Source organism: Chrysemys picta, chromosome 10 (assembly GCF_011386835.1).
Source record: "Chrysemys picta bellii isolate R12L10 chromosome 10, ASM1138683v2, whole genome shotgun sequence".
Classification (NCBI taxonomy): domain Eukaryota; kingdom Metazoa; phylum Chordata; order Testudines; family Emydidae; genus Chrysemys; species Chrysemys picta.
The window spans coordinates 15,674,380-15,746,468 of record NC_088800.1 but is presented as its reverse complement, the minus strand read 5'-3'; the positions used below and the strand labels follow the sequence as shown (position 1 = coordinate 15,746,468).

Here is a 72,089-nt window from a genome sequence, read left to right as displayed (position 1 = left end):
AACAGGAGCTAAAGATTCTTAGCACCTCACAGGATTGAATTGTGCTCAGCCTGACTGTACATTAGCACAGGAGATTTCTAAATCTCTGCCCTTTAGCATTATGTGCCCCAGAATACAATTATGGAACTCCAAAGATAATCTTTGCAGACAAGAAGAAACACACACACTTTATATATATAATGTGTGTGTGTTTGTGGATATGTTTCTGCCTTTTCCCCCACCTCAACCTAAACACATAATATGAATTTAGGATAATTTCTTATGCTTAACTTTGAGTGACATGGGTCTTTTATTTTGTGGTTTCCCATTCCCAATTTTAGTTAAAAATTGGGTCTATACCAAACCCCAAATCTACCTTGTAGGTGTCTTTGGAAAATGCAAACTGAATCTAGATTCTGAATTATTACCCCTATCTTTATATTGTGATCCAAATCAAATCTGCCCATCCACACACCCCAAAATCTGGATTATTCACAGTTTGGAGCCACAGCCCAGAATTCACCATTTGAGTTGTTTGCACTGGTGCTTGTGCCCTAGAGGGGGAATGCTGTCTTTGAGTTTGTAGAAGAGTAATTCATTCTCTCAATATTTCTACAAGATTGTGCCAGAGTGAAAATATTTCTTCAGAAATCACTTTGATTGTTTTCTGAATATTTAGCTCCTGTTTGTTGTTCACCAAGATGGTCATCCAATCCTACCTCTATGTCTGCTGCAAAAATACCTCACTTTGGAGGCGATAATATGTTCCACTGTAATGCCCTTAAATGTTGTTGTGTGTCTCTTTTAAAATGTTGTCATAGTCGTGTGCAGAATTACTGTTTTGTGCAAGTGTTTTGTCAGCTCTTATAAATCAAGGCTAACTACATGCAGCCCAACGCTTCCCCCTGAGGTTTGAGACTTTTCTGAATGACATGTATTGCACTTTTCAAACTGTACCAGCTCTTTCTACCCATTAACCCAAAATGAATTAGGCTAGAACTTCTTTGCTTTAACACACAACTTCCCTCACAAATCAGATTCAAGCATGATCATGGAAATACTGCACAATTGCTTGAAATAATCACTTCTCATAAATCTCTCTCCTGTTTTTACACTAAATGCTGAGGAAGCCAGTCCTTTATTTGCAAAGCAGGGGCTTGACTGCAAAGTGCTGATTGTCTTTTTCTGGGGATAGGACTTGAGGATATTCTGTGTCTGTCTGGATTGGGCCTTAAGTGTTAACATTTGACCAGTCCTTTGCTAAAAAGGATTATTCATCACTTATACAATTAGCGTTGTTTGATTGCACTGCAATGCAATTAGCATGCAACACTGACTTCTGAGTTTATATAAAAAAAAATCAGTATATCAGGAGTGGCACCATAGAAGTCAATGGAGTTAAATTGGTATAAAATTGATATATGTGACAAGAGAATCAAGCCACAAAAGCTAATTGGAGAATTTTGGGATAAATCCGTATCTGGTGAGAAACAGTCAGAAGTAGATATGAGTGGCCTCTTGGCCCTACTGAAGTCAGTGACAAAACTCCTATTGATTTGAATGCAGCCAGGATTTCACCCAAGGTGTTCTGACGGTTTCTTAGTGAAGAGCTAAGATCCAGGAGGGAGATGCCTGCGAGATGAACTATTTAGAGAAGCAGAATTAGAAAGTAGATCGTTTTCCCTTGTGTATATATAAATAAATGCATAAAAATATAGATGTATAAAATTTACAGCTGGTAATTTCAATGGAGCTAAAGCACCTAAATCCCCTTGAAATTCAATGGCAGCTGGTCTCCTAAATTCTTTGAGTACTCTTGAAAATCCCAGGGTCAGTGTTTATAGTGTAAAGAAGAAAATTGTGTGTGGGGACGGAGTAGTGAATAGGGGAAGAAGATGTTGCCTAAGACCTAAAGCAGGAAGAAAACTGGCTGAGTATCTCAGGAATTGAGCTGGCCAGGGAGCCAGGCTAAGGAAACTGGGCAGTCATGAAAACAGTATATCTGCTCTGCTTAAAACTTTAAAGCTGTGAATGTTTTTCTCCAAACACTGCCTAAGGGATTTGGACAACTTATTCCCATTTAATGGTAATTGAGCATTCAAATCCCTTAGGTGGCCTGAAAATCTCAATCTAAATCTCACTGCAGTGGACAACCTGCAATCTGTTGGTGTCTTTCACCAGGAATCTGTGTACAAAATGGTGTGTATATAGATACATGTCAGTAATATCTCTAAGTGGCTTTACTTAGCAGTTTGTGCTATACAGGTGATCTGAAGTTTTTGAAAGTCAGTAAATACATAGACAATGTTGATAATCTCAACTCTGCCTTTGATTTCCAGATGGTGCATGGTATATGATAATGCTAAGGTTGTAATTTGGAGATAATTTGTCATTAAATGATTAGTAATGTGGGAAAGTTGGAGTTAAGGTTGTGCATTGTGATATTTCCCCCTTTGCCCCTGCACCAAGTTCTTTGGTGTGAAGGTGATAGTATTGTAGAACTGATAGCTGATAGTGAATGTGTTGAATAGAGTATAAGTGTGTGGGTGTGTTGTGATGGCGGAGGGCTAGTGCTTTGGGCTGGCTGTGAATGCTGTCTTAATTTACGACCTCCTTACTTTATGTTCAGTTGGTTTGAGGAAATAAAAACACTTGAGCAACATTTATCCTAAATCAATGATGGTTTTTGGTGGGGAATTTAGAATGTCATGAGGAGGGCACTGTAAGGTCCAAAGGTATTAAAAACTTTATCCTGGTGCCACTGAATTCAGCCTTCAAATTGTGCTGGTGCGTAGGTCCCTTGTGCATGGGAACCCATCCTTTGTTCCCTACTCTGCTGCACAGGGCATGATAAACAAGGATGAAAATAAAACATTGATTTTCTGGTGCACCTTTCCTCAATAAAAATATGATCTGCTTTATTTCCTTGGCAACTTTATTACATCAACTAAAACTTTCAGATGAACCGAGCAACAGTAAAATCAAACCTTTCCTTCTGTGCAAAGAAGCCAAATGGAAGGGTTAACCTCTGAAAATCCCACCATGCTGAATAACCAGTGTTTCCCAAACTTGGGACGCCGTTTGTACAGGGAAAGCCCCTGGTGGGCCGGGCCGGTTTGTTTACCTGCCGCGTCCGCAGGTCCGGCCGATCGCGGCTCCCACGTGGCTGTGGTTCGCTGCTCCAGGCCAATGGGAGCTACTGGAAGCAGTGGCCAGTACGTCCCTCAGCCCGCGCCGCTTCCAGCAGCTCCCATTGGCCTGGAGTGGCAAACCGCGGCCAGTGGGAGCCGCGATCGGCCGGACCTGTGGACGCGGCAGGTAAACAAACTGGCCTGGCCCGCCAGGGGCTTTCCCTACACAAACAGCGTCCCAAGTTTGGGAAACACTGTACTACACCATTTTTATTCTCCATCTCAATCTCTTCCAGATTATTTTCTATCAATCTTTTAATATTTCAGCAACCAGTATAGTGTCTTCCATAAACACAATGGGCCAAGCACATCCTGGTGAAACCCACTGAAATCAATTGAGTTAGACCAGGTATATATTTGACCTATGGATTTCTTTAAACATACAAGAGCCAGTCTTATCTTTTTTTTACACATGCTGCAGTTGCACAGAATATGCTCTTTCTGCTAAGCAACCTTCAGCAGCATAGCTTTTGCTAATGCAAATACTGAAATGCTTTGTTGCAGTAATGGAGTCAAAATATATAAATATTTGATATACAGATACTTTCATCAGAACATTAAAATGTTGTGTTAATGATATTTACATTTTACTAGCTTGCAACCTTCAGCTAGGAGGATACTGTCCATGGGGCCTGATCCCCCCTGCTCTTATTCACATGCATGATCCCACCTTATGTCAATGAAACTGCTGGCCTGAATAAAGGCTGAAGGATCAGGCCCTGTAGGTGTAAACTGTTTGAAGACTTCAATAAAATGTTACCCAGAAGGATCTCAGGGTGCTGTAGAAACTCTTGGTTCAAGCCTGCAAGTGTTCACTGGTGTACATAAGGGCCATAGGCTCAAGACCTGTATATCATAAATTAGAATTCACTTCAGCTCCCATTGAAATGCTTCCCCCAATACAGCAACTGTTTCCATAGCTCTTAGCAACTTCATACAATACTTCAAGACAGGAAGTGAATATTATATCCCTTGAACTGCAGAAAAATGTTAGGTAGAAAAATGTACTTATGCAAACTGAAATCTGGTCAGGACTATGGGGCTAATCCCCCATCTCTCCTGAAAAGTGCTGCTCTGTGCAATCCTAAAGGGTTTCAGTTCTTCAGTGCTCATGCAAACCTTTCCCTTGGTTTTGATCCACAACTAGGGTTCCCAGCACATGTTTTGTGTGGAGTTTGAATTCATTTGAATGATGATTTGCTCAAACCCAGAAACTCAAAGTAACTCGATCGAAACTGCTGAGCTCATGAGTCAGTCATGCAAAAGCATCTCAAGTTCACTCAAAACAACAACTAAGGGCGTGAGCCAAAGTCTAATGAAGTCAGTGGAAAGAATCCCAGGCTTAAATTTATAATGAACTCCAAACCCAGGCATGTGAGACCTGCTTTCTGGAGATGAGCTGGCTCACTGGGTTAATGTCCTGAACCACTTAGATCTGTGGGTCAGGACCCCAAAGTGGGTCACAACCCCATTTTAATGGAGTCACCAGGGCTGGCATTGTTTCGCGGCGCAAGCGCTGGGAGTAGGGTGACCAGACAGCAAGTGTGAAAAATCAGGATGGGGGTGGGGGGTAATAGGAGCCTATATAAGAAAAGGACTCAAAAATCAGGACTGTCCCTATAAAATCGGGACATCTGGTCACCCTAGCTGGGAGGGAGGGGGGAGAAACAGGACTCGGCAGCATGCTCAGGGGAGGAGGCGGAGGTGAGCTGGGGCGGGGGGGTGGGGCGAGGAGCTGCTGGTGGGTGCAGAGCACCCACCAAATTTTCCCTGTGGGTGCTCCAGCCCTGGAGCATCCATGGAGTCAGTGCCTATGCCCCTGGCTTAGATTTGTACCACATACTTTTCTTTCCTCTCCTTACAGTTCTCACTATCAATATGTGCATAGGAAAAGTCAATACTGCTCAGAATGAATCATGCTGGTTCTAAGCCCCATCTTCTCCAAGTGAAGTCACTGCGAGTTTTGCCTCTCGCTTCAGAGGGACCAGAACAGATTCTAAATAAATCTGTTCTGTGCTCTGAGGTAGCTTTCTCTATACTTGCTTCTAAACCACACAAGGGAATCCAAATCTATTTGAATCCCTCATAACTGATCTTCTAAGGCAGTTGAGCTGTCTTCTTTGTCAAAACTGACATCAGTAGCAATCTCATGGTGCAGGCTGAGCTGTTTCCAAGCTCTTGTATTATTTAGAAAGCCTGAAGCCATCCTGGTGGTGTGGTTGACTCTGGTAAATGGCAGGTTTGGGTCATTTTAGTAGCACTTACTCACATTTATCCACGTTTCTAGGATGTATCACCAGTATTCATCAGAAGAGCAGTAACTTTTTTTATTGTAATAAGTTGCCTTGATATATTCAAAGGAACAAGTGGGGAGTAGGGAAGAGAGGAAATCCTTAAAAATTCAGGTATTCATTTTATTACTCTCCATATGTGCCTGATAGGTTGTTTTTGTTTGTTTGAGTTGCTTGGCTGTAGACAATGGCCAGACATTCAGTGAAATGTACAGTATAGAAATCCCACCTGTAGTGGTAAATGATATACAGTCATTGGGGATCGACTGGTTCTGCTGTGATATAGCAGAGATTACCAAGTCATTGAAGTCCTATGAGCAACTATGAGAAAGTGTATCTTGGTGGGAGAAGCCCAAACTATTTCTGCCATCTTCTCTTTTGGTGGTGTTTTGGGGGGCCTACAAAGGGTTAAAGGTTATGGAGAGGGCTACAAATAGACTATCCTGGCTGGTGGTGATCATCTGAAGCTTGTCATAAAGGGCTTAGATTAGAGTTAGTGCAGGTCCTTCGTTAAATAGGCACCCGGAGCCAGGAGGAGCTTGGACTCATAGAGCATATATATCTTCTTGACTGAGAACATTCAGAATGTAAATGAGGATGGGGGGAATTTCTGGGCATTGGGTTGGTGGGTGGCTGAACGCTTTCGCTAAACGTCAGCAGGGCTCAGGTATGACCCTTAAAGCTAGCTAACTCCTTATTTTACCTATGAAGAGATAATTGTTAATAGGTTTATCTCTTGCTGAATGTGCATGTGCCTGACTGGGGGCTGAAATTATCTCTCCTGTGCAGGAGTGAAAGTAACTTAAAGGACTTACCAGTACGCCAGAGTCCTGAGCCGGGAGCGGGGCCTCAACCGGAAGAGGTGAGGCCTCAACCGGAAATGACGGGGCCTTAAAATCCCCTGACCCTTTAAATCAAGATTTAAAAGGCCAGGGGCTCCGGCTGTAGTAGCAGCGGCTGGGAGCCCCAGGCCCTTTAAATCATCCCCGGAGCTACCAGCTGCAGAGGCAGCTGGGAGCCTGTAGCGAGGCGGTGGGATACCCCATAGCCCCGCTGAGGGACGAACCTCCCCTAACACCAACGTGGGCGGAGCCACTGGGTCCTGCGCCCACCCCTCAGAGGTCACGGCGCAGACCCGGAAGTATAAAAGCCCGCCTGCAGAGCTCCGTTGAGAACCAGCTGCCAGAGAGACCAGACGTCTGTGACCGAGCTCCCTCTTGGGAGACGGCAGCAGGCCGCGGCCGGCCTGAGGTCGCACTGGGCCAGCCGAGCCTACCCCTCGCTCGTCACCCTGAGGAGCAGCCGAGCCTGCCCCTTGCCAGCTACCCCGAGGAGCAGCCGAGCCTGCCCCTTGCCAGCTACTGCCGGGAGCCCCAGGCCCTTTAAATCGCCGGCCTGGGGAAGCCGGTCCAGTCCGGCACGGCATACCGGACCATACCGGCTTACTTCCACCTCTGCTCCTTTGTGATAAGTGTGGGTATTTTTAGCCACGTCCTGGATGCTGCATGCACAAGTATGAAAACCATTCAGCACTCTCAAAGCTTTTTATGTGCTGTAAACACTCTGTAGAGCTAACCTGTCCTTCCCACACCTTCCCCCCAAACAGATCCATTATTTATATATTAGATTAAAAAATTTCAAAAGTGCCTAAGTCCCACTGATTTTTCAAGCAAGTTTATCCCGAATCTCTTTGGAAGATGGGACTCAGGCACTTCTGAAAATGTTACTTATTGTGACTACAACATTGCTTTCATTTTATGCTAGTAACTGTCTCTTTTTTAAAAAAAAAATCCTAATTCCTTCCTGCTTTCCTTCAGATTTCTCATGTTTCTCAAATAGTTTCCCAGACTTGTAATGTAATCACGCAGGTGCACTTCCCAGAGACAGCATTTAAGTGTTTTCATAGTTCAGAAATCCACATGTTCTTTCTTTTTATAACTCACTATTCATGTGAACAGTCAGAATTAAGAACAATGAAATTATAACAAATGTAGAACAGTCATGCTGTTCTCTTAAACCATGTTACCAGAATAACTCTCCTAGCTATAGGGACCAATTAAGGCAAAAATCTTTAGGCTCTGTGGTAAGTGCTCTGAATTGGCCCCAAAGAGCAGTGTTATTGAGAAACCAAGGGCCCGATCCTCACTGGTGTGAACTGTCATTGCTCCATTGGCATCACCGAATCTATGCTGATTGACACCAGCTGAGGATCTGGCTACAGAGATTACGTAGGAGAAGGGGGCAGGGGGAGAGCAATTCTATTAAATGAGAGAGGAGAGAATATGTCTGTGGAAGAGGGTCCGGGAGAAAGATTCAAGAAAGGAGAGAGGTCAAGATGTCCGTCTAGGAGGCAGAGCCCTCGTAGGGAGACTAGCGTGCCCTACAAAGGCCTAGCCTTGGCGAGTATCGGTCCCATTTCATTTTTGTCTACTTCTATGAAACTTTCCATGAAAAATTCTATTGAGTTTTGCAGAAGTAAAATGGGAATTCAAATCCTTCCTTAGCTAAGAGGTCTCAGCCCATATGGTTCTCCTTAACAGAGAATGTGTTCATCTGCTGTTTTGTGCTCATTAAATATGGGTTCCGATGCATGAGATATACATGTATAAAGAGGGACGTGTTTCTTTGCCTTAGCCCAGTGATACTCAGACTGAGGCTTGGGAGCTGCAAGTGGCTCTTTAATGGGTCTCCTGTGGCTCTTTGCAGCACATGATATTAAAACACTGATTTAATTATTAACCAATCAGGATGCTTTTACTGTGTTATTAACCAATTGTACAATACTGGGTCAGTCATTTTGCTGTGATAAATATATTAAATGAAACAATGAATTCACGCTACTGTGGCTCTTTTGGGTAATGCTGATAGCTAATTTGGCTCCTGAACCACTGAGGACTGAGTATCACTGCCTTAGATAGACAGACATGTTTTCTTCCTCTTCTCATATGCCTTTTTCCGTCCAGGTATTCTGTCTAAAATCTTCCAGCACATTCAGTTCTTCACTATCAACATTCAATTCCACCAGCCTCCTTAATCCCACCTCATTCTGCAAACAGACCATTGGCAGTTGATCACATTAAGGGAAATAGAGGATGATTATGGGTTTCATTTATTAAGGTAATACTAGACATGCTTTTGCGAATGATTCATTTCTTATTTAAATTGCTTGGTGGAGAGGGGGTGATGAGTTGTTTATACTGGTTTAATATCAAGAATCATCACATTCAAAACGCCTAACCTGTCTGTGTATGTGTCAGTGACAAAATTATAAAATTAATACATCATGATCCTAATCCTTCTTATTAGATTTTAAAAGCTTGGGGAAGCTGTGCATTTCCCCAGGGATTTTTTTTAAGCACTGCCTTATAGTATGGTACTTCTGGAGTCCAGTTGTAATACACCATGACAGTGTGAAGTACCAAAATAATAAAATGCCGGCTCTGCACTGGAAGTTTCATGCAGAATATAATCTCTGCACTTGAAAAGCTTTCCAAGCTGAAAAGGGCTAGGCATGCTAACCAAGGGCCTGTTCATCAGATTCAAATTATATTCATATTTGGGGTCTGAATGTTACTCCCAAAAAGCCTCTCCGCACCCCACCCACTGCTCGCTTCACAGGGAAGAGGTGAAGAAATCGAAACTCCATACAGCTGTAACAATGCACCTTAATCCTGCCTTGAAATAACCCACCTGTTCCACTCTTACTGCCTCTTGAGCTAAAGCTACCGATTATTTAGGCACTATTTGCTAGTTTGGGATTTGCAGACAAATAGAGACTAAAAATGTGTCCAAATCCAAAAAGTTGTATTTCACTTTTAACTCTCAGCCCTGATAAGTGTAGTGCCCTAATGTCCCAGTCCTGCACCAGGGTGCACTAGGGGTGCAGTCCTGGCCTCATTAAAGTCATTGACAACACTCACATGGACTATTTAGAGCAAGGTGTCCAGCAAGGAGGAAGGGGATGTAAATGGGAAAAATGGAAAATTGAGGCTGAATATGAGGAAAATATTCCTGAAAAGTCATCTTCTGTCTTTAATTTTACAACACTCAAGGGTGTGCTAGGCACTTCACCGTAAAGGGTGAAGGTTCTCATCAGGAAGGTTAAAGTTGTCAGACAGCCAACAGGACACAGCACAGTGTGTCAGTACGTTCCAATCTATGGTACTTTTATACATTTCATACGTGCCTTCATAATGTTGACGTCTCAGACCATCACCCAGAGTTGCAGTCAGAGAATGCAGCCATGCTAGATTGCTGTTGCAGCAGCAGCGGCGCTGTTGACCCTATACATTATTTCTTCCCTGATCTTTTCCTTCTGTAATTCCTGTGTTTCTGTGATACATGGATCTTTACAAAGTATAACAGAAGCCAGAGTTCCTTCACTGAATCACTTGCAATCTAATTGGGGATGTTAGCGTGTTAGTGATAATGTCCCAGGTATACGAGACCGCACAGGAGGTGTTTGTGGTGTGAATTCAGTACTTTATGGCTAATTCCAATTCAAAATTCAGCAGACCTATCCTCTTTCCACTCGATGGGGGAACCTTCAGGGAACTAAGCTTTATAGTGGCAGGCCCCGTAAGAATGGGGAGTTCGAGGGGTGGGGGAAAGAGTGCATGGGCAAGCAAGGGTGTTGGTCTATGAACTGCACTGATCCATTGCATCTCGGCCAATCATAGCAGTTGCAGTTATCCACATGCTGCAATAATGACCATGGTTAGGTGTTGCATATGTGCCGTGACTCACTCCCTGATTAGAATGCTCCATTGCCCTCAGCAATGGTCAGTCGCCTTTCACTTGGGCTTTACCAGAGGGTCTGGATGGAGGCAGAGATTACATTGTTAAATTCACAAAAAGAAGAACAGGAGGACTTGTGGCACCTTAGAGACTAACAAATTTATTAGAGCATAAGCTTTCGTGGACTATAGCCCACTTCTTCGGATGCATATAGAATGGAACATATATTGAGGAGATATATATACACACATACAGAGAGCATAAACAGGTGGGAGTTGTCTTACCACCTCTGAGAGGCCAATTAATTAAGAGAAAAAAACTTTTGAAGTGATAATCAAGCTAGCCCAGCACAGACAGACAGTTAGATAACAAGTGTGAGATACAGATGCTGTATCTTTTTGCGGATACAGACTAACACGGCTGCTACTCTGAAACCTTTCATTGTTAAATTCAGTTTCCAGGACTTCCTTCAGCTTGACAATGACTAGAAATGCAATTTGTTCATTAAAATTCTACGAATGGAAAATATCTATGCAGCATCCCTTTGAATCCAGCCCCAAGCAGCAAGCAAAGCAAAGATTAAAATTATCAGTGGAGGGAATTAGTGGAAGTTTTCTCTTCTAGCGCTACAAAAGCAAGCAACTTCTGTGTTTAAAAAAGACATTTCTTGATTGCAATCATCTGAGTTAGAAGTTCATAAGCTTTTATTAATGGCTCAAACTAGAAAATTCAAGTATGTGATTAGTCAGCATTACAAAGACAAGTTTGAAATGTTGTCTTTCCTGCAATACCTAAGCAAGTAAGCTAAATCAACCATTTTGTGGTGGTTTTTATTTTATTTTATTTGGAAATATAATACAGTAATACATATTGAATAGATCTAACCCGGCCAGACTAACGCATCCTAATGTAAAAAGCAACAGAGGGTCCTGTGGCACCTTTGAGACTAACAGAAGTATTGGGAGCATAAGCTTTCGTGGGTAAGAACCTCACTTCTTCAGATGCAAGTAATGGAAATCTCCAGAGGCAGGTATAAATCAGTGTGGAGATAATGAGGTTAGTTTTGCGAATTTGACACCATCAGATCAGGATTAAACAAAGACTGTGAATGGCTATCCAACTACAGAAGCAGTTTCTCCTCCCTCGGTGTTCACACCTCAACTGCTAGCAGAGCACCTCACCCTCCCTGATTGAACTAACCTTGTTATCTCCACACTGATTTATACCTGCCTCTGGAGATTTCCATTACTTGCATCTGAAGAAGTGAGGTTCTTACCCACGAAAGCTTATGCTCCCAATACTTCTGTTAGTCTCAAAGGTGCCACAGGACCCTCTATTGCTTTTTACAGATTCAGACTAACACGGCTACCCCTCTGATACTTGGCATCCTAATGTGTTCATGCTGTATGGCTAGAGAATGAGAAAGGTGGGGTTAACTCAAAGAGAAACAACATCTCGGGGCTTCCCACCATGCTCCACAAATCCCCTTATTTAAGAACAAGGATAGTTAGATTAGTATCAACCTTCTTGTTCCCACTTATTTGTGCTGGGACACTTTTACTTGCTCAGCACACAAAAGCATAGTTGGTGATTTCTACCATAAGACAGGTCCTTGCAACACGGAACTGATTTCTTCAGTGATTTATTTAGGAAATTCATAGAAAGGTGTTAGCCCCCCCAGCACAAATGGGTCTCAAACAAGCAGATGCTGAAAAAATGAAAACCTATTTTCATGAAAAATTTTAACATTTGAAGCTTTCATTTCAAAATGTTTGAAATGTTTTTCATTTATCTGCAATTTTTTTCACAGTTTTAAAAAATGATTTTTAACACATCAAAAATGTCACCAATATGCTATCAATATGTTTTGTTTACTGAAAACTCCATTTTGGTGAATGAAAAATATCAATGTTTATGATAAACATTGATTTGGTTTTAGAAAGCACATTTTTCATGGGGAAAAAATAAAACAAGTCTTCATATTTGTTAAATATAAGTAAAACTAAAAAATAGCTTTTTGTAAAAATTTTCACTAGAAAAAAATTTAAATCATTCTGATAGCTTCTTGAAATCAATTCTTGTAACCAATAACACTGCTCTACAGCCAAAATGCTTCTGAAATAAATGTAGTCAAACTTTACTAATTCTGGGTCACTGAGAATGAAAATGATGCTTAAAATTGTTGATTGGCTTTAGTTTTCAAGATATGCTATTGGGTCAGTATATACGACCCTTGACTTGGGAATGGCGGAGGATAAGTGAGTTATAAACGGAAGGGATCTCAATTTAAACCAGAAATGACTAAAATACATCTTTGACTGGATCTATGAATAAATCTATGACTGGGTTTGGACAGTACTTGCTTTTTAGGCAAAACAATGAATGATGCAATCTGAAGCTGGTATTGCGTCATACATGATATGAATTGCATCATGTTATTCCTAGAAGTCATGGATGATGCAATCATAACGAAGCTTACATCACTTGGCTGAACAAATTGCCCTATATCAACTCTAGAAATCATACAGTGTCGTGCTCTCTTATTTGTCAGTGTTTGATTTTGCAAAGGGACACATTTCTGTTTAGCCAAAGTGAACAGAGATGCCTTGTACTTGTGTGAACAGTGCAGATAACTTCTGCTATGTTTGTGGTGAAGTGACTTTTGCATCACAAAAGCGCAGTATAACCACTATCGTTAAGAAAGCCTATCACCTTTATTTTGGCTGCAAAATTGGAGATCAGGACAAGAGGTGGGCCCCACACATATGCTGCAACACTTGTGCAACAAAACTTCGCCAGTGGTTGAACAGGAAAAGGAAATCTATGCCTTTTGCAGTGCCAATGATTTGGAGAGAACAAACAGATCATACCAGCAATTGTTACTTCTGCATGGTGCCTCCAGTTGGGAAAGATGTGTCAAAGAAGAAAAAGTGGACTGTGCATTATCCAAACATTCCATCAGCTATACGCCCAGTACCCCACGGAGAAGGACTGCCGGTTCCTGATGCACCAGAATCATTCTCACTTAAGTCAGACGAGGAAGAGGAAGAGGATGAAACTTCTGGTCCTGAACCATCAATGTCACAGGATCCACATTTTCTCCCATCCTCCTCCTCTGAACCACACCTCATAACACAAGGTGAACTGAATGACCTTGTCAGGGATTTGGAACTACCCAAGAGTAAGGCAGAGCTGTTGGGCTCCAGACTACAACAGTGGAATCTCCTGGCAGGTGATGTTAGGGTTTCCATGTTCCGTGACCGTCAAAAGGATCTTTTCCCATTCTTCTTCATGGAAGGTGATCTTGTAGCCTGCAACAACATCGATGGTGTGATGGCAGCCCTCAACATCGTTCACGATCCAGATGAGTGGAGACTGTTCATTGATTCATCGAAGACGAGTCTGAAAGCTGTTTTACTGCATAATGGCAATGTTTTGCCATCAATTCCAGTTGGTCATGCAGTCCATATGAAGGAAACCTATGACAACATGAAACAACTTTTGAGGTGCATAAACTATGACCAACATCAGTGGCAGCTTTGTGGCAATTTGAAGGTTGTTGCTCTCTTGCTTGGTCTGCAGACTGGATACACAAAGTACTGCTGTTTTCTCTGCGAATGGGATAGTCGTTGTGACGGGTTGGATCACAGAAACCCCCTTGGGAGCTGCCACCAGATGTGCAAAGACTACCCCTGCTTCTGTTTTCCCTGCCAGCTCAGGACTCCAGCACCCTGTCTTGCTGAGCCAGACACTCCCGTCTGGCTCCAGACACAGACCCAGGGTCTGATTCAATTGTCCCAAAGCTGCAAGTTTACCTGAAAACAGCTCACAGTAATGTGCTTGTCTTTAGCACTCAGATGCCCAACTCCCAGTGGGGTCTAAACCCAGATAAATCCGTTTTACCCTGCATAAAGCTTATGCAGAGCAAATCCAGAAATTGTTCGCCCTCTATAACACTGATAGAGAGATATGCACAGTTGTTTGCTCCCCCAGGTATTAATACATACTCTGAGTGAATTACTAAATAGAAAGTGATTTTATTAAATACAGACAGTAGGATTTAAGTGGTTCAAAGTAGTAACAGACAGAACAAAGTAAGTCACCAAGCAAAATAAAATAAAATGCGCAAATCTATGCCTAATCAAACTAAATACAGATAATCTCACCCTCAGAGATGTTTCAGTAAGTTTTTCTCAGACTGGACACCTTCCAGGCCTGGGCACAATTCTTTCCCCTGGTACAGCTCTTGTTGCAGCTCAGGTGGTAGCTAGGGGATTCTTCATGATGGCTTCTCTCCCTCTCTGTTCTCTTCCCCCCTTTATATATCTTTTGCATAAGGCGGGAACCCTTTGTCCCTCTGGGTTTCCACCCCCCCTCACTGGAAAAGCACCAGGTTAAAGATGGATTCCAGTTCAGGTGACATGATCACATGTCACTGCAAGACTTCATTACTCACTTGCCAGCACACACATATACAGGAAGACTCACAGGTAAATACAGCCATCTGCAGACAATGGGAGTCATCAAGATTCCAAACCATCATTAATGGTCCACACTTTACACAATTACAATAGGCCCTCAGAGTTACATTTTATATTTCTAGTTTTAGATACAAGAGTGGTACATTTATACAAATCAGATGATCATACTCAGTAGATTATAAGCTTTGTAATGATACCTTACAAGAGACCTTTTGCATGAAGCATATCCCAGTTACGTTACATTCACTTATTACCGTATTTTCTCTAAAACCATCTCAGTTACATTATATTGACTTATTATCTTATCAAGTTTTTATAAAACCATATAGACTGCACAACGTCACAGTCGTGCAAGAGATTCCCACTACATCAAGAAAGATTGGCCACTCCGACAGTCATTGGAGCCTAGGAGGAAAAGTGTTCAGCATCCACCACTTGTTGAATCAAGGAAGATTTTGTTACCACCCTTACACATCAAGCTGGGTCTGATGAAGAACTTTGTCAAGGCCATTGACAAAACACAAGCAGCTTTCAAGTACCTCCGTGGAAAATTTCCAAGGTGAAGTGAAGCTAAGATAAAGGAAGGTGTCTTTGTTGGTCCTCAGATTCGTGAACTTCTTCGAGATGATGCATTTGACCATGCACTGCGTGGCAAGGAAAAGACGGCATGGAAAGCCTTCCAGTTAGTGGCAATAAATTTTCTCGGAAACAACAAGGCAGACAACTACAGGATGTTGGTGGAAAACCTCCTCAAGGCATACAAAAGCCTTGGTTGCAACATGTCACTAAAGATACATTTTTTTGCACTCTCATCTAGGTTTTTTTCCACCGAACTGTGGAGCAGTGAGCGACGAGCATGGCGAGCGATTTCACCAGGACATTGCAACAATGGAGAAACGCTATCAGGGCAAATGGAGCCCATCAATGCCTGCAGACTATTGCTGGATAGTGACAAGAGATGCTCCATTTAATGAATACAAGAGACAAGCCAAGAAGCGCCTTGTAGACACTGAATAGGACTAATAGTTTTTTGCCTTTTGTTTCATAATAAATTTTATTTATATAAGCCTTTTGCTGATTTTTAAAGTGTTACATAAACAGGACAGGTGAAATATTATCATGTAAAGCAACCATAAACACATGAAAAGACCTAGGTTTACAATTTATGATTAAAACTCTACTATCTACACAATATACATAGACATAAAATGTAAAAACGTAAATATCTTAGAAACAGTAGCCAATCAGTTGTTTTAATTGTCCTATTTGAATTCAGCACATCAAAATACATAATAAATAGCACATTTTATCTCTGAAGCAGACGACTTCTCAAAAATTGTAGACCAGTGTAATAGGCCGATACGTAATCCTCAAAACAAGTGTTTTAATATCTAAGAAATTTAGGCTTCAGATCCATACTCTTGCATCTCAACCCTGTCTCTAGTGCAATAGGCCAAATTCAACCCTAGTGTAACTTTGACTTCAACAGAGACACCCCAGGGAAAAGCTAGTGCAGTGTTTCCCAAACTTGTTCCGCCACTTGTGCAGGGAAAGCCCCTGGCGGGCCGGGCCAGTTTGTTTACCTGCCGCGTCTGCAGGTTCGGCCAATCGCGGCTCCCATTGGCCGCTGTTTGCTGCTCCAGGCCAATGGGAGCTGCTGGAAGAGGCACAGGCTGAGGGATGTGCTGGCCACAGCTTCCAGCAGCTCCCATTGGCCTGGAGCAGCGAACCGCGGCCAGTGGGAGCCGCGATCGGCTGAACCTGCAGACGCAGCAGGTAAACAAACTGGCCTGGTCCGCCAGGGGCTTTCCCTGCACAATCGGCGGAACAAGTTTGGGAAACGGTGTTCTAGAGAAAAGGACAAAGATGCATTCAGTGGTTGGGGAAATTATTGACAGGGTCAGATTCTCAGCTGTTGTAAATTGCTGTAGCTCTCTTGAAGTCAATGCTACTACACCAGAATACACCAGATGAGAATCTGTTTGGGCCTGTATGTTCAGAGCCACGGAATAAAGTTTTGGGTTTCCCCTACTACAAATAATTAACTACATTTCTTCTACAGTGGGTACTCCATCTGCTCCTGTTATACAGTTCATAGCTTAGGGCAGTGTTTCCCAAACTTTTTCCGCCACTTGTTTAGGGAAAGCCCCTGGCGGGCCGGGCCGGTTTGTTTACCTGCCGTGTCTGCAGGTTTGGCCGATCACGGCTCCCCCTGGCCATGGTTCGCTGCTCCAGGCCAATAAGAGCTGCTGGAAGCGGTGGCCACCACATCCGTTGGCCCACGCCACTTCCTGCAGCTTCCATTGGCCTGGAGCGGCGAACCGCGGCCAGTGGAAGCCGTGATCGGCTGGACCTGCGGACGCAGCAGGTAAACAAACCGGCCCTGCCTGCCAGGGGCTTTCCCTAAACAAGCGGTGTCCCAAGTTTGGGAAACACTGGTGTATGTTATTGCGGAATTGCATGTAACTTCTCAAAGAGGTTAACTAATTGTGACAGACCCAGACCAATGGGGTACAGGAGTCTGGTAGAGGGCAAATATACTGGTTACTGGATGAGTATTTTTCTGTTCCCTGAGTGACCAGAGCAGGGGCTGCACTAGAGTAATCAGGAACCTGCTAGAACCAGTTAAGGCAGGCAGGCTAATTAGGACACCTGGAGCCAATTAAGAAGAAGCTGCTAGAATCAATTAAGGCAGGCTAATCAGGGCACCTGGGTTTTAAAAAGGAGCTCACTTCAGTTTGTGGTGCAAGTGTGAGGAGCTGGAAGCAAGAGGCGCAAGGAGCTGAGAGTGAGAGGGTGAGGGTGTGCTGCTGGAGGACTGAGGAGCAAAAGCGTTATCAGACACCAGGCCAATAGGAGCTGCTGGAAGCGGTGGCCAGCACATCCGTTGGCCCACGCCACTTCCCGCAGCTTCCATTTGCCTGGAGCAGCAAACCGCGGCCAGTGGAAGCCGTGATCGGCTGGACGTTATCAGGAGGAAGGTCCTGTGGTGAGAATAAGGAAGGTGTTTGGAGGAGGCCATGGGAAAGTAGCCCAGGGAGTTGTAGCGGTCATGCAGCTGTTACAGGAGGCACTATAGACAGCTGCAGTCCATAGGGCCCTGGGCTGGAACCCGGAGTAGAGGGTAGGCCCGGGTTCCCCCCAAACCTCCCAATTGACCTGGACTGTGGGTTCTCCCAGAGGGGAAGGTCTCTGGGCTGTTCCCCAACCCACATGGTGAATATCTGAGGCAAGAAAATCCGCCAATAAGCGCAGGACCCACCAATATAGAGGAGGAACTTTGTCACATAATGCAATCTCTGGAAAGCATTTGGAATGTCAAAGGGCTTTGGGGGACAATTCACGTGAAATGGATTTCCTAGAAAGTACTTGGGAGGAGGGAAATGCAAATTCTCCCTTCGGAAGTCAGCCTTTTGAAGTTACACCTGAGGAGAGAGACCCATTGCCTACTATTTATCTCTCCATGGAAATGCCAGATCAAAGACCCCCAAAATGTATAAAGGATGGACTAAACTTTCCATGAGTGTGCTAGTTCTGAGCTGAATCTGTTATGAACTTGTGACCATAGAAGAGACTCGTCTGTGGGGTTTTGAAGGGCCACTCCTGCCAGAGCCCAGATTAGAGCTGGGGTGATTTCTGGTAAACTTATTAGCATGTGTGTAAGTTCTCTTTGTGTGTGTGTTGTTGGTTGTTTTTTTTTTTTTTTTTTTTTTAATGCTTTCTCTGTAGTGCCTTGACCTTAAGAATAAAATAAGCTTCCATAGGAAGTGCTGTGTGGCAACTCGTAGGTGTTGGCACGCATTTATGCTGTGTACAGTTTCTGAGGGGAGAAGTAAGCAGGCCTGCTTAGGCAGCCTGTCTTTTACTGGGGATAACACAGTGAAGGCTGGGAACTGTTTGGCCTGGAAATACCCCTGTCAGGAGGCAAACAGACTCAGGTCTCCATCCAGGAACGGTAACAGCTAGGGAGCCTCAGAGTGGATGCCCTCGTTGAACCACTAAAGGGAAAATACAGGTGCAGTTGCCATAAACTGTGACACCTGATGTCTATCAAGCATCAGTATACATAGTGATGATCAAGAGGGAAAGTGCTGTGTTCAGAAAGCATCTGGCAGGTGAAACAGACTTGTTCCTGTCCCTAATGAAAGCTTATCTTGCTAACAAATTTGGATCAAAGGCAGTGGGTCAAAAGTGCATCTAGCTAGTAAGGGTTTGTGCTCTTGAATATGTTACATCTGAAAGCTTGTCTTTCACCATCAAAAACTGGTCCAGTAAAAAATATTACCTCACCCACATTGTCTCTCTTAAATCTGATAATCCATTTTAAAAGAGAGAATATTTTACCCAAGGCAGGACACCCAGGAGAAAGCACAACATAATTGGATTACAAGTTTCAAACTGGATTAGATATTTTTTTACCATTGGTTGTTATTGTGGGAATGTGTTGGTAAAGGACAACTCATTTCCTGTTCTCATTAGTTACTGTAAGAAGAATGGAGAATTAGAAGTTCTAATGGTTCACACATTCTGAAAAACGTAATTGTAAGTTGTACTGTTTTAGACAGTTTAAATGCTTTGATTTGTTGGCTCTTCTTATTCCCCTTTGTTTACAAGGTATGTAACTGTCACAGGGTGACTGGCTCCTTTAAGGGAAATGGGTCCAGCTCCCTTGAGAAGGAGGAGGTGTCTCCCAGATGGATCTGATGACGAGTAGCTGATACCAACAAAGTGAGGAAGGGCAATTTAAGAAGGTGGGGGGCCTAAAGGGGCTGGAGAAGCTGCAAAGATGGGGAAGCTCTGTAGGTCCACCCTGAGAATAGGGATGGGATAAGCTGAAGTCAGGAATGCTAGGATGTGCTGGTGAAAGGAAACCCGTAGACTCTTGCAGGTGTCTCTGGGTCTAGGGACAGAATGAGTAAGGAGGGAACTTTTAGCAGCCAGGAGAATGATATGGTGTGTGGACAAAGAGAATCATAGGACTGGAAGGGACCTCAATAGGTCATCTAGTCCAGTCCCCTACACTCTGTACAGGACTAAGTAATAACTAGACCATTCCTGACAGGTGTTTATCTGACCTGCTCTTCAAAATCTTCAATGACGGAGATTCCACAACCTCCCTAGGCAATTTAATCTAGTGCTTAACCACCCTGACAGGAAGATTTTTCCTAATGTCCAACCTACACCACCCATGCTGCAATTCAAACCCATTTCTTCTGGTCCTATCCTCAGAGATTAAGGAGAACAATTTTTCTCCCTCCTCTTTATAACAACCTTTTATGTACTTGAAAACGATTGTCATGTCCCTTCTCAGTCTTCGCTTCTCCAGACTAAAAAAAAAAAAAATTCAACCTTCCCTCATAGGTCATGTTTTCTAGACCTTTAAGCATTTTTATTGCTCTTCTCTGGACTTTCTCCAATTTGACTTTCCGGAAATGTGGTGCCCAGAACTGGACACAATACTCCAGTTGAGGCCTAATCAGTGTGGAGCACAACAGAAGAATTACTTCTTGTGTCTTGCTTGCAACACTCCTGCTAATACACCCCAGAACGGTGTTTGCTTTTTTTGCAACAGTGTTACACTGTTGACCCATATTTAGCTCGTGATCCACTATGACACCCAGATCGCTTTCTGCAGTACTCGTTCCCAGTCAGTGATTTTCCATTTTGTATGTGTGCATACATACAACGGATCCGGGGGTGGGCAATAGCCTGGCTGAAGACCCTGGACAAAAGGGGACTGACTCAAAAAGGTCTATCTCAGGGTATGACCCAAGAAGAACTATTGAATAATAATGGACTACCCCAGGGTTCGGCAACCTTTGGCACGTGGCCTGCCAGGGTAAGCCCCCTGGTGGGCAGGGCCGGTTTATCTGCCGTGTCTGCAGGTTTGGCCGATCGCGGCTCCCACTGGCCACAGTTCGCCGCTCCAGGCCAGTGGGGGCTGCGAGAAGCAGCACAGGCTGAGGGATGTGCTGGCCACCGCTTCCCGCAGCCCCCATTGGCCTGGAGCGGTGAACTGCGGCCAGTGGGAGCCGCGACTGACTGAACCTGCGGACGTGGCAGGTAAACAAACTGGCCTGGCCCGCCAGGGGGCTTACCCTGGCAGGCTGCATGCCAAAAGTTGTCGATCCCTGGACTATACCGTAAACCCTGAGTGAAGGGGAATTCTCAGGTGAAGACCATGTAAAAGCCTATATGAGGCAGCAAAGCTTCAACTTTTTGTTTTCACAAAATAAAGTGATGGCATGAGTGAAAGGCATCAAACTGGACTTGAGGCTAGGTGTCTGTCCTCTTGGACTTGGGGAGATGGGACAAACCTGTGGTAAGAGGAGAAACTGAGGCAGGACACAGTTGAAACATTGTGACCAGACAAGAGGGGGTGCTCTGGGATGTTGAACTGGTATCAGTAACCTACAGGAAAAGATTTCTAGGAAGTCAATCAGTCAAGCTGCCAAATATTTACAGGTTTCTTCTCTTTTTCATAAGCTATAGAGAACATTAACATTCTGATGTCTTAGCCTCTGAGGATGGGAAACAATAAATTCTTCCTAAGTCATGATCCCCAAAGATCTGTTTTTCCATCCCAACAAGTGTCTTGTAGTGCAACCATTTTATGTTCCTGAAACAGTAAAGGGCTCTGGAGTTTTCCACTTATCACTTAGGTGATGAAAATGACTTTTCCTATGCAACAGCCTTTTGTTAATGGCTATTATTAACTACCGAGATTATGCCTATCCAGTAATAAGTTTTGGAGTGATTGGGCCAAATCTAAGATGGGTGTAAATGACTGTGACTCCACTGTCTTCAAATTACTAGTATTGATTTACTGAAGTTGGGCTTGCTTGCACCAGCTCTCGGCTGGACCCAATTAATCCCTTGTGTAACTCCATTGATTTTAATAGGGTTACACTAGAGGAAGCATTTGGCCCACAGAATCGACTGATGATAAAAATGGCATGAATTAGAAAAGCAAATGGAACCAGTCAACAGTGCAGAATCTCTTTAAGGCAATTGTTTTTACTACATTACCTCATCGTCATTTTCTTCTCTAATCGGGCCATGCTGTTATGAACTCCAGTGGTGTTTCAGGTCTGCTAAGTATAGCTATGGAAATAAAAAAGAATCTGGTTTTAGTCCTACTATTAGAGAAAAGTTAAAAGGGGATATTTAAGAGAAGGCTGGATGATGGTAAGAGATGTGCCTATACAGCTCCTTCCTCTCAACCTGCCCCAAGCAACAACGAACCAGGGCCATTGAGCTACCAAAAAATTCCGGCCCCCACTCAGTACATGACTAAGGATAAACCATTAAGAATGACCAGTTTGTTGAATGCAGCTGGTTTCATTTGAGAGAGAGCGAGAGAGAGAGCAAGATACTGATATTAAGACCTGAATGATGAACGAACCAAACAAAGAAATGGTTCTGAGGGCAATAGTAGCTAAGTATTGCCCGGTGGTGGTGGAAGTGTTTCCTGAGACTGTAGCAGATTGGTTCTGAGCAAAATTTCACAGTCAAATTAACTATTTGTACCCAAGGGCAATTTATTTTTAAAACCTGTGATTGCACCCAGAAATGGCATGTTCTTTGTTTTACTGTCAGTTTGAGATTTCTCCCACCACTAGGAGCTTAATTTTGGGATGAAGGCGCAGATTTTAGGAGGATACTTTTAGGGGGATGTTGTAGTAGTAGCTTTTGAAGGTAGGTCTGAAGAAGTTCTACACCTCCTCCCCATTACAAGAGAGAAGTGGGCTAAGAGGGTGTTAGCAAGCTCTGGGGCCTTTTCCAAAACACTCATACTAGTCCAGGTACAGAATCCAGGGGAGAGGAAAGGGAAAATCCTGCAACATCTCCTGTAATCAGGCACTTCAGCAATAAACAGCTTCTCTTCGGCGCATTGGTTGGTTCCTGCCATGGTGGGACATGTCAGGGCTGGGTGTCAGTGGAGGGAGCATCAGAAGCTTATCTTAGCTAGTGTTAGCTCTCTACAGCTGCTGTCACGATCCTTTCTCCTGAACATATTGGACATCATTGTCATTTTATACCCTCAGCATGTGCTCTGTTGTCTGCTTGGGAGGAAGGGCAATAGTGTGTGTGTAGATTTTCATTTGTGACCACCTCTTACCAAAACTATCTCTGTGGGGAAAATAGCCCCAAAAGTTAATAAACAACACAATGCATTGGTGGGGGGTGTGTGTGTGGAGGGTCTCAATATCTCTACTATCTGTGGGCTGAAATCATAGAAAGATAGGGCTGAAAGGGACCTCAAGAGGTCATCTAGTCCATTCCCTGCACACGCATACTGATGCAGGACTATATATACCTAAACCAGGGGTCAGCAACATTTGGCACACGGCTCGCCAGGGTAAGCACTCTGGCGGGCCGGGCCAGTTTTATTTACCTACTGACGCGGCAGGTTCAGCCGATCACAGCCCCCACTGGCCGCGGTTCGCCGTCCCGGGCCAATGGGGGCGGCGGGAAGCTGCGGCCAGCACATCGCTCGCCCGTGCCGCTTCTCGCCGCCCCCATTGGCCTGGGACAGTGAACCGCGGCCAGTGGGGGCCGCGATCGGCTGAACCTGCCGCGTCAGCAGGCAAATAAAACCGGCCCGCCAGAGTGCTTACCCTGACGAGCCGCATGCCAAACGTTGCCGACCCCTGACCTAGACCATCCCTAACAAGTGTTTGTCCAGTCTGTTCTTAAACACCTCCAATGGTGGAGATTCTACAACCTCCCTTGGAAGCCTATTCTGGTACTTACCTATCCTCCAAGTTAAAAAATGTTTCCTATATCTAACTGAAATCTCCCTTGCTGCAGATTAGTCTGATTACTTCTCATTCTACCTTTAGTGGACATAGAGAACTGTTACAGAGTCCAGGGGAGTAACTATAACAGCACTTAACATATTTGAAGACTTATCAGGTCCAACCTTAATCATCTTTTCTCAAGACTAAACATGTCCAGTTTTTTCTTTCCTCATCCATCAGGTTTTCTTAAACCTTTTATCATTTTTGTTGCTCTCTTCTGGACTCTCTCCAGTTTGTCTACATCTTTCTTAAAGAAATACCATGAGAAATGAATCTCAAGAGATTTTGGCTCATGCACTAACTGGAGCTGGCAATAAGGACCCTAGAAACAAAAACACAGGGGTGGGTTGGATCCAGGGGCTCCAAATGGAATACCACCAAAAGTTTGGAAGAAGGTTTCCAAATGTGGAGTTGTGGCTCCATCCCAACCTTTGGGATTTTTTTTTTGGTGGATTTATTCGATTGAGTCATTCAAAAGTACATTCTGGGATCTTTCTGTGGATCTTTTATATGTAAGTCTGGGTACCTCAGAAGTGATTGACTCCATAATGAAAACCGGTGTGTAGGTGATTGTGCAGGATGCAATGCTTAACAGGATCAGCAATGCGGTTATAGGCAATAGGCTTCATTTCAGAAGCCTCTTTCAAATGCTGTTCCGAAGAACACACTAGAGATATCACTCACAAGAATTAGGAGTCACACTAGAGAAATTTGCTACCTGGAGAGTTCCCTGAAGAAGTTCCCTCCTGAAATTCTGGACTGCTGACTTAACTTTCAGTGCATTCCTGTGCAATCAAGCCAGCCTTTGGGACCTCTACTCCTGATACATGAACATTGGTAAGTGCTTTTCTTTAGAGAAGTACTGTTTATGGCACCCTTAGTTTCAAAGCAACAAGTTAAGGCAGTTTCTGTGATAAATACTTCTGACAAGAACAGGAGTACTTGTAGCACCTTAGAGACTAACAAATTTATTGGAGCATAAGCTTTCATGGGCTACAGCCCACTTCTTCGGATGCAAATAGAATGGAACATATATTGAGATATATATAAATACACAGAGAACATGAACAGGGTGCACCTGGCCTATGAAGCTCCTTATGGGAGGCCCAGTGATTCTACTAAACCCCTCCAGCAATGTAGGAGGAATGGAGCCCTGAAGCTGGGTCCTCCAGACCTGCCTAGAGAGGCCTCTCCAGAGTAGCCATCTTGGAAAATACAGAGACCCGGCCCTTGAAGAGCTAACAGCCAGTCAGAACACAGCAGGCTCAGATAAATGGAATTTCAAGGCCAAAACAGCGCAGACCCTGGCTGGGACCAGAGGAGCAGGGAAGCCTGCTCCCCTCTGGCCACAGGAGCCAGAGCATTAGCCAGGCCTTCTCGTTGGCTATACTTGCATAGCTGGGTTTGCAGGGAGAGAGGGACCTGAGAACTTTGGCCCTGAGCTAAGAGTGAAGATAAAGGAGCAGGCTGAAGGAGGCCCAAGAAAGCAGCAGCAATTAATTGAATTGAGCAGTACATGGCTGCTGTTTATAAAGTCCCTGGATTGGAACCCAGAGTAGTGGGCAGGCCCAGGTTTCCCCACCGGTCATCAGCAAAGTGGCATAAACCCCGAGAAGGGGACAAGCGTAACTTAAGCTCCACCAGAGGGATGAGATAAAGAAGACTGTTAGAGACAGGGAGATAGCTTATAGAGCAGTGTTTCCCAAACCTGGGATGCCGCTTGTGTAGGGAAAGCCCCTGGCGGGCTGGGCCGGTTTGTTTACCTGCCGCGTCCGCAGGTCCGGCCGATCGCGGCTCCCACTGGCCACGGTTCGCTGCTCCAGGCCAATGGGAGCTGCTGGAAATGGCGCGGGCTGAGGGACATACTGGCCGCTGCTTCCAGCAGCTCCCATTGGCCTGGAGCAGCGAACCGCGGCCAGTGGGAGCCGCGATCGGCCAGACCTGCGGATGCAGCCGGTAAACAAACCGGCCCGGCCCGCCAGGAGCTTTCCCTACACAAGCGGCGTCCCAAGTTTGGGAAACACTGTTATAGAGGATGCCAGGAGTGGGAAAAGGACTCCAATACTGCATCCAACAGCAAGGAGGCAGTGTGAATACATGTAAAGTGGGTTTCCTTCAGAAATACCTTGAAGTGAGGGGGAATGTCAATTCTTCCCCTACAAACCCTTTGAAGATATGCCCTGGGGAGAGAGACCCTTTGTATACTAACTACCTGCATCTGGAAACTCCAGTTCAAAGACCCCTGAACTGTATAAAAAGGGAACTGAACATGTTCTGGGTTGAACCTCTGAAGAACTTGTAACCACAAGGAAGCCATAGGGTTGGGTATTTAAAGAGTGCACTTGCCGGAGCCCATGTGAGAGCTGAGATGAACTCTGGTAAGCTTATTAGAGTCATGCAGGTTTTATTGTTTTTAATGTGTGTTCTCTGTGATGCTTTGTACCTTAAAAATAAAGTAGGCTTGCTGAGAAAGAACCATGTGGGAACTATCATCTGTAGCAATTACACTGTTCTGTCTCTGAAGAGGAAAGTAAGCAGGTGTCCTTGGACAGTGGCTCTCAACCTTTCCAGACTTTCAGGAGTCTGAATTTGTCTTGTGTACCCCTAAGTTTCACCTCACTTAAAAACTACTTGCTTACAAAATCAGACAGAAAAATACAAAAGTGTCCCCACACACTACTACTCAAAAATTGCTTACTTCCTCATTTTACCATATAATTATAAAATAAATCAATTGGAATATAAATATTGTACTAACACTTTAGTGTGTATATAGAGCAGTATAAAAAAGTCATTGTCGGTATGAAATTTTAGATTGTTCTGACTTCCCTAATGCTTTTTATATAGCCTGTTGTGAAACTAGGCAAATATCTAGATGAGTTGATGTACTCCCTGGAAGATCTCTGCGTATCCCCAGGGGTACACATACCCCTGGTTGAGAACCACTGTCCTAGGACAACCTGTCTGTGCAAGGAATGACAGCATAGGCAGGGAACTGTCCAGCCTGGGAATGCCTCGGTCAGAAGGGAGAGAGACATACATCTCCACCCAAGAAAGGCAACAGTTGGAGAGTTGGAAGCCAGAGCGTGGGAGCCCTTACTGATCTACTTAGGGTGAATCCAAGTGCAGTTGCCCTGAACTGTGATAGCTCCTTTTTCTATCTAAAATCCTAATGTACTTCTAGCAAAACAGCAGTTACTTCCAATTCAGCATCTACTGTGATATTACTACAAGTAACATACGCTGTTCATGTTACAGTAGGGGAGTGTAATCTTTCCTCATGGGTCATAAGCAATACTGCTTGTTGTTCCCTTCTCCTTTGCTTTCCCTATGCTGTTCAATCAGTGACTGCTTTATGATTGCTGCAGCCAGGTACTGTGGAGTGTGGGTTGTGCTATTGCTTCTGCTGCATTCCTGCTGCAGGGACATAGCGTTGCTAATGTGCAAAATCCACTCCTCCTGCACCGCTCCCTCCCCATGATATTAAGAAACAGACATTAATGCTCAACTGTATTTTGAAAGTGTCATTGATGCAAAATGCAAGAAGGAAAGCACCACAGTTTAATATGTGGTGTTCAAGAGGGTACTTGGGATTTTGCTGTATAATTAAACAATGCAACTAGGCATCAGGTCAACATGAGATCCCAATATAATAAACTGTTTATTAAAATGCCTTTTCCTGATCATTAAGAAAAATGAGTGCAATGCAAATCTGTCTCTTTTGGTATGCTTTTAACACAGAGTATGTCGTGGCATGTCTCATGAAATGAATTGCATTGCTTTTGGTAAGGATTCGTTTTACAAGTAAAATGACATCATATGCCCAGTAGGGTTTTGTTTAAAATGAAATCCATATTGCAGTATTAATGAAGCATGAGTTCAGCTGAATTAACAGAATGGAAATGGCAATCATGCAGCCATTTTATTTGCTTTTACACATTCTTTCAGGGTAGTGAAGTCCTATCATGCACTGTTGGGCTACTCCAGCTTTGCTGTCTACTTGCATACGTGCTGCTAACTCTGTTACTGTGTTCATGTGGGTCTCAGTCCAGCAAAATGAACCACCACACACTTAACTTTAAGGATAGGAGCAATCTCTTTGACCTCAACAGGACTGCTTGTGCTTACAGGTAAGCACATGCTTAAGTGCTTTGCTCAGTTAGGGCCAGGGGCCCTAGAAAGAGCAATAGTTCGCTTGACTAGCCTATTTTCCTTTTTTTGACCAGAATATTTCCATTACGTGGTTTTCAAAAAGGTTTTGTCCCTACAGCTGTTCTGTCACTTTTGATTTGTGTAATGGCTTGAAGTTCTGTACAGTGTAAACCAGAATGAGTGATTGGTCATTCAGGAAGGTCAAGTACTGAGGAAGGCCAGACTAACCCTCTTAACCCTAAAGCTTTGTGGATGAGTTCTTCTGTATTAGGGGGGGTAGGTTAGTATAAAGAAGTTTGCATTGCTGCTGTCTGGACTTTACCTACTTTGTGACTAAACATAGGACTTCAGTTTCCGGTATAGGATTTCAGTTTCCGGTATGGTCATTTGGGCACCTCTCGAGCAGCAAACTGATTCTCCTAAAGGGAGGTATTTACAGTAAAATTACGTGTTGCATTTCTCTCCTTTTACATCTCATAGACTCTTAGGTCAGAAGGGACCATTATGATCATCTAGTCTGACCTCCCGCATGATGCGGGCCACAAAACCTGACCCACCCACTCCTCGAAGAATTCTCTCCCTTGACTTAGCTGTTGAACTCCCCAAATCATTATTTAAAGACTTCTAGTCGCTCAGAATCCTCCAGCAAGCGACCCCTGCCCCATGCTGCGGAGGAAGGCAAAAAACCTCCAGGGCCTCTGCCAATCTACCCTGGAGGAAAATTCCTTCCTGACCCCAAATATGGCGATCAGCTGAACCCCGAGCATGCGGGCAAGATTCTCTAGCCAGACCTTCTGGAAAAGTTCTCTGTAGTAACTTTTAATATCCCATCATTGACCATTGTTATCGACCTATTGACTAAAATCACTGTATCCCATCAAACCTCCCCTCCATAAACTTATCAGGCTTGATCTTAAAGCCAGAGAGGTCTTTTGCCCCCACTGTTTCCCTCGGAAGGCTGTTCCAAAACTTCACCCCTCTGATGAGTAGAAACCTTTGTCTAATTTCAAGCCTAAACTTCCCGACGGCCAGTTTATATATATATATATATACTTCTAAAATGCCAAACATGGATCCTGCTTGCATAAAGCAAAATGATTCTTCTCCACTTGCTTCTTTGCTTTCTCTAGTTATTTGATAGTCGGTAAACTATTCTTGCTTTACAGCAGGAACACCTGCATTGCTAATGATAGACTATTAACGTGAGTATTAGTCATTTCAGAGAGTCAAAGACATGAGAGGGGGATACCCCAATGGATGCTTTTACATATTCAATCCATTTTTATCTTCTAGAAAAGGAGCCTGACAGGTTACTTGGCAGGGATCATTTTAAAAAAGAAAAACAAATCTCAGAAATATCCCACACTAGGGAAGTTTTCCTTAGTCTGCCCTGACACAAATGTATCTTTAGTTGTATTTTTCCCTCTTGAATGGCCAGTAGGCTTATCTAGTAAGGGAGACAGCTGATCCGAAGCTGAGAGAGACATTTTCTATTACCACAGAAAATTGGAGAAACTGGTGTTGTACCAGAACATACAAAAACATACCAAAATGAAGACAGTTTTCAAAAGACAGTCAAGTGATTTTGCTAAACAAAGAAAACCACTCAAAGGAAAGACCTGCTGGCAAATGAAAAACTTTAAATAGACAATGGCTGTATGAACAAGAGAGAGAGAGATGGATGGTCTCAAATAAAATTGCTTTATTATTTGGGGGAATCTAGCATCAGCCGCAGCAATCTTACTCTTATTCTATATTTACATTTCAAGTACTTGTATTATGCTTATAAATCACTGCTACTGTATGTCTGCCTTTCCTTGTAGTCTTTATACACAGGCTGATATTTATCCATCGTATACATAACATCTCATAGTGTCAAACACGTTTCCAACTGAAGGTATAATCATTCCTTTCAGGGTCTCCAAGACTTCCTACTCCATAGGCATTTTGACTTAGTGCATTGACCTTTTTCCAGTGTCATAATCAAATTCACCGTAACTGCTCCCCTCTATCAACAACCAGTTCCTGAGATGAAATATATTTGTAAATCTCTGAGGAAACAAGGTTAGAGCAATTGTGTAGTGCAATAAAATTTGTATTTAGTGAAAATGATTGATGTTATGAGGAAACAAGAATAGGATAACTTCATCAGTTTTCAAATGACATAGTTGATCCTACCACATGTTCACACTCTATTTTAACTTAATAGTTATTAATAAGTTCCCTACATTTCACATAATAAAAGAGAGCTATACAGGGCCAACCTCTGCTCTCAATTATACTAGTGAAAAATGCAATTGATATATTAATTCACTGATGAAACTAAGAATTTTGGGGAAAACATGTTTGTGATATCACCATTGAGCAGGGAAGCATCACAAACATGTTTGTGATATCACCGTTGAGCAGCACTGTTTTTACATTGAGAGTTAAGTGTGGGTAGAATTTGGCCAAAAAAATCACTAAGAGAAAGCTACTGTCTGAGGGTCTTCTCCAACTGCCATTGAAGTCAACAGGAATCATTCCATTGTCTTCTAAGAGTGTGGAGCTGGTGCCAGTCTCTATGATTCTATGCCACACGTGTAAAGAATCATAGGACTGGAAGGGACCTCGAGAGGTTATCTAGTCCAGTCACCTGCACTCATGGCAGGACTAAGTATTATCTAGACCAGTGTTTCCCAAACTTGGGCCACTGCTTGTGTAGGGAAAGCCCCTGATGGGCCGGGCCGGTTTGTTTACCTGCCGTGTCTGCAGGTCTGGCTGATCGCGGCTCCCACTGGCCACGGTTCGCTGCTCCAGGCCAATGGGAGCTGCTGGAAGCGGCGGCCAGTACGTCCCTCAGCCCACGTCGCTCTAGACCATCCCTGACACATGTTTGTCTAACCTGCTCTTAAAAATCACCAATGATGAAGATTCCACAACCTCCCTAGGCAATTTATTCCAGTGCTTAACCACCCTGACAGTTACAAAGTTTTTCCTAATGTCCAACCTAAACCTTCCTTGCTGCAATTTACGCCCATTGCTCCTTGTCCTATCCTCAGAGGTTAAGAAGAACAATTCTTCTCCCTCCTCCTTGTAACAACCTTTGTATGTACTTGAAAACTGTTATCATGTCCCCTCTCAGTCTTCTCTTTTCCAGACTAAACAAACCCTCGTAGGTCATGTTTTCTAGACCTTTAATTATTTTTGTTGCTCTTCTCTGCACTTTCTCCAATTTGTCCACATCTTTCCTGAAATGTGGCACCCAGAACTGGACACAATACTCCAGCTGAGGCCTAATGAGCGTGGAGTAGAGTGGAATAATTACTTCTCATGTCTTGCTTACAACACTCCTGCTAAAACATCCCAGAATGATGTTCATTTTTTGCAAAGTGTTACACTGTTGACTTATATTTAGTTTGTGATCCACTATAATCCCTAGATCCCTTTCCGCAGTAGTCGTTCCTAGGCAGTCATTTCCCATTTTATATGACTGTAATTGATTGTTCCTTCCCAAGTGGAGTACTTTGCATTTGTCCTTATTGAATTTCATCCTATTTATTTCAGACCATTTCTCCAGTTTGTCCAGATCATTTGAATTATAATCCTATCCTCCAAAGCACTTGCAACCCCTCCCATCTTGGTATTGTCCACAAACTTTATAAGTGTACTCTCTATGCCATTATCTAAATCCATTGATGAAGATATTGAACAGAACCGGACCCAGAACTGATCCCTGTGGGACGCCACTTGTTATGCCCTTCCAGCATCACTGTGAACCACTGATAACTACTCTCTGGGAATGGTTTTCCAACCAGTTTTGGACCCAACTTATAGTAGCTCCATCTAGGTTGCATTTCCCTAGTTTGTTTATGAGAAGGTCATGCGAGACAATATCAAAAGCTCTACTAAAGTCAAGATATACCACATCTACCACTTCCCCCCCCCCACCCCCATCCACAAGGCTTGTTATCCTGACAAAGAAAGTTGTCAGGTTGGTTTGACACAATTTGTTCTTGACAAATCCATGCTGACTGTTACTTATCACCTTATTATCTTCTAGATGTTTGCAAATTGATTGCTTAATTATTTGCTCCATTATCTTTCTGGGTACAGAACTTAAGCTGACTGGTCTGTAATTCCCCGGGTTGTCCTTATTTCCCTTTTTATAGCTGGGCACTATATTTATCCTTTTCCAGTCTTCTGGAATCTCTCCCGTCTTCCATGTCTTTTCAAAGATAATCGCTAATAATACCTCCATACCATTGTTCTTCTGTGCCAAGCAGGAAACACTGGGAGAAATCCTGGGCCCACTGCAGTCAATGGAAGTTTTGCCACTATCTTCAGTGGGACCGGAATTTTACCTATGCTTTGCAAATTAGGCAGAGGAAGTTAAACAGGCCCTAATGTTACTATTCTAGTGATATTTTCCCATTTCAATGATTTCTTCTTTGACATAAAGACCCCAGTTACTTTTTAGCAAGAGATGGGAGAAAAATCAATAACTATTAGAATTAAGAAACATCAGCGTAGAAAAACATTGCTAATTGAAATGAAACAAGGTTAATTCTAGGTTTTGGGGTTATGGTAACATCTCATGCCCTAGATATACACACAAACACATGTTCTACAATACAGAGACCAACTTAAGACACAGCCATTCACTGATCCTTCTTCTGTACAAAGTAGCAACTGTAGCCTGGGCTGAATAAACGCAGAGACGGAGGGCTGAGGTGGTGTGAGCTGCATGTATGGTTATGGTCTCTATTCCTCTGTATAGGCTTCTCCCTTGGATAACTACAAGGGGCCAGATTTAAATCAGCAACGCTCCACTGAAATCAATGAGACTTTACCAGTTTATGCCAACTGAAGATCAGGCCTACTATTTTTTGTTTATCTCATGTTTCGAAGCTGTGATTTCTCAGAGGAAACAATAATGGAGACAGAAATATGATCTGTACTGCACAGCTAAATCCCACTGTTCTGCAGCGGGGGAAGGATGGGCAGAAGTGACGCTCTGAGTGATGTCCGGCTCTCATTGATTTCAGTGATATCAAACATATGCCTAAAGGAGGAATTATGAGGCAAGAGGTGTTTGTGTCTAAACAAAACTTTCCCTTTCATCAGTTTCATGGCTCTATTTCCCCTTGCTTTTTGTTGTTCTTCTAGCTCACATAACTTTTTCAGTTTTTCGGCCATCACACCAGGGAATAAGATAATGTGTCAAGAATCTCTCTGTTGCTAGCAAATAGCTTGAAAAATTCTTTGCATGGGAGCAAATCAGAGCAGAGGGATTATAATAGCCAGTGCAGAGAGATTTGCATATTCAGAAGAATATAATTGAGGAATAATAGTACTGTAATTATGCAAATCCCTGCACTCTGATTGGTTAAGAACGAATGTGTGACCCTCATATGACAGAAATCTGCATATGGCATAGTTATTGACAAATGACCATAGAAGGATTAGGCAGTGCACATAACCATACTCAGGGAGCAGAGAATCACATAAATGGGAGAAAACTGCACTGAAATTATCAGTAGCTAACTGTGCAGCATCCCTAAACTTTGAGTGGCTGGGACAATTCCTTTCCAGAACAATATTAGCTCCATTTTGAACTCTCAGTACTTTTCTGGAGCTATTATGAGCTTCCAACCCTAGACCCATTCATTACTTGAAATGCCAGATCTGTGGGCCTTTCTGATTTCTAAAAGCACTTACAAAATTATTGCTTGTGACTGAGGAAAATGGCATATAGCTATATCAACGAAAACATCATCACCCTTTCTTTCATTACTAGAATGCATTAAGCAACTATCGTCTTTTTTTAAAGCCCCTTTCCACCTCTAGATCAGCAGAAGTGAGCCATATTAAGTGCATTCAGTACAACAGATTGAGTTTATATTTGTAAATTCCTTTTTCGAGATCAGCAAAAGTTGCGGACATAAATCATGGTCTGAATCAGCATCTCTTGACAATTTTTTTAAACATGGCAATTGCTGAAACATTTTTCACTAAGGCTACCCGAAAAGTTTCCATGTATTCTGAAGGACTCAGTTAAAATCTATAATCTAGTAAAGATTATTTTTTTTACACAAGACATGGCTGACCCTGTACCAGCTATGTGTTAATGAGCAGCTAGCTACTCCATTCCATGGGGTCACACATAAGGATGTATCACTCACTTCCTACTGTAAGTACAAATCTAAACATATGGGAGTGAATTTGTAATGAATTAGGACTGTACATTATTGCCATGATTAGCCGTATTTGTTACCCAACAGCTGTCTGGGTAGTAAACTCTTCCCCTCTCCTCCCCCCCAGTACAGCATCCTGGGTTTTCCAATTCCCTGATAACTGATCCAAGAATTTCTTGTTCCTGCTGTGCTCTGATCCTGTGGCCCATAGCAGATGTTCACTGGTTGTGTGTCTCGGTATTTATACCACACTCATCATCCTGGGATCTAAGCAGCTAAGATACTGAGCACTGTACTTCATCCTTTCTTTTCTTTTATCCTCAGCTAAAATATTTTCTGTCCCTTTCATTACGCTTAGTGCTATTGAAACACTTTTGACATACACCTGGGATGAATTTGACTCTGTAACAATACCAGCACTAGTGGAATTATGCCTGAGATGAATTAGGCCCATTGTTGTTGTAATTAATCATTGTTTGTATTATGGTAGTATCAAGAGGCCGCAACGGAGATCTGGGTTCTATTGTGTTAGGCACTGTACAAACACTTAGGGCAAGACAGTCACTGCCCTAAAGAGTTTATAGTCTAAACAGATAAATGGTGGAATAACTGGCAGGGAACCGAGGGCCAGAGAGATTGTGATTTGCCCAGACCCTTTGTCTATGGCAGAGCCTTTAGTACCTTAACACAATATTATCTTTCCTCCACTTCTACCTTTCTCATCTATGGATGACTTATTTTTATCCACTAGTGCAGGGGTCGGCAACCTCTGGCATGCAGCTAGCCAGGGTAAGCACCCTGGTGGGCCGAACCAGTTTGTTTACCTGCCACTCCACAGGTTCAGCCGATCGCGGCTCCCACTGGCCGCAGTTCGCCGCTCCAGGCCAATGGGGGCGGTGGGAAGCCGTGGCCAGTACGTCCCTCAGCCCATGCTGCTTCCAGCAGCTCCCATTGGCCTGGAGCGGCGAACTGCGGCCAGTGGGAGCCACGATCGGCCAAACCTGCGGACGCGGCAGGTAAACAAACTGGTCCGGCCCACCCGGGTGCTTACCCTGGCGAGCCACATGCCAGAGGTTGCTAACCCCTGCACTAGTGCTTTCCAGTGAAGGCAGAAAAAAATGTCATTGTCACTGACATGGTTCCTGCCCCTGGGAAGACACATGAGGTAGATGTTTTTGTGTATAGGGTTTCTCTTTAAACTACTCTTTTTCCATGTATCAGCTTCTATGGAGACTGCTGTGACTTATTGTGTTGTTGAGTTGTGGTATCGAGCGAGCAAGCAAGGTGGCGATTATGGTGTTGAGCCTATTTAACTGTACTGTACAGTTAGTGTGTAGCATAATTCAGTTTAACAGGTGCTCACTCTCCTGCCAGGCAGCGGATACATTTCAGTTGTTTGACACTTCATCCACTTTCTTTGAGTCCCAAGTGATCAGATATCATCTGATAAACCCCTTGGAATATTGTACAAGAAGACGTGACCATTGAGTTACTTGTGGCTATCAAACAAAGCCTTTCAGAAGAAGGAAAACATCGTAAGATATCTCCTGAATTCCCATCTCTGCTCTTGGAAAAATATTCCCCAGAAGCTTCTGATCTCTTCAAACTGCAGAAAAGCAAACATGCTTAATTGATTATGAGTTTCCAACCCTAGACCCATTCATTACTTGAAATGCCAAATTTGTGGGCCTTTCTGATTTCTAAAAATGATTGCAAATATTAATTAAACCTATAAAATGAGCTAGCTTATTTTTTTTTTTTGCTGAGCACAAACTAAACTATAGAGCTAACTACAGGTAATTTCAACTAATTTGAGCACTGATAAAATTCTTCATCTTCGGCAGCTTCAAAACTTCATGTTGTATCCTGTGTAACTCACATGGTAATATTTGTGTCTATGCCAGCTCTCTATTGTCCACCAATAATTGCCTCATGGGCCACAGTTCAAGAACGGCAGTTTTAACCTATTGCATACAATCACAGAATATCAGGGTTGGAAGGGACCTCAGGAGGTCATCTAGTCCAACCCCCTGCTTAAAGCAGGACCTAATCCCAACTAAATCATCCCAGCCAGGGCTTAGTCAAGCCTAACCTTACAAACCTCTAAGGAAGGAGATTCCACCACCTCCCTAGGTAACTGTCTGCCTTTGAAATTGTAGGTGAAATAACATACAAAGAAACTGAAATCCTTCTATGAACCAGCTCATAGTATCAGTATTTTAGAGGAGATTTAGCTATCTTTCTCTCTGTGTGAATATATATCTATAGTATGGGTTCTTTTTTTAATCGGCATCTACTATGTTCTTTAATGAATTGCCATTTCAAGGAATCAAATATACAGTAAGGGTGAGAGAACACGAAGCTCTGTTTTCCTGAACAATCATTTGCCATAGTATAAACCTCACCATCATATTATTAACTTTGCAATAGAAAGACTGTGGCCTCAAACTGAATTAATGCACGAAGACACATTTTCAGTGTAGTAGTAATTTTTAGTGATGCAATTTTACAAGCCTCTTAAAAGGTAACAATCTCAAAAAATGAGTTATAGGAAAGGCTGATTAAAGTTCAACAGCAATAATTCATTATGAGGTCAAGGAAAGAAGAGCTATAGCTCAGATTACTTGCTTGGTTCTTTTCCTCCCTCTTCGCGTAGGTTAAAAAACACTCACCAGAACAAAGATTTGTTTTATTGCAGCAAGTGTGTCGGCACTCTAGGAAGCCAGATAGAAAGATTTTCAACATAAGCAGAAATTTAGTTGCCACTAAAGCAGAGTTTACAGCAAAACCTTGTCCGCGAAGACTGGCCACCCCTTTTCCCCTGACATTTTTTGCAGATCTATGCAGGTTCACTGGCATTTCTTGAGTACTATTTGTGAGTTTGCCTGTCTCATGATGGACATTTTCCATTTTTGCACTCACAGTAAAACAAAGGGAAAAGACTAAGCTAATGTCTGTTGTTTATAATGAAAGTGAGGTAAAATCCTGCCCTGTCCAGAGAGGCATAAGGGGGCCCTATGCACCACTACCTGCTCAAAATAGGGCTTGAGAACTGTTACCAACTCTCACAGTTTTATCACACATCTAGTGCTGTTTGCTGTTCGAGCCCCAGCTGTTGGCATCACGGCATTACCTGAGAATCTCAACTTTTTGTTTTTTAAATAGGTAACTTTCTAGCCCTCCTGGTTGTGGAGAAAAGCCTGAAAATGTGAGCCCTAAATACTCCAACACCAGACAGCAAATAAAAAGAAACCCCAATTTGTTTATAGATCTCATGATTTCTCAGGCAGTCTCTTGATTTCTGGAGTCTGACTCATGATTTTTGAATGCTTGGTGTTGGTGATACTGCATGAGTGACATATAGGCCTTGTGCCTGTGTAGAATTTTGACCCATGGCCAAGGTCTGAACATTTAGGATATATCTACATACAACAACTAGATGCCTGCAGTTGGCCTGTGCCAGCCAACTCAGGCTTGGGCTGCAAGGCTGTTTCAGTGCTGTGTGGACTGCCAGGCTTGGGCTGGAGCCCAGGCTCTAAGAGCTTGTGGAGTGGGAGGGTCCTAGAGCCTGGGCTCCAGCCCAGAAGTCTACACACCAATGAAACAACCCTGCAGCCTGAGCCCCACAAACCCGAATCAGTTGGCAGCGCCAGCCGCAGATTTTTCTTCACTATGTAGACATACCCTTACAGCTTGTCCCAAAACAGAATTCTTCCCTCACCTTCCATATGACACATTTTCACTCTGGGAAAATTGTATTCATTTTGGGGAGTGGCAGAATTTCACCCTTGACCAAATATCTACGGACCAGAGCAGCGCCTCCAGAACAGGCTCTGGGGCCTGCCCACAGACCTGCATCTCCAGTGGTGTACAACTGGAGGCCAGGCCCTTCTGCACAAAAGTCCTTTGCCTCCATACTTCTCCCCAGCTGCCTCTCTCCACTCCCAGGAAGTGATGATGTCCCCACGGCCCTCTCTTCTCTAACTTAAGAGGTTTCCCACAGTTAAAAGAGAGAATGGAAATGAAACCCAGCCCAATGCTGTAGCATGTGACTAGGGCAATCTCTATGAACCCGTTGGGGAACCATGTGCATCTAACCCCATCTTGTGCCTCTGCTACATGGATACCTGGACCTATAAATAGTCCTTCAGTCGATCTGAGGGGAAAGGACATCCCTTGTTGCAGAGATGGCTCCCTAACCCACAGCATGGGGAGATCTATGAAGCTCTGGGTCCCCTTTGTGCATGGATCTTGGGGCATGATTGTTACAAAAGTCTGAAGGCCTGGGGCAAATGAACCAACCTACTTTCACTTTCCAAACAGGTCTGAGCCGATTTAATAGAAACTGCAGTAAAGCCACAAAAGGTCTAACAAAAAGCTGCTTGCAGGGTGAAATTTTCAAAGCTAAGGGATTTGGATACCCATTCCCATTAATTAAGCAGGGTTAATAAAAATAACGCCTAGCTCTTATACAGAGCTTTTCATCAGTAGATCTCAAAGTGCTTTAGAAATATCAATATGAGGCACAGAAAGAATTTAAATGACGTGCCCAAGGTCACTCAGCAGCCTAGAGGTAGAGCTGGGAATAGAACCGAAATCTCCAGAGTCACCATCCAGTGCACTATCCACTAGACCACATTCCACCTCTACCTGTAAAAAGGCATAAGCCAGGATTGCTTTTGGATCATTTGGCTCATGCCTCTGGCTCTCATAGTCATGGCTTATGCTGAAAAACGGTGATCTCTGATTCCGGGGGAGGGGGAAAATTTTTTTAAAATGGGGGACTTACCTGTTGGAAGACCATGACTGAGACTTGCATGGAGACCGTTCACTTCTCTCTCTCGAGCGTTTGGCTCCAGGTATGAGGCAGAGTAGAGGTGTGGCTATGGAATGCTTCCATGCAGCCTACCGTGAGCTAGGAGTCCATATTTCCGATAATGAATCAGAGCAATCAAGCTGGGTTTACAGTTAACACTCCAGCAATACTGTAAGATTTAACATTCTATCCTGCGAAGACAACAAAGAGAAAATTAGCTGAAAGCAAGTGCCCCTTTAGAAAAACTCCCAAAGATGCTTGTCTTTCTTTAAAGAGTACACTGACGAAACTGACCTTTACTTTGTACAGGAACATATGGTAGACAATTCAGCAGGCTGGGGGCTAAATTTTGACCTCTGATGTGTGAATTCAATGGGATGCAGTCACATGAGCACATGAAAGGGCAGGATCTAGCCCTATGATCCAGTACTTTGCTTGTGACTCTTTTATGAGTTATATTTTTTCTGAGTATCCCTTTATATCTGAAATAAAGTGTGTGTTCATGCAGAACAATTGATTTCTATGAACAATACATTCAAAGAAGTGCAAAATCCACAGGATTGTGTCTTTGGCACAGATGCGCTATTGCAGGTGGCATCTTCTCCCACACTACGTGAGAATCAGTGGCACTACTAGCTGCAATAGGCTCCATAGCATAATGCCCTTTGAATGGGGCTTTAAATCAGTGTAGCTCCCCTCAAACACCCTTCCACTCTGTACAAATGTGCAGTGTGGCCAACTTTTGTGATTTTTTTTTTTTTTTAATCATGAGGCTTGTGATAGTTGATGTATTTCTTAAACCTTCAGTCCCTGGATTCATGTGATTAAGGTTGAGATTCTCATACAATCAATTTTTTTTTTAAAGTAAGTTTTTAGCCATTGTGGTTACAGAGAAAAACCTGAAAACATAATCTGGGTTCACCTTAATGGCTAAAAAAACCCAATAAAATGACTCTGAAGTTATTTTATGAAAGTATGATTATTTTCAAATCAATCTCATTTTTTGGAAATTAGTGAATGCAGCCCTGTGCCGTACAGCTCCATGGCTTGCAGGGGTTGCACAGAGACAACATGGAACTTGCCACATCTTGCTGTCCCATTCTCTCCCCCCATGCCAGTTCTGCTGCCCTTCAGACTGCGTGCAATCACTGGAAGGAAGGGGCAGGATTTGCCCCATTAGAATAGGTGAAATGGTACAATTTATTTCTTCTAGTGTTGAAGTGACGGATTTCAGGCCTGATTCTCCAGGGTGCTAAGCACCACCTTCAATGTACTGTACACTCTCCACGCTGTGACTTTCTTGGGAGTTGAGGGCCCTCAGCATCTGCAGGATTAGGCCCTGAATGAGATGCAAAGATGGGAATGAAATTGAATACATTCCACCACACCAGTAACCTCCATCCTGCACCAGATTTGTAAGACAAGGTTTTTTTTAATGGATCTCTCAGGAGTTTTTTCTAAAGACTCCGCTGCTACCAGGCTAAGCTAATTTGGAAATAAGCCTTCAAAGGGGGTATTTCCTTAAAGAGGAGGTGGCCAAGATCTTATGGTATGTTTTAATTTCAACTTTGTCAGGTATCTTTTGAAGTTTCTCTCTACAGTCTCTGGTGCTAGAAAATCATCAATGTGGTGCAGTACTGTCTTTTATCTCTTTAAAACCAGGTAATCTTAAACATCCAGGTTTAATTAAAAAGTCCAGCAGCATTTAAAACTCTATAGAGATCCTAAACAGACTGCCTGCCGATATGTGTAGGCAGTATTGTCGTAGCTGTGTGTCGGTCGCAGGACATTAGAGGGACAAGATGGGTGAGGTAATATCTTTCATTGGACCAATTTCTGTTGGTGAGAGCAATAAGCTTTTTAGCTTACACAGAGTTCTTCTTCAGTTACTGACATGTAAGTATTTATATGCTACAGGTACGTATTAATACGTACAACAGACAGTGTCTGCGTAAATGTACATGGGGAGTAGATACCAAAATATTAATTATGACCCTGTTAAAATAATTGATGATATGGCATAACTCAGTCATGAAATAACCTATCAAATGAAATATTATTAGAGTCAGAGAGCTAATAATCTCCCATAAACCCTGGGAATTTTATGCAAAGGAGCTATTATTTCAAATTAATTTTTCATCATCTTTTGCCATCTTATTATTTCATAAGTGAGAAATCCATTAAAAATCCTGCCAAAAACTATATAGACTGTTTAGTTATCTAGCGCTGAGACTTTCACACCATGGGAGCATCTTGATGTCCCTGGGGAAAAAAGGAAAAGTGACATAATGATCACATATTATTTATATATTTCATGAAGACTTAGAAGGACACTTGTAATGTTCACATTTATTTTGTATTATATTTAAATGAACCAAAAGGCAACGTTGTACAATAATTTTATAAAAGAAAATCATTTGTTACATGTTACATTAACCCAATGCCCCATTTTTTGAAAAAGAAAACCCTATAAACTTTATTGGGGGCAGATCCTGCTCTCTCTCCTTACTCACATGAGTAATCCAGCTGACTTCTTTTGCCTGAGTAAGGAGGAGCAGGATTATCCCCCAGAATGTAATTTCTTTTATATTACTTGCAGTTTCATTTCATAATGTATATAACAATTTTATTTATAAGGCATAAATACGAAAAACAACTCAATATGTTCATTGTTATTTTAATTGAGTAACACTGTCTAGTACACTTTATTCAGTTACACCAAGGATTACAATGTACCTATATCTTTTTAATTTTTGTTAATACAAAAGTCTATCATATAGTATACAGTATATACTAGTTTGGTAACTGGTTCACAAGATTGACCACAATATTCTTGCAGGTCAATATGGTCAAAATTTCACCTAATGTATATTCTCTATGTAGGACTGTGTGGATCCACCTGCCATGAATTGCTGTACTTACAGAATCAGATGCTGGGTAAAACATGTCAGGCCTCATTGCATTATGTTAGTTATTTTAAGACAATAGCTCTTAGCCAGATGTGTAACAGTGCTGGTAATACTGTTACGAATGCTGTGGTTTCTAAATTATCACTTTTTATAACGTGAATCTCTAAAGTCTAGGTACCACCCAATGAAAAATGAAGCCCTCTGTTACCACACTGTCTCCATCCCTGCAGCATCTTAGTCCAAGGAGAAAGCTTGATATTAGAAAAGAGCCCAAACCAGAAAATTTGCATCATGATCTGCACTCCTGCAAAATTCAGGGTTATGCAGATCCAAGATTAGGAGCTGATCTTTATAAGATATACATGGATGTGACATCCAGTCATATATAAGAAGTTAGTTGTTGTTTTTTGCTGAAAGATCAATGGTGGCTGATGTCTCCTATCCATAAATAAAACATAGTGCATGAATAGTTCTCCAACGAGGGGGTGGAACTTATGCAAATTTAAAATGGTCATATATCTTCTCTTGCCGCTCACCTTTTCATTCACTTTTTTCAACCACCAAAGGTGAAAAGTGAGGGAGTGGCACACCTGAAATACCCACCCACGGTGAGCAATGTGAGTTTCACACATCTGCATAATCAGGTTGGGAACTGCATTTAAATAAATCAAAGTAACCTATTTATGGGTGTGTTAAGAAAAGTTTCCTTTTTTTTAAATAGGAAGGGCAAGATCATGTTATTTCCTGAAAAGAGCTTTTAAAATTTCTATTTATTCCTATCTGACTCAAGAGAAGTATTGTACAGGTATTTGTTTTCTTTAGGCATGGGTTAAATAGGATACTTAGGTCATAATTTGAGTCTTCCCTTAACCTGTAGCCCAGATTCAGGCTAAAGCATTAAATCAATGTTTCTGGCAGGACACGCTGACCGAGTATTCCGCTTGCTGTACAATAGAGTCACAATGTTATTCTTTAAGTTCATTATTAATACTGAAGCTATATAACCCCTATGTAGAATGTATTGCATTAATAGCAAGTTTCCACTAGTGCTGAAAAACTGCGCCCTTAATATAAGTGCTCAGTCGCCTGCTATTTGGTAAGCACTCAAAACTGTAAAGAAGGCGTGTTGAAAATAATCCATATTGGTTACCTACTATGCTGTGATTTATGTTATGGATTAAAAATATCAAAATTAAACAATTCTATTAATCTACATTCTAAAAGGCACGAAGACTTGTGACAAAATTAGAACTGTTCAGATGACATTTGCAAGAACAGCAACAGAGCAATAGGCGTCACTTGGATTTGCCAGTTCAGTTGGCTGGAAGGAGTGAAATCAAGACATTTTCATTGTCTGTGGAGGTAAAGAATACCCTTTGGGCAGGGAGCATTTGCCAACTCTTCACAAATGTTATTCCAATGTAAGCCACTGAAACCCCTGTTGATTGCTGTAAAACATAATCTTTTTGGTCTGCAGCACATGGCACTTCACCTAAGTACTCAGTGATAATAAAACGGGTCTCAGGGCAAGACCAAGTAATAAAGAGCCCTCGCTGAATCTGAACATAGGCATGAGCTGCTTTCATGATCACTTTCAATCTGCTTTCAATCAAATGATCAAGGAATACATAAATACTACAAAACAAATAAAATACATTCATAGTTTTTCACATTGTAGAGAGCTTTAATATTTCCCTTGGCTCCCTAATGAAATGCATATAGAACATTCCCCTCTATACAGTGCGACTGCCAAATATCCATCTCTTCATTAAATGCCACATGGCTGAGACAACTTTCCTCTTTTGCCTGGATCCTCATCCATTTCCAGTCTTGTAAAACGGTATATTGATGCTTTAGGGGGTGGGGGAAACCTCACCTTTTAAAATTTGAACTGAGTTACCATAACTCTGCCCAGGTGTTTTGTTATTTAAGTTTTTGAAGAGTATTCTTTTATCTTTGTCTTTTACACTATTCACCAGATATCTCAGCACATTCTTCCCCAGCAAATTGTTACAATTTTGCCACAAGGTGTTTAAACTACAGAATGAGATATCTGGAATGTACATACACAGTTGGAATTCAACGAGCTGTCCACAGATTCATGATTTCATAGTACAAATGGGAACTACAATGACCAGGATAACTGTACAAGCTGCAGCCGCAATCAGGGCAGCTATCTTGCAGACTTTTGCTCTTCTGAACTCCGCTTCTTTGCGTTTTAATAAGGAATCATAGCCTGGAGTATAAATGTCTTCCATCCAATATTCTAAGTTGTTGGGATTTAAAGATTCTTGAGTCTAAAAGTCAAAAGGAAAAAAAAAATTAATTCTCTGGGCTCTGTCAAAATAATTCAGGCGGGACTGAAGCTTTCTACAGTTGGTTATGTGTCTACTGTAGAGATAAAGTCAAGTTAATGCTGCTGTCTCAATGTCACAAACTTTCCCTCTGCCAACTTCATGAACTCACTGAAACAGATGACAACATATTGCCAAGTCATAACAACAGCCCAAGGTTCCAAAGTCTCTTGTGTATTACTGGGTTCCTGGAAACTTTATTGGGTGTAAGTAAAACCTCTTTAATCCATTGAATAATGGAGGTGGTCGTTAGTCCATTATCATTTGTGAGATTATTAAAACCTACTTGATGGGAAAACTTTTCTTAACAGGCTCATAAACTCAGTTTTACAGAGATAACCCTAACCTCATTGATGAGGTCTCCTCATCTTCCTCATACAATTTCTTGCATGGCTATTCTCTAGCGACGAATAGTGCATTGTACATAATGGTCCAAGTAAGGTAGGGGGGTTTTGTGTGTGTGTTTATTTTAGAAAGACACATCCAACATATGGATGTTAAGATCTCACATTTTCTCTTCTCCTTTAAAGCCCAATGATCCCCTTTACAGATAGAAACTCTCAGGATGTACCAAATCAAGACAAAAATTACTACAGAAACCCTAGCTTACAGTAATGTCTAGCGTTGGGCTACCAATCATGTGAACCTTGGGAACCGTGGCCAAGCCCAGTCAGACCACTAGGAGAACTCAGAGCATCTCCACAAAAGGTGAGCCTCTTTCATGTGATTTTCAGGCCCCTCCCCCCACCATGACCATACGTTTGGTTTAGTGGCCATGCTGCCATTAGCCCCCCCAGTTCACAGATGCAGACTGCTTCCCCCCTTGCAAGATCTGAATATATAATACTGCAACTATCAGGAGAAATTTGAAACAAGTACCACGGGTTTTCCATGTGATCATGCAGGGCAGAGTGGTTACTTCCCAGCTTCTACCTTTTCTGCCCAGCCACATCCTCCAAAATTATGTAGACACACAACTATACTGGTGCTCACTAGGAGTTTCCACATGCTTGGTGGTGAGGGGAGGAAAAGTGGCCATGCAGCACACATTCTACTCCCATGTATCACACCCTCATATTCAGAATTTCACCATCAGCATGTATGGATGTCTTTTTGTGCCCCAGTATTTGATCCTTAGGGCACAATCTGTATGTTTCACTGGCAGTAATTTACAGTGTTGATTGCTCATGTTTTAATGGTTTGATTTCCATTATCCTTCACACTATTCTAATAGTACATTTAAAAACTAATAGACTTTGCCATTGAACCATTCAGGGTATGTCTACACTGCAGTTAGACAACTGTAGCGAGCCCATGCCAGCAGATTTGGGCTCGTGGGGCTTGGGCTTCAGGGCTGTTTCATTGCAATGGAGACTTCCAGGCTTGGGCTGCAGGTTTTTAATTGCAGTGTAGACATACTCACAGTTTCTTCTAAAGGTAATATGATTAAATGAAAAGGTGAGAGCTAGAGTTGGCTGAAAAACAGAAAACAATTTTGTGAAAAATTGCAAAATTCCAGAGGGGTTTCCATTTTGCAGGATTCAAAACGGAACAATGTTTGGTGTTTATTATATATATATCAGGGGTCGGCAATGTTCAGCACGCAGCTCGCCAGGGTAAGCACTCTGGCGGGCCAGGCCAGTTTTATTTACCTGCTGACGTGGCAGGTTCGGCCGATCGCGGCCCCCACTGGCCGCGGTTCGCCGTCCCGGGCCAATGGAGGCGGCGAGAAGCGGCGCGGGCGAGCGATGTGCTGGCCACGGCTACATATGTATGTATATGAACAAATCTGAATTTTCTTTTTTCCCCTTCCTCTCCTTTTTGCTAGTGAGTGCAATAAAATGAGACATGTTCAGGTTTCTTGGTGGTGGTGGGGGCACCTACTTTGCTATTTTTCTTTTTGCTACACTGTAACTTTTCCAAAGTTGAGGAAGTTTTGAAAAGTTACAAAGCGGCAAAAGGAAAAAGTGGAAAAATGCCTAGACATCATTCCTTCTATAACACTCAACTGCAAAAAGGAATAAAGGAAAAAGGGCAGGAAAGGGAAAACAAAACAAATTTCAAAATTTGAAATTTAAAACTATTTTGATGAAAAATTTAACATTTTGAAAAAATGAAAGCTTTTTGCAAAAATTTTAAGTTTTGAAAAAGGCCTCTTTTGTTGATTGATAAATAAATAATGCTTTTCAAATTTCTAGTGAGATCGTCGTCTTATAGTTGTATCAGGTTTTGTACTCCATTATAGCCCTGATGCAAAGCTCATTGAACTTAACAGAAAGACTCCTATGGACTTTGGATCAAGCCCTTCATTGGCTAATTCAGGTATTGTAGCTACTGTCTGGAAACTTGCTCCTCCCATTTACTTTATGCACTGAGTTACTTTGGTCTGTGGAAAAAGTGATTTTACAGCTACTATAGCAACACTTAGACAATTAGAATCAAGTAACAGTTAACATTGTTTAATGGAGATCTATCTGCCAATGCCACTCAGCCAAAAATCAGATTATTGGCATAGTTTGAGTTTGTACATGCATACTGTTTCTCTGCTCTGCCTATTCTATTCTTCTGAACATATAGTATATTGAAAAATAAATGTGACTTGTTCTTTGAAGGCTTCAGAAAGAAGGATTCTTGTACCCTGGTTCCTCATAAGAATAGCAGAGCAGTGGGATCTTATGGACACCCAACATATATGTCATATGGGATATACATATGTTCCCCATTGTAGTTTGAAAACAGTCTTATGAGTGGGTCACCCAGCTGAGAATATAAACCTAGAGAATGCTGAAGCCTTCATTTTATAGCGGGAAGAGGACTGACAGGTTTATAAAGCTCCGAAAGGCATGTTAAATTAAAACAAAACTGTGCTGTACTTTCAAGGCAACTAATTTTGGACCTACCAACCTCGATATTGACCTGTTACTGACCTCAGGAGGAAGAAGCATTAGTAAAAAAGCCCATTACTGTTAATCAGCTCTTTCCCCATTTCATTGCCAGCCATAAGAATGTTCATTAAAGCATAATGTATTTACATTCAGTTCTAATAAAGTCAGTCGCTGGGAAGAAAACACACATCACTGTGTGTCTGTTTCCAGGTTAAGGTTGTCAGTAAGCTTCATTATAGGGTCTAGACATGGGCTTTGCAGAGCAGACGTAGTAATCTGACAGTTCTTTGGAGGCGGAGGAGCAAGTTGTTGCTATTGCGTCATGGAAATACAAAGTACACGTGATCGTCAAAATATACTGGCTGGTTTCTCTGGTCTGCTAAGATCACTTAAGTAGCCTTAAAATGGCCAGAGACGGCTGGTGGAGAACCCCCTTTGCATAGGTCCTGTGGTAGCTGACACTGTCCTTTCCTCCCCCAGAACGGTGGGAGGAGGGCTCATGTCAGGGATATTCTGGGGTGGGAGTGTGGTGCTGGGGACTTCCACTATGCCCAGGGCTGGCTCTAACATTTTTGCCGCCCCAAGCAAAAAAAAAAAAAGGACGCCGCCCCACCGTAACAACCCCCCCGAGTGCCGCCCCGCTGAAACAAAAACAACCCCCCGAGCGCCACCCCGCCGAAACAAACAAAAACCTGCGCGCTGCCCCACCGAAACAAAAACAACCCCCCCAAGCACCACCCCACCGTAACGACCCCCCCCAAGCACCGCCCCACCGAAACAAAAAAAAAACCCAAGCGCCACCCCGCCAAACCAACCAAACCAAAAAAAAAAAACCCCGAGCGCCGCCCCGTCAAAACAAAACAAACAAACAAAAACCCCAGAGCAGGGTTTACTAGTGTAAAGTCTGTATGCCACCTTTATGCCAGTGGTGGAAATTCAGTGGTCCCCTGATGCTTTAAATTCCACAAGGGCCAGGCAGCCAAGGATCAGGGAAACACAACCAGCTCCCCACAGCCATCATTCTCCACTACAGCACAACTCAGACACAGCAGAGAATTAGAGCTGTCTAACTCTTGATATCAGATTGTGTAAGGTACATGAAGTGATGCTGGTGGCACTCTTAGCCCTGCAGTGCTCCATATGGGGAAACAATCCATATTTTGGTCTAGAAAATGCTTATCCCACATTCTACACTCATGAAATCCAAGCTGATTTCTTGTGTAACAGTCTGTCTTGTGTTTTGTCACCAAATGTTAGTCTCTGTGTGACTGCCTTAGCATGGTTTGAATGGCATTTTATACATTTCTCTGTGAAATTAATGATCAAACATTTTCTTGCTAATTACATTTCAGTCCTTTTTCACTGGAGGTGGGATAATTTGGATCCAGATTTAGAATATCCCAAAGTTTGGGAATGCTCAGTTCTATAGTTTTGGTTCAGTCTGTTATGAAGGTAGGGACCATGTGCCATGCAGGTTTGGATTTCAAACCTCCCAGGGTCTGAGAATGTTTGGATCCATGTTTGAGTTTTGGACCCATGTCCTTTAATAATTTACCCTGCTCTGTTTGTTGCATGTACACAAGTCCGGAGTTCATGCTGGTAGTTCTCTTGCAAGATCTAGGAAGCAGTTCTTCATGAGACTATTGTTCTCGTATTCACTCCAGAAGCCATAACAACAATGTTCAATTTTAAAAGAGTTTTAAAAATGTGTTCCGTAATTATTTTTAGTGAATTTCATGCTTGTGAAATGGGCTAGACAGACAGCCCTGCATGCTCATTCTCCATGTACAATACGCACAGAACAAGTACAGTAGAAGCAGCAGCAGCACCAGCTTCTCTGCCCCACCCCACATTACTAACGCACATCAAAACTGAACTAGTATAACCACCATTTGGGGGATAAATGCTCAGTTCATTCCCTATGTCCATTCATTCCTTAACCCCTCTTGTGAGACGTCTAACGAGGTTCCAACAGTGGTGGTGGTGGTGGTTTTATAGACAACTGTCTGCTAGGAAATGGACTGAGACCACCAACTATTTCAAAGGTCACAGAACAGTGATAGAACATTAATAGTTGTTCTTCACTACTGACCTGGGATGGATCTTGAGCCAGCAATCTAAAAGTTGAAGGCTCAACTTCCTGAACTATCCAAATCCTCCGTTACATAAACATTCTGCTAAACAGCCTTCACAATCATGTCACTAAAATGAAACAAACGGGACTCACTTGTAGATCCAAAGCTGCAAGTTTGCCTTTATCTCCTGAGTTCCTGGTATATTCTTCTATGGTCCATGATGGCTGGGCACGTTTAACTTCAGCCAGTTCTGTCAACCTCATGTCTGTGTAGAGTGGGTTGCTTTTCATATGTGACTTGAGTGATGCAGGGTAGGGATGAGGACTAAAGACTTGTTCAATCAAGAAAGCATCTTTTGGTTGTTTAGAGAGTCTATGTGGCTGCGGGATTTCATACTGCCTGTCTGCCTGCAACGAGGTTCAAAAGAGAAGAAAGAGGAATTGCGGGGGGGTGGGAGGGGAGTTTAAATATGAGAGGGGAGAGAGATTCTTTTCACCTCTACCATTCGAGACTGCCTAAGCCATGATGACAAACCCACAAACCGGAGCCCAGCTTTCAGCTGGCCTTAATCCAATCTCCATCCTGGCTCTCACCAACAGACTGTCCTAGTACTGCTTACAGGTTAGATAAATCCCTCTGGGATGCTTTTGCTGTAGAGAAGACAAGCTGGTTTGGAAAGTCTTTGGACTAGAGGGCTGTTTGAAGACACATATTTACCAAGGGAACTCTGCTCCCTGCACTGACACTGACTGGAAGGGGAACCATACTTTCTATATACGAACAGTTACCCTTATACCAGACTTTCCACAATGTTGCTCCAGTGTTAGAGATGTTCATTTGATCACATTCTAATTAGTGATCAGAGAATTTCTAAAGGTCCAGAGGGTCACTCTGGCTCTGATAAACCTATGAAAGTTTGGATGCTTCAAATTACTGAGGGTCCCTCCCCACCGTGTTTCTACAACCTTCCAATAAATCTTTGGCTTCTTCTCCCTCATTTCACACACATGTACTAAACCCCTGGTTCTCCCTTCTCCCCAGGAAGTCTCTGACCCCCCCATTCCCTCCAAGAACTCCTCCTTCACAGGCCACAGCACACCCTGCAATGCGTTCCTGACTTCTGAAGAAATGTTGCAATACCCAGCAGCCCTGTCTATTGGGCTCTAATCTTGGTGAAATACAAATTGCTCAGTATAGGAACCAAGATTTAAACTGAGCAGCAATCAGAGGGGCTGCTGAAGCAGGGATAGCCTTTCCAAAGGTGGGAGTGGTTAGTTGTAGGGAGGGAGGAACCGAGTCCTCCTGGGTAACTGAAAGGGAACCGCAGCAATGTTGCAGTCTAGACAATGGAGACTTAAAATACATGTTACGAGAGATGTAAATGACTGTGAAAGTCAGAGGAAAAAGGAAGCGTAATAACAGTTTGTATTTTATTGTACGCAAACTAGGATTTTTTCCTTAGGAGAGTCAGAGCAAGTGGTATCTTTTTCTGGTTCTTTTAACTATATAATTGTTGAGAGAAGCTACCAAAATGGACTTTTTACTATATCCCTTTAAAAAAAAGAGAGTATTTCAGACGGTCACAATTTTCCTTATGCACTTTTCACTTATTTAATTATTCTGTGTCCGTATTCCGCCAGTGATCATGATATGAATGACATTCTCTCCTGAAGCTGTCATTCAAATCTGTCCCTTTCTAAAGAGCGGGTTGCTTTCAGGAACAACTTGACCATTTCATACTGTGCTATTGCCAGGGAAGTATAGGCAAGAAATCATTCAATTATGATAACTATGAAGACTAGTAGTTATAGAAGACTAATACAGTAGGCAGAGTATTACCAAGCCCTGAAGCTTCATATAGCACCAAAGACAGTCATATCTAGAGTGGTTATTTTATTTTTATTTTTTAAAAAGCTTATTATGTAAGTTTAAATAGAAATTACCTCTTTGGATTTCCTGTGCCAGTCCTTATTTTCAACTCCACCTCTGTCTTTCATCTCCTCTTCTGTCATGCCAACCTGGTTGGTATATGTGATAGCTCTCCAGTCTCGCGGAGAATTGGAAATACTTGCTATTTTGGATTCAGTGGCGCTGTTCTCCTCAGTCAGTGACCGTGAGGACCTTCTGGTAAATAAACTTTTTTTTAAGGCTTTTACCCGAAGACTTTCGCTGTTACTTCCGCTGGCATCAGAACAGCACCAGTCTGGGTTATTCTCCAACTTGCCTCCGTGAGAAGCATTATGACACTGAAATACCCGTGGAGAGGTGCTCTCATCTGACTGAACCTCACTCGTCAGGGAATTAAGATCTATTTGTACATTGACCTTCTCAGGCTGCTGAATTTTTTCATCCAACTTATTTAGTTTTCCCAGGACTTGGGAGATTTCTTCTCTGACACCTGACAGAGATTCTAGTTTCTTTTCTATTTCACCAATCCTGAGAACTAACTTGCAGACACTAGTTTTTAGTTCATCATCTGTATTGTTGATATCTGATCGGACCACTTTATCTAGCTTGTTACTAGAATTCCCATTGGTTATTTTAGTTAAATTGTGTTCAGGAGAGCTTTCACAGTCAGATTTACGTACCTGAGACAGTGACCCAGTGCTGTTGTAACAGGAGGATTGCATGACTCCTGTAGATCCACAGATGCTCATATCGTCCAGAAACCGAAAAATGTCACTGATATCATCACTCACAATTTCAGAGTCATCATCTGATTGCTTTAGAGAATGCCTCTCTCCATACTTAGCTTGACTTGGAGCACACAACTCCTTGCATTTTTTGTGTTCCAACCCTTGCTGCTCTGTTTGTGTCCCAACGCTGGTGGTTTTGTCAATGCTTAGCAGCTGAACAGAAGTGCAGTTAATGCTTTTATCCCTAAACTTTTTGATTGGCTCGTGTTTCTCCATGTCTACGATGGAGGGAATTTCCTTGGGTTTGTGTCCATTTTGTTTCATGGCATAGTTAGCCTGCATAATCGGTGTTTGATCCTTGGGATTGAGATAGGTTTGGTGCCTATCTGCTGCAGGAAAACTTGGTGACTGGCTGTTTGAACTCTGATATCGCTGCTTCTCTTCAGCTTGCTTCCTACTGAAAAAGGATCTTTCAAAATCAGGTACCTCCTCCGTGTTTAAGCTCCAGCTTTTTGCTGGCCATGCAGTTTGTTTACTCGGTTTTCCTGCCCATCTTTTTGTATCTTGGGACCCAAGTACAGTGGTTGGGCCAAAGTATGTAGAAGCTTGGAGATCATCTAAGCTTTCATGTTTTACTCGTCTTTTGTCTGGTATAGGAGAATAAACTGGGTTCAAGTACTGGCTGCTGTACGGCATTTCAAAACTGTGGTTGAAGAAACCCTGTTTGGAGGTTTCTTTCCTGTTCTGAGACTCTCTATGTCCATCTTCTGGCTTTTTATTGGGTGGCATTAAGTTGGGAGATATTGTGATAAGATTATGAAAATCTTCCTTGAATATGTTCCTTTTCTGTACACATGATTGCAACACAAACGGCTCATCATTCGAAATAAAAGTCTCTTTTATAGCTGCATTGATAGGCAATGAGTCCTGGTCAGAGATTGATTCGTTCTCAATGTTCATTGGGAAGTATGTGCTCTGCATTTCGCAGGGTGGAGAGTTAACAATGGAATAGGATGCAAGTGCCTGCAGCCTATCAAGCGAGGCAGCTCGGCCTTTCATTTCCTTATTAACGCCAAGCAAAAAGTTAGGTTCTGAAGTAGGTACAAATTGTTGACAATCTTTACAATCCACCTTCCTGCATTTGGAAGACCTTCTAACTGAGTAGCCCCTGTTAAACTCTCTGTCTCTCAGCTCGCAATTAGTCACACAGTCCACCACGTTGCATATTTCTGTGTCAGACCTGCAGGACTCAACTGATTCTTTCTTCCTCATTTTTTGTCGTGCAACAGGGAGTTTTTCCTTGGCCACTCCCCCATTCATTTGTATGAGGTTGAATATCGTTACTATATCTGCTGCAACCATGATTTTCTTTGATTGCTGATTGTTTACAGTGCATCTCATTTTGTCTTTGAACAGAGTCGCTGGGAAATTAGGATCCAGGCAAGCCGTGTAAAAGAGCACACTTCTGAGCTTTGCCAGCTGGGACAAATCAAACCTTGCACACAGTGACTTGCAGAGATCCTGATAAGAAACGGTGTTTTGCTTGGTATCCAGCTCTTCCAGAATCTTCACCAGGAAGAGCGAGGATTCATGGTTGGTCTCCATGCTTGATAGGTGCTACGTTTTCCTGTTTAGCCTGAAAACGATACTCCAGTTCTGCAGTTCACACAACAGCAAACAAAAAAGATGGTAAATCACCTGTAGATCGAATCCAGGACATTCTTTCAACCACACATAGAATTTGACTAACCAGCCATACAAATTTAGTGTTAGGTTGTGCAACCTGTCTTCATGCTGGTGAGCACTTACACACACACACACCCAAAGGGTGAAATCCTGGCCCCATAGAAGTAAATGGGAGGCTTGCCATTGAAGTCAGTGGGATCAGGATTTCACCCAAAGAATCTCATTTACGTCAGTGGGTGTGCTCATGGGTGAGCGATCACCAACATGAGTAAGGGTTGCACAATCTATCCCTAAAATATCAACACAAGCTACACAGAGATGAAAGTGCTGCTGACATAAAATCCTAACATACTTGCTAATGGACTTTCTCAAAATGGCTTATGAATCTGTAAGAGGATGTTGAAAGGTCCAGATGTGGCTACAATTCCAGTACCTCACTCTTAAACCAAAAAGCAGCCACCACATTACGTGAAGCACAGATATTTCCACATCTGATTTGCCACTGACTCAGGTAAACAAGCTATGATATGTTGGGAGGAGTTGGCTGAGTAGTTTACTTGAGCAAATAATTCCTGACATTGAATTGTGTATTTTTTTATCAGCTCTTTTGGTGCTTTGCAGAAATGAGTTTTCCTAACTTTGAGACTCAAGGACTATGAGCTTAAGATAACTTGTAAGCCTAGGAGAAGCTTGCTTCAGGAATAAAATGTGAAATAACATTAGAAAGGGGAAGAAATAGTTTAAAAATATATTCCCACTAGATCTTGAAACCCATCCAGGAAATGAGAGATGGCTGACTGCCAATCAGCTTAGATTTGAAGAATGGGCTACTTCAAGGGCAGAGAATGTCCTCTACTATGACATACTACCAGAGAAACATGGGGAATGGAGCCCCATTTGCCATCCGTAAATGGCAGGAGAATGGTGGAAATGGACACTTATATGGATAACCAGAATAACCAGACTTATAGTACATAAAACTAACAAGCATGCTGGAAGGGATATAAAGCCTTGTGCTTTCAGGTCCTAAGCCAATTTCTAACTATTAGGGATTAAGAGGAGATCTTCATGGGGGGCAGATTATTCCACATCTGCCTACTCTTTGTTTTCTTGCACCTTCATCTGAATATTTTGTGCTGACATACTGGACTTGGTGGACCATGGATGGGTCTGATCCAGTCTGGCAATTCCTGTGTTTGGTCACAATCTTTGTATTATTCTTATTTACAGGAATGGCAAAAATCCTTCCCCAAAGTGCTGTAGTATCTCCCCATTCTCTCTCCTCTCTAGACCAGCCCTTAAAACTATTCTCCCCACCATATAAACTGCTGTGTATCTACCCAAATGGCAAAGCTATGAAGTCAGGTTTGTGGTATTTTTCTTTGAAATTATCTATAAGAAAGTCATCTCCCAGTCAGAGATGTCCGGACTTTTGAGTGCTGCTCTAGAACACGGGATTCCTTTTCAGTGCATTGTAGCCTTTCAGCTTGAACTGATATTACACACTAGTGATCCACTGTCAGCATCAGAAACAAGCCTATATCAGCATCGGTAGCAAATGCCACAGCAGCGTCTTCCAAAGGAAGAGTCTAGGTTGCCTTTAGGAATCAAGTCTACATTCAAACTGGCTTGTTGATTTAAGAAGCACCTTCCAGCTGGCCCCATATGCTAGAAATTGGGCAGCTGCAGTACATGCCAACAGTCCCACCGAACGCAAACCCTACTTTCAGAGACCAATAGACCTGGGATTCTCCCGGGCTGCTAGTGTTTTCTTTTAGGAGCTAGGTGGCAAGAGAGTAGGGCTGAAAGTAACACTTCAGCTCTGCGCCACAACTGAAGTGTGTGTAGGCATACCTGTACTAGCTTTCATGTAGCAGCTGTGGTAACAATGGTAGTGAGGAAGCGGCAGTTTGGGCTTTACCATGGCCTAGTTATCTATCCCACAAGCCTGCCAAGGACACTAGGTATGTACTGGCCCATGCTCGGGTCCATACTGGCATTTTGTTACCATGCTAGCTAGATTAAAGCTACAATGACACATTCATTTGGGGTGTAGACATACCCTTTGGGCGACAGGAGAATGGGTACTTCCCTTTTCTGTTCATTAGTGTGTGCTCCATGGCACAACCTCTTCATCAACCCTTCTTTGTATTCCTCTGATGTGTCACCATTTGAAAATGAGACTTCCATGAAGTGCTGGGCCCAAATAATTCTAACTGCCAGCAAAAATACAACATACTTGGAGAGTTTACTTCACATGTAACAGTTCGGTGGGAGGGGAATGTAATCCCCAGAGGAAAGCTGTCTCTTTAAGAGGCCATGGGGACGCCTGGTGTTGAAAGTCAAATATGGCCACACTGCTCTGCCAGCCCTGCCAAGAGACTTGAAATGTGCTATTTTCACCACCAGCATACAAAAGGTCAGAAAAGGCAAAAATTTGCCTTCAATCAGTCTTCACAACTTCTCTCAAGCCCTCCTGTGGATACGCATTTTCACATTTAAATATACAGAATACCCCCTTGTTATGCCACTGCCTTCTCTCCATACAGGCCCCTGCTACAGGCTCATTTCCTTCCCAATGCATGCAAACAGTGAGTCACCAAGGGCAAGTTGCTTGGAAGTCACATTCCATTCACTCCTCTAGTTCTGAATACATCCTGTGTACTCTGTCTTGAGGAATAAGGTATTCAGTGTAGAGATTGGCTATATTTTTTGTGTCGTGGGCTACACAGCACAAAACTGGCCCTTAACTATTATTAGAATAGAACCAAGGTATTGGTTTCCTCTATCAGATGACCAAAGCCAAAATTTGGCTCCCAAACCATCCTTCTGCATATAAGTGGAGGCAGCGTGTCCTAGTGGATAGAGCATCTGACTGGGACCCAGGACACACCTGTTCTATTTCCAGCTTGGGTGATGTTGGGCAAGTCACTTTACCCCTCTGTGGCTCAGTTTCCCCCTCTGTAAAACTGAAGTAATGATAGTGGCCTCATTTGTAAAATGCTTTGAGATCTACTGACAAAAAATGCTATAAGTATTATATTATTAATAAAATCAAAGTTTGGCCTGATTTTCATACTTCCACTGAGTTCACTGGGAGGTCTCAGTGTTCAACACCTCTGATAATCAGGATACTGTTTTTTTAGGGGGTTGGTACAGCTTACGGAGCCTAGCTTTAGACATTCAAGTAATAACATTCTGGTGTAAAAGACAGGCTGCAAAATCTGACTGAGGCTTTCCATAAATGTGCACTGTCTAGGAGCTAGAACACGTTCTCTTTCGCCTGTTCTCCGTGCAGTCATATGAATGGCCTTCTGGTGTGTATGTAACAGAGCTGCATTGCGATGGCTCATCTGGTTTTAATTTGGGTAAATTGTTTATCTTGTGTAGTGATCCTCATAATATACAGACTTCATCGGAAGTACTAAAATGAGTACAGAATTTGTGAGCTTGTGCCAGAAGAATGTTATCAGTACAGTCATCCTTGCTAGAAAGACCATGCACTGGCAGACTCTGACAATGACAATAATGTTTCAAGTCCTGTGTAAAATAGCATATTCTGTGCCCATTTTTCACATTGTCTGAGATAAGAAAACCAGGCAAAAGAATTTGGGCATAAACCACATCTTTATTTGGTGTTCACACGTTTTAATAGCATGTTAGCTAATGTGTGGTCTTTGTCAAGGCAAAACCCACCAGTAACTGCCCGTAGCCCATGAGACAGATGCTTTCTGGAATGACACCCAGTAAGCTGTCAAATCCAAGTAACCAAGCATTTGTCCACATATGGTCTTAGTTGTTCATTATTCTGTTTCAAGGCAGGATGTGGAACACAATTGTATAGTGTGTGTGTGTGTGTGTGTGTGTGTGTGTGTAGTATAATATATAAGGTACATTTACATGCAGCAATGTAAAGGATCCAAAATATGGATAAGAAACTATTTTAGACTGGTGCACAAGGGTTATGGATCAATTGAAGCCTCTCTGGTGAATCTACGTGCATGATGGATCAGAGAGGTAGATGGTTTTGGTAGCTTGTTTTCTGCCATATGGTCTCTGACCAAACGTGCTACTTAACATTTAATCTTTTATGACTTGATTATATTAACAGCGGGAGGGTCACTTTGACCTAGAGAGCTTTCTCTCCTAAGAGTCGGTTTTCTCAACTCTAATAGCACAACTATACCGTCGCATAGATCCATATAGTATCATATGGCACCGCTGGTCGATGGGGTCCAAGTCTCAATGTGTTCAAATGAGCTACAAGCTTTCCACAGATCAATCCTTTCTTACCCTACATGCAGTAACACTGAACATTTCTCCCATGGTAATGTGAGAAAAATTTAACCCATTGCTGAAGAAGCCGTCCTGGAGTATTAGCATTCAATTTTTCATTCCCAAGCCTACTTTCTGTTCTGCAATGGGCATGTTCTGCCTATTTTCTAGTTGTGATAGGACTTAACTCCTCCATGTGATATCTCTCCTCTGACTTCCTCCCTTGTGGGAAATCTGTGTATATTGCTCTTTGTCCTTCCCCTTGGAGGGGCCAGAATATATTTCTCTTCTTCCTCATCTCCCAAATAAGTACTCAGACTCAGATTTTGCTGACTTATCTACACTAGGAATTCAAAATCTCCAATAGATTGTTTTACCAGAACCACCGCTGCTTCTGCCACTTCATTCAGCAGCACTCACATGTGTAAACAAATCTGCCTTCTGTTACGCCTGTAAAAGCCCATGTCCATTATGTGAGAGCTTTGCTGTGGCAGATGAATCTCACATGTGACTTGACACAGAGTACCACCACTGTACTTTCATGAATAATTATCGGATAGGAGGGTTCCTTAGCTGAGCCTGAATTATGGTCACTGACTGACAATCCACATATTCTTCTTCAGCTCTTTCCTTCCTTCTTATTTGTGTTTCTGACATTCGCTCTGCCCCTTTCCCACTATCCACAGCAGGTGCAGCTAATACACAGATGCAGTTGCCACAGTCATCATTTCCCTCTGCCTTTGATTTGCTGATAGAAAAACAGCCCTCTCTGCTTTTTTATAGTGACTAATGGGCCACCCTATAATACTACTGCAGAGGTGATAGATCGATAAAGCTATATTCACATAAATTCACACACACTGAGCTAGTTATTTCAGTGCTGAAGAACATTAATTCAACCCCCCACCCCCACTATGCTGTATAAATCTTCAGTTTGTCCGACTGGTGCCGGATATAACCCACACAGAATGTTGAAATGGACTGTAGTTTTCTTTTTCTCTTGTGCTCACAAACCCATCTTCATGTCACAGCATTCAGAAACCTCACAGCACAAAGCATCTCAAGCTGCTCTTTTTTGGCTCCTACCCCACCCGCTCTCAGGATCTGATACTCTGGAAACAATGCCTTGTTGCCTCACTCTTTGGCTCTTTTGTAGCCCAGTCCGTGCTATTCGTAGTTGCTCCTTTCCTCCATTCACTCACAAGCCCAAGTCTTGCTCACAACCAGCCTCTGACCCATTGGTCTCATTTAGACTGTCACCTTGTGATTTCAGCAGCTGTGGTGAGTGACTCCCACCCTCCGGGGCAGGTATGAAATTCTATGCTGGCAGTGTGCCTCAGCAGCGTGATTTTTATTCACTCCTCAAGAATCTAAGAGGGTGAATGCCATACAGCCTGGGGCTTTTTCACTAGCTCTGGCCAACGGCTTTCTGTAATTCTGCATATTCTGCATAAAATAAAGCATGCTTTGTGCTCTGTGATACATAGAGCATCCTCTCTACAAATCTAAGCTGGTTTTGTTTTTTACATGGGCTTGGAAAGAAGTTGCTGTTTCTTGGCTCTTGTGTATGAAACAAGCCTTATAAACTACTCCATTTACAAACCTGGCTGCCCAAAGAAAGCGGGATGTGCTGTTTTATGGATGTTGTACACTCGCCACTCAGTCAACAACTCCCACAAAATTCAGCACCTACTGAAGTCCACCCGTGCATAAATTAAGTTTGAACTTGCAAATAAAGCCAGCATTTTCTCATGGCTGTGTCACCGCTCAAGTTGAACAAGGTTTGCCATTTGATACAGGATTTTCCTTACACAATAATGCTCAGCTTCACACTTTCATTATTCAGTTATGTAACTGAAACCCTGCATTTGGATCCTCAGTGTGACACGGAAACGTGCAAGTTATCATTCGAAAACTGGAATGAATTACTTGATTTATTACTGCATCACTCCTTGTGGTTATTATTCAGCAATCAGTGGCAACATACACACATGCAATTACTGTCCTGTCAATAACATATTAGAACTCCTCCAAGTAAATTTTTTTCCCCCTGGTGATTTGCACATAACAAGGCATCCTTGCAAACTGTGACGGACACTGAAATAGCGAATCAAGTTAAAAATGAGCCCCAAAATATTTCACCCTGGCTCTGGCCAGCCTGGGTTTTGCTTTTCCATTTTGCAAGGCACAGAGCTAACAAAGCCGACTTTGCACAAATTGGTTTGCAGATCCAGTGATCTCTGCTTCTCTAGCCAGGGGACTAGTTATTGTCCCCCCTTTGCCACCCCCCATCCCCAAGCCCCCATTATTTCCAATCCTGCTGAGCTCCCTGGGGCTAGGTACAGTGGCACCTGGGAAAAGGCAAAGTGGTTGGAACGTTATTCCCTCCATTTCTCAATAGACTGATTTGTGCAGGATTCTAAGTGGCGCTGTCCCCAAAGTCACCGGATGAGTTTCAACATTCTGACTCTCCCTTTCCCCTACAAGGCTGCAAAGGGAAATGATGCCTAAAATGCTCCAGGGAGACTGCAGGGCTTGTTACTTAGACTTTGGGCTTCATATGCTATTCATCCCAAGCAGGGGAACAGGAGGGGGAGGGGGTCAAGGTAGACACTGGGGACTACTCCCCCCCCCCCCCGAAACCCTCACCCCCACTTGAAAACATCTCCCCTGGCCATGCCCCCAAGACATGAGAGCTGGGTACGTTCCTATGAGCTGGAAATAGCAGGGATCAGCCTGCCTGGCTGTGCAATGGGATGCCATGGGGGGGGGGGGTTGCTCAGGCTTTGGACCCCTTTTTCTTATTGGTAAGTCCCTCTCCCCTCAATCCCCTGCAAATAAACCCTCTTCCCCCGTCTGGCAGCACGTCCCACGCCCAGGACTCCAGACTCGTACCCGCTCTGCCAAGCAACAGCCCCGGCCGGCCGGCGCATCGCTTACCTTGAAGTTGCCACCTGTCTTTTGTTTGTGTGTGTGTGTGTGTGTGTGTGTTTTCCGTTTCATGTCAGGCTGGTCTGCTGCAGCAGAGACTCTCCAGCAGGGAGGAGGAGGAACAGCTTTAGCTGGAAGCCACCGCAGGGTCCCATGGTGCCGGGCTGAGATTGCCAAGGGGGCAGCAGGTTGGCACTGGGGGGGCGGCTGCACTGGCCAAGCGCCCCCCTCCCTGCACAGCGCTCCACTGCGGGCAGCTCCGGACGCTGCTGCTGCTCCTGCCGCTGCCTTTGTGTGGAAGACGTCAGCGGCTCAGGACCTTCCTCAGCTAGGAGGGCCCGGGAGCCGGAGCATCGCAGGCAGAGCAAGGGGGGAGGACGCAGCCCGCTCCCCCCCCACCACCACCCCCCCCAAGCTCAGCCAGGCAAGCGGGGCTGGGCTGGGGCAGAAATCCGCTGCAAGGGAAGCGCCGGGCTGAGTTTGAACAAAGCCCAAGCGGAGGGGCAGCTACAGGGGATGCGGCATCCAGGCTGCTGCCCCCAAAGCGCCGAACGAGCCCCTGCCTCGGGGGCTTGTCCGCAGGCAGCGCGGAGTCGCGCGCACAGAACGCTCCTGGCCACTTACATCGTGTGTGAACGGTGCAAAGGGAGTGGGGGTGGGAGGGAGAGAAAAATCCTTGTTTGTCTGTCTAGACCCAACTCCCTTTGCAGCCCATAGGGCTCTGCAGTCAGCAGGGATGTCAGAGTGTATCGTCAGCTCGTCCAGAGCCCCCCCCCCCCCCCCTTTCTGGAATCCCCCAGGCAAACTGACTCTGAATCCTCCTGGCAGCCCCTAGAGTTTTCATTGGTACCCAGGTTGCATGGAGAGCCTGTCACGTGACCGCAAGATTCCGCCACCAATGTGCAGGGCAGGCTGAATTGATTTCCAAGTCAGATCCAGTATATTAGGCCAGAGAAGCTCACTGTAAATCACACTGCTCTGTGCCGCACCATTCAGACCGATCCATCTCCGCAGCTGTCATCCAAAGACCTTTGAAGAAGTGCCATGGACCATATAATAACGAGTCTCTTAATCCACTGACCACCAGAATATTTTGAACCTAATTTAATTTTAATCTCAGAGACCAGCAGCACTCCATTTAGCTGTGCAAAGAAACAAAACCCCTACCCATCCAAAGAACAGTGACAGGCTACAGAACTGCTTCCTTTTGCACACCTGTTTTCATACGCCTTCCCAGTCTTTCCCAGTGAGTGCAGCTGCTTGCTTGTAAGTGAACTTTTGCTGATTTCTCAAATCCGTGAAGACTGCAAAAATTAATCGACAGTGAATATTTCCACATCTAGCGCATCAGAAATCAGATTGTGCATTTGCATTGTAAAACTATGTATTGTGGGTCTGATTCACCCATCACTCACAGTGGTGGAAATTACACGTCACTCCATTGATGTCAATGGGCCTCATTTTCCACTGTCCAATAAAAGATATTACCTCGCCCACCTTGTCTCTCTAATATCCTGGGACTGACATGGCTACAACTGCACTGCACTGCATTGCACTAGTGTAGTTATTTCCACCAAGTGCAAATTGGATGTGTGCTACATTTTCTTGCCTCCCTATCAGGGTGACTGGCTACTAAGAATAGGACCAAATTTTGAGCAGTGGTTCCCAAACTTCTTACTAAGGTGCCCCACCAGCTGCATTTTGTCTTTTTTTTTGTGACCCACCCCGTGCCCTAGTACTGCCCCTGTGAGGCAGGCTCGCTCTCCAACTTCCCCACATGGGGCCTCCCCTCTGCACTGGGCCAGGAGAAGTGTACATTTACCTTAGCCAGGGCCCATTTATGGGTTAATCTGGCCCTGGATGTGGTGATGCATCTAGAGCCTTCCTGTGACCCACTAGTGCTTTGGGACCCACCATGTGGGAAACACTGCTCTAGAGAACCCTGATGATAATGGTGCAAAAGACATTGTGCTTAGAGCATGGCTCTGGGAATCAGCAGCTCTGGGTTCTATATCCAACACTGACACCATTGTGTGACCTGGGAGAAATCACTTAGCCTTTGTAAACAGTATCCTTATCTGTAAAATGAAGATAATTATTGTGACGTTCTGTACCTTGGGAGAGCACCCTGTAACTCCCCACATTCCTCATCTGTATATAATTGTGATCTTACATTTAAAGCATGCCTTGTAAGGTATCTGGGAAAGGTTACGATCTGCTGAAAGTCATTTCTCTATCCAAAAATGTACATCATTAATGTATGTGAAGTTGTGAGAATTGTGTTGTATGGTTGTTGCTAAAACATGCTGTAAATTGGGGAATCAGCCAGATATTAGCTCCCCACAGGCAACAGCAAGGAAAGTAGCCAACACCTGGGCTGGATGTGAAACAACCTAGTGCGACGTTCCCCTCTGGTGTTCTCTGGACCAGTGATCTGCTAGGCCACTCAAATCCCTGACTCTGTGAGCCAGCCTTACCCTGCACTGCTGTGAGAACCCCCACTCCTGGCATGTAAGCTGCTCCCAGCTACCTGCAAGTGAATGACACTAGCCAATATCTCCAGTCCCAGAAACAACCCTAGGAACCTCCGTCTTGCAGTGTCTGGTTATGCCCACTGGACGCTGCAAGTTTACATAAGTTCATCAATTTAACAAAGAAATTGATATGTACCAGGCTTGTTATCCCAAGGGGAGTCTCTGACACATTTCAAACCAAACGCACTGCTTCAGGTAGAATAAACAAACAAATTTATTAACTATAAAGATAGATTTTTAAGTGGTTATAAGTCAAAGCATAACAAGTCAGATTTGGTCAAATGAAATAAAAGCAAAACGCATTCTAAGCTGATCTTAACACTTTCAATGTCCTTAAAAACTTAGATGCTTCTCACCACAGGCTGGCTGGTTACTTTTCAGTCAGGCTCTCCCCTTTGATCAGCGTTTCAGTCGCGTGGTGGTGGTGGTGTCTGTAGATATAGGTGGAAGAGAGAGAGCATGGCAAAATGTCTCTCCCTTTTATCATGTCCCTTCTTTCCTCTTGGCTTTGTCCCCTCCCCCCAAGTCAGTTGAGCATTACCTCATCACAGTTCCAAACTGACCAAGGAAGGGGGTGACTCCCTCAAGGGTCTAACAGATTCTTCTGTTGCTGCCTAAGCCAGCGTCCGTTGTTCCTGTGAGGCTGGACTGGGCCCGTCCCACCCATGCCCTGATGAGGTATGAACTGCCTCTCTGTTCCTGGAGAGGCCCTGCATGGGCTTGCTTTAAGCCATGAGGACACATTTTCAGCCTCATAACTATATACATGAAATCATAACCTATAACCTTACTATAACATTACTGTAACAATTACATTAACATCACTATAACAACCATGCTCAGGGCATTACGAACCTTCCGAAGACACCCAACATGACAAACTTTGCATGGATACCACGCAATCATTTTATAAAGATTAACATGGGGGTGTAGGGTGTTCCCCCGAGGTACGAAGCGTCACACCCAACAACAACCATTGTCCAGCAAGGGAGCTACAATTCAATGACTCATCTGCATGAGGCCACACCAGGGGGATTGCTCAGCTTTACCGGAGACTCAGCAATGCACCCAGACATGCCTGGACTTGTGTTCTACAAGCACATGGACTGAGGGTATAAAACTGAACACAGGGGGGCCAGGCTTGGCCCCCTTCTCCTGCCCCCACCTATGCTGCAAGCAGCTAAGACACTGAGAAGACAAGACTCCAACAGTGGAGATTGGCCCAGATTTCAAGGGTGAAATCTGTATACTAAGGACTGCAATATCCAGTGGGGTGATAAAAGCTGCTTAATCTAGTTGTTGCCCAGTCTAATAGGGTTGAGAGTTTAGACTGTGATTATATTGTATTTCTTTTGGTAACTAACTCTAACTTTTTGCCTATCACTTAATATCACTTAAAATCTATATTTTAGAGTCAATAAATTTGTTTTATTGTTTATCTTTACCAGTGAGTTTGTATGAAGTGTGGGGCAAATCTGCTCAGGTTTTGCAAAGGCTGGTGTAGATCCACTTTCCATTGATGAAGTGGTGAACCAATTAATAAATTTGCACTGCTCGTCTTGAGCAGTGCAAGATGGTATATTCCTGGGGTACAGTGCTGGGAGCTGGGGGGATTTGGCTCTGGTGCCTTCCTCTGTGTGATGCATGAGTGGCTCTGAGAGCATTCGTGCAATCTAGCTGGGTGTGGGGTCTCCACATGTGGTTGTGCTGAGCGATAACAGCACCTGGATGGGTTGCTGCTGGTCACTAGCAAGGCATTGTGAGAGAAAGCCCTGGCTGGAGAGAGTTCAGGGGCATAGCGGTCCCATGATCCCAGGCTGCACCCCAGGAGGATCCCGTCACAATTATTATTATTTATTTGCACTTCAGTAGCATTTAGGAGCCCCAGTCATTAACCAGGACTCCAGTGCGCTAGATGTTGTGCAACCACGGAACAAAAGGACTGTTCCTGTCCCAAAGAGCTCACAGTCAAAATGGATATCACAGCTACGTTAATACTTAAACACGTTCATAATGCACTTATGAGACCCTTGGATGAAACACTTTGTACGGAAGTGAAAAGCATTACGTCTTTGTCATGGGACCCAGACAATCACATCTGTTTTTATTGGAAGGGATGTGAGTTGAGTAAAATTCTAGTATTTAAAGGATGAGCCTTTTTTATGGCAACGTTTTAAAACATGTTCCATCCTTACCTCCTTTTATTTTGCAGCTAGAATACTGAGCTTCCTCTCTCCCAACACACACACACACACACACACACACACACACAACGTTAAAAGGGATGTCCAGAGAGAGAGAGAGATTCTACAGATGTTTTTGGACAATCTGGTGTAAAATTACTAATTTACTATATTCTGATTTAATCTTTGTTTTCATCTCTCTGCTTTCCAAATAATAACAAAGCTATGGGCGCTGATCTGAAGCCCACTGAAGTCCATGGGGTGTCTTTCCATTGCCTCCGGCCTTTGAATCAGGCACATAGTACATATAATATCTACAAATATGATTATGCACAATGAAACAAACAGTATTAGGGGAAAATAAAAGCTAGAATAAGTCTTTACAGTCAGAAAAAAGGGTATTCATTAGATATTAGTTATCACCATCCATTAAAATCATGATAAAGGAAATTTCTGCATCCTTGGCCCCCATTTTACGAAGTCATCTTTTAAGGCTGTTTTACGTGTATAAACAACCATTTGCTTGTAAATTGCAGTCAGGTGACTTTAGCCCTATTACACTTCCTACGGGACATGTCTCCAGGTAATTAGAATGTGAACAAGTCACTGGTTTTAAGGGTCTCTCAATTACCTCATTCACACAGGAGAGTGTTTGGAAGCACTGAGTGAGAAACTAGAAAATATGCCTTTATTCCCAGTTCAAGGGCTAGCTGGTCAGATTTGTCCTAGCCCAGGAGCAGTGGGCACAGAAAAGCTCTAATGGGTGGAAGAGCCCCCATTCTGCAGCAATATCAATGAATGCAGTAAAACATACCTCTTGTTCAAGCATTCGCCACAGGTTGGCATGTGCTGGAAATTAAGGCCTACATTTTCAGAAAAGTGTAAGTCTAAGAGTTCATGGCTGGATTTACCGTAGGTGTGCAAACCCCAACCCCCATCCCGATGTGCTTGCACTACCCTGACTTACATGCATTGGAGGAAAAGGGGTTGCACACCTAAGTGAGGCATGAGCAAAACTGAACACACATTTAGCCCTGCATCCTGGAAGAATCGGCCCTACACTTGATTGTGCAAGGAGGCCGGAGGTAGTTTGAATGAGAATCTATTCACCCATTGCAATATTTGGGATAGGCGTCCTGTCAGTAGAAAATTATCGGGGAAGAGATTAATAAAGAATGTAGCCAGTCCCTTTGGCTCATGGGGAAAGCCTGAGAACTGAATGAACCTCAGTAGAACCAAATGCTATGCATTTCCATGCTGCGGGAAATAGAAGGGGGTGAACATTGAAGAACCTGTGTCTTATCCAACACATTTCACATATTGAAACAATTGTTTAACAAGTTAGAAAAACAAGAGTTCATCCATCTGAAAAGGTTTATAAATGTGTGTGTGGGAGGAGGGGGTTAGTAAATGGTTATATATTTAAACGGTCTCGCTTTTTTGGCTACCACTTGTAGAATTCACAAACCCAACTATGAGATCGCTGAAAAGAGGAGAGGTGGCATCTGAAATTGTTTTAACCCCTTTAGACTAAAGTGCCAAGATGCAGCAGCATGTACATGATCCATATGGCACCAGAGGCAACATCACAACAGTAGATGTCAGGGCTAGTCCATGGGGCAGCAGAAGGCTCAAATCAAAAAAGGCCTTTCAGTTATACAGCGGTATGCATTTTGGTTTGTAATTTGCACTCACTTTAATCACTGCTACTCTCAGCCTTAGCCTGACAGGACTCTTGCCAATTTATCATGTTGCATAGATTGTAATTTTTTGCAAGACACTGAGAACATACTGGTAAGATTAATCACAGCATCTTAGCATGACCTACAGTTCCCATTAAGAGCATTGCTTTGACTCCTGTGAGAGTTTATTTTTGTTACACGTTGTTCAGTACCCTGCATTACTTGCCTGTTGAGAATTGTAGCTGTGTTATCAAATAGCCAACAATAAAATCTTCGTCTGAATTTGCAGAGATTTAGAGAGTGCAAGGCTTTAATGGGAAGGATATAAAGAACCTTATTTGCAATATCTTTCCCAGGATAGGGTAGAGGCAGGGCCGGCTCCAGCATTTCTGCCGCCCCAAGCAAAAAAAAGCCGCGATCGGCGGCGGCAGTTCAGCGGCAGGTCCTTCACTCCTAGAGGGAGTGAGGGACCTGCCGCCCCCGAATTGCCGCAGGTGCCGCCCCTCTCCCTTGGCCATCCCAAGCACCTGATTGTTAAGCTGGTGCCTGGAGCCAGCCCTGGGTAGAGGGAGATGTTTCAGGTTATGTCTTGTATCCAATGACCTTGCATCCAGTTGTGTATAGTGGTCACAGACACAGGCCATTCTAAATTTGTCAAGTGGTATTTTGTATCATCACTGTCTGAAACTGAAGTTCTGGCCTTAGGATGTCACCTGGCAGGTTCCCTGAGCTGCAGCTTTTCGACATGCTTCTTTTTCCTTCCAAATGACATGCTTTGCAACTGAGAGTATTTTTCTCTCAACCACTCCAGTGTCTGTCAATTTGTTCTCCCTAAAGAGAATGAAACAGAGACAGAGGTTGTACTCTGAATACAGGCTAACGCTTGAGGAAACTCTGAACACCTTCCCTTTGTCTCTAGCCTGTAGTACTCAAAAAGGCACACTTAATCATTGCCTTCCAGTACATAGGGCTCAGCACCTGCAAAAATTGGTTTTAAATGCTTTAAAAATGCTTTGAACTTATAAATGCAATATGATCATTACAAAAGTTCCCGGCAGGGGGGAGGAGTAATGTTCTCAAGGCCAGCATGGTCCTCCCAGATACACGGGGAAAGGGAAGTTCAAGAGAGGGCAGGGATAAATAGTGCATCGTTGTGGCTGTGTCGGAGACCTGGAGGAGGAGGAGTTAGTGGGAAAGGTGGGAGTGACACAGCTGCAATTCCAAATTCTATAGCTTTTCACGTGTCATCCCTAAACACCACTTAACTTTTTGTGTATCTGAAGGTTCGTAATGAGTCTCACTTTCCTCCCTTCACTCTCTAACTCCTGCTTCCCACTTTTGTGCTTTCCCTCTGCCCAAATCCAGTGGTGGGTTCAATGGGAGTTTTGCGTTTTAAAGCTAATTCTGTTTTCATCGTCTTTTCTTTCCTTTCTCCACTTTGTTTTGTATCTCTGCCTTGGTCTACTTTCCCTTTGCCTCTTTCCTACAATCACTTTGTACACTTTCTTTGTACACTGGGCTGTAGTCCACGAAAGCTTATGCTCTAATAAATCTGTTAGTCTCTAAGGTGCCACAAGTACTCCTGTTCCTTTTGTACACTTTCTTTTTTTTTTTCTCTCTCATTTCTGGAATCCCTCCTTCCTCCGCTCTTCTTCAGCATCTCCCTAGGCTCAGATAAGCAGCTACTGACACCTCTTTTATAGCTATTCTCCTTTAGCGGCTTGTAACAACTTAAATAGAACACACACTTGATGGATGAGATGTCCACCTTGAGGTTGGGATTCATACACCTTTATTTCATGAGTTTTAAATGACAACACGTTGCATTACAGCTGATTCCCATTCTTAACAGACAAACAGATGCAGCCTTCCAAGGGGTAGTTGTATTTTCTTTGAACATTCTGATAGTGTAATAAGGAAAAGGGAGGGCATTGATACACTTGAATAAGAAGTAATATTTAATTATAACAGCCATTATGTTAATATTAATTAATTTTAATAGTCATATTTTTTCATAAATGTCCTTTCAATTTGTACATGCTGCTTTTCTTGGGACAAAAATCTCTGCCAGATTTTGGCCCCGATGCTGGGCTGTAATTGATGCGCAGACTGGCATGGTCAGGAGAGGAAGGTGCAAAGGTTTTCATGGGAAAGACATTAAGGACCTGATCCTGCTCGCATGGGGCCTGGTTTTCCCCTGTGTTGTAGCAGGTGTAGTCGTTTCCACGTATGCAAAGTGGCTGTAAAACACGAACAGATCAGAGCTTCCCGCACTCACATCAGTGGTGGCATTTTGCAATTATCGTGCCCATACTTGGCACAGGTGGAAGTGACTCCTATAAAGCAGGAAAAATGAGGGCCACTAACTTCAGTGAGAGCCAAAATGGGCCCATTGTGAAGACAGTTGAGGATGAACAGTGAGAATCTGCCTTATTCAGCATCTTTGTAGACCCCCACAAAACCCCTCATTAGCTTTGCCTTAAGTGCTCTAGTTCCATCTCATTGTTGATCACTTTTTTCAGCCTATGGAATCTTCTTTTTTCATTGGAGTCTTGTCTATACAATTTTGCAAAACTTTCCCACTGTTAGGAACACCATCAGTTAGCTGAGGCGTAACACTGCCAGCTTCAGATCTATTGTCAGATACTCTCTGTATGAATTTGTGGTACTGTGACCCTTTGGGGGTTCAAACCAGACCAGTAAGGGGTTGCATCACTGCCTCCCCTGGAACCCTGGGTGTCTTTATGCTTTGCAGCCTGAGTTCAGAGCCCTGACACCAGTAGCGTGCTCATAGCTCAATAGCCCCACCTTGGTTATGCCTTGCAAGATGAGCCTACCAATCCCCCAGTCCCGAACTTCCCCCAAATTGGCTGTCCTTTAGCGTCCAGCCTTCTCCTGGAACACACAGAAATTACTAAGTTCACTGCTCCTTTGAAGAGACAGTAAACAGCAGCTCATTAGTTTAACTGGCGTTTGACAAACACTCATTTCAGTCAAAGCACTGGATTGGTTTATAGTAAAAGTAAAAACTTCATTAAACAAAAGGTCAGAGGTCTAAGGGATACCAAGTATAAGGAATAAAGGTAGAAAGGGTTACAAAGAAGCAAAAGTAAAAATACACTTCTATGACCAAAACTTGATTTCAACAAGTTACAATCTTTGCCTAAACAGGCCTCTCACCTATCCTCAGTTCCCAGAGACTTCAGCCCCTTGGCCGAAGGAGCCAGTGCTTTGTGATTTCCAGAGCTCTGACCCTTTCAGTCCCTCAAGTGACAGCTGTCAAAATGTTTTTTTCCCTCTGCTTATATCTTCCCAGAGTTCATTGACCCTGCTTCAAGAGGCAGGAAGGCTTCCTGGGGGTGCAGTCTCCATCCCCCATCGAGATTGTTAAGTGGCCATCTTTCCCCACTTGCTCTGCGGATGGCTTTGTTTACCTTGCATGTAAATGTGTCTTCATTGACTCTGCCTGATGACAGGCAGGTCAGACCAAGCAAATACAGGTTCCTTTGTCTAGGGCAGACGGGCTTATGCATCGTTTGCCGAACACATTTTAAGAACGTAATTCTAGCACACATCCATAACTCTTTGTCCACACCCCATACATACATCACACAGGAACATTAATGATCAAGGAGTTACTAGTTTCCCAGTGATATATCACATGCCACCTTTTGAGTATATATTGTGACACCAGTGTATTAGGTGTAGTGATTCTGTCAGGCCTGACAAGAGTTGCTGACACAGAGTCGTGAACCACCACTGGACCCCTGTGTCACAGGTACCACACCGTAAGTTAGGCCCCGATCCTGCAAAAACTTACAGAAGTGCCTAGTAGTCCCACTGACTCCAAAGAGATGAGTCACAGATAAGCCCTTGTGTAAGTCTTTGCAGAGCCTTTATTTATTTATTTCAATTTCTTGCAATCTCTAGGCACATTTACACAAGTTAAAAAAAAACACACAACCAATTGCAGAGCTGTCCCAGGAGCCCTCCGAGGACCTGATGAAATTAGCAGTAAAACCTTGTGCCGCCTCTTGAGAATTCTCTTTTACTATGCTGTACAAGAGAACAGTTTTTGCATTACCGTGACAGTACTGTACTCAGCTACTGTATCTCAACAAACATCTTCCTAACTAGGAACCATCCAGGAAAGAGAGTCACATGCTATTATTCTTAAAACAGTGTTGTTGTAGCCGTGTGAGTGCCAGGATATTAGAGAGACGAGGTGGGTGAGGTAACATCTTTTATTGGACCAACTTCCATTGGTGAGAGAGATACAAGCTGTTGAGCTACACAGAGCTCTTCTTCGGGTCTGGGAAACTTACTCAGAGTGTCACAGCTCAATAGAAGGTGGAACAGATTGTTTAGCATAAGTAGTTAATATATATATCAAGGGACCATTCAAGGTGAAGTGGCCTGTTAACACCCCTCCAGTCATAGGGAGGAAAGGAAGGGGGCAGGGAAGAAGCTGGGGGGAGTGGGGAAGATTGTTAGTGGGTTACAGATTATTGTAATAAGCCATAAACCCAGTATCTCTGTTCAGTCCATGATTTTTAGTGTCTCACAAAGTCATGAATTTAAGCCCCCAGACTCGTCCCAGGTTTCCTTTGAGGATGAGGGCTCGAAAGTTTGTCTCTCTCACCAATGGAAGTTGTCGCAGTAGAAGATATTACCTCACCCACCTTGTCTCTCTCTTATTCTTAAATATTATTTGTGTTGTGGTAGCACTTAGGTGCCCCAGGCATGGGCCAGGACCCCAGTGTGCTAGGCGCTGTACAAATGCAGAACAAAGAGACAATCCCTGCCCTAAAGAGATCACAATCTAAGTAAAAAGATGTTTTGACATTTGCCAGATTGCCATAATGGCTCCTCTGAATGTCTCTGTGCACACTTGTAGGACATTCAGGAGGCTGGGAACTAAACCCTGGCTCTGTGCTAGAAGTCCAGTGGGTTAACGCTTTCATGAACAAGAGAAGGGGATTGTCTGACTATACCAGAGATCCTTCACTCCCCAAACAAATAATAGGAGCTCCAGCATCAATACTTGGGCAGTTCCCCTAGTTTTCTTCTCTATTCCTCCATTTCCTAGTAAGGGCAGGAGCCTTGCCTATCTCTGAAGGCAAGTACTCAAACTTGCTGCAAGGATAATATGGTTAAGCAGCTCTTAGCAATATGTCACCTGCAGCTTGCTATTCTTATCAGGCACTTCATATTTGCACTTCCTCAGAAATCTCTGTAGGGTATCAATATTGTTAACTAGGCTTTTGGGACCAGCATGCATAAGACCGTCCCCTGGAAAGATGCGTCTTAGA

The 72,089-nt window shown here is 43.3% G+C and overlaps 1 protein-coding gene across 3 annotated transcripts; it reads right to left on the bottom strand.

Moving 5' to 3' along the window:
• Positions 1–41,288: 41,288 nt before the first annotated feature.
• Positions 41,289–61,188, bottom strand: MINAR1 (membrane integral NOTCH2 associated receptor 1). Of its 3 annotated transcripts, none has more exons than XM_065559309.1 (4): positions 60,388–61,176; positions 50,794–53,184; positions 49,003–49,257; positions 41,289–43,833 (listed from the first exon to the last, which is right to left on the bottom strand). In XM_065559309.1, the coding sequence occupies exons 2-4, from the start codon at positions 53,089–53,091 to the stop codon at positions 43,636–43,638; spliced, it is 2,751 nt and encodes a 916-aa protein (XP_065415381.1). In that variant the 5' UTR covers positions 53,092–53,184; positions 60,388–61,176; the 3' UTR covers positions 41,289–43,635. The 3 variants fall into 3 exon arrangements, with proteins under 3 accessions (XP_065415381.1, XP_005301747.1, XP_042712602.1); XM_005301690.5 differs by having other exon boundaries at positions 50,794–53,142; positions 60,388–61,175; XM_042856668.2 differs by lacking the exon at positions 49,003–49,257 and having other exon boundaries at positions 50,794–53,142; positions 60,388–61,188.
• Between the last annotated feature and the right edge of the window lie 10,901 nt (positions 61,189–72,089).

Excerpts from the sequence above, each read along its gene's own strand:
- MINAR1 (XM_065559309.1), bottom strand. The coding sequence starts at position 53,091 with ATGGAGACCAACCATGAATCCTCGCTCTTCCTGGTGAAGATTCTGGAA. Across the intron at positions 49,258-50,793 it reads GGCACAGGAAATCCAAAGAG|GCAGACAGGCAGTATGAAAT; the intron begins GTAATTTCTATT and ends ACCTCGTTGCAG. Across the intron at positions 43,834-49,002 it reads TTGCAGCTTTGGATCTACAA|ACTCAAGAATCTTTAAATCC; the intron begins GTGAGTCCCGTT and ends TTTGACTTTTAG.